Raw genomic sequence first — 72089 nt, 5'->3', positions numbered from 1 at the left:
GTGCTTTATCGTGACATGGGTGATACTTGCTCACGACATATAAAATCCTCAGGCTAGAAAATATAGCCAAATAACATAGCTAACTAAAGGGGAATGGGGAGGGAACTAGAACCACCTACTTCACCCTATCCTCCGATGAGAGTCGAGATGTAGCTCCTGGTCCTCGTGTCGGGAACGCCCCCACACTACACGTCGTCGTGTCCTACCAGAGCCTCTCGTCGTCCCACCGTTTAGCGCGTCGTCTCCGTGCCTCCTCACTGCAGGTCCGTCCTCCTTCTTGACTTCTTGAAGGTTGGAGTCGGTCTCCTGGCCGTCGTCTTCTCCCAGCAACGGCTGTCGCCTACGTCTCAGCTACAGTCGTTCGGTTTCCCCAAATAGTCCTCTCTTCCTCAGCTACCCAGTGGCTCTGTCAGCCACTACGCTGTCACGAACTGGTGAATTGCCACAGACGTCACGTACGTCACTGCACGGCTTCACTGCTACTGGCACAGTACCTGACTGGAGCACTTGTTGCTCAAATAACCGTCAATTCCCTCTTCTGGTTCAACACATGAACTAGGGAAGACTTCTCAGAGTACTGGCGGACTTCAGGTGACGCGTAAATCCACGGGAGCGAGGTACAACTGTCCTACTGACAAGACCATCCGTCGCACGTCCGACCTCTATGACGTGTCGTGTCTGACTGCTGGCGCCAGCCCGGCGCGCTGGCTGGACCCCCTTCCTTCGTGACGTCACTTTTGCCACGGGAAGTTTTCATTGGCTCCCGGTGCCACATTGCTGTCGGTGACCAATCCGGTGCCACTGACGTCACACGGTTTTGGCGGGAGATCAGGGAAGCCAGCGCCATCTTGGCTCCCTAAAGGGCCTAAACCACAGGCCAAAATATTACTATTTCACAAATTTCTCGGCTCTCCGAGAACACTTCACTCTCTCCCATATATCAAATTGTAGCCTGCAACGTAGAGAACGCTTGGGAAAGGCAGACATGACTCTTACTGCAGGCGTGGGAGAATTATAAGGGGGGAACTCCGTCACATACCCCTCCCCTTAAAATAAGAGTCATGTCTCGTTAGTGTATGCGGGATAGGGCGTCCGCTACTACGTTGTCCTTCCCCTTGATGTGTTTGATTTCCAGCCGGTATTCTTGCAGTAACAACGCCCACCTCGTTAGACGTTGGTTGGAATTCTTCATCTTGTATAAAAATGTGAGAGGGTTGTGATCGGTGAATACTAGGACAGGTCTCGCCCCTCCTCCCACGTACACATCAAAGTGCTTCAGGGCCATAACTAGCGCCAATGCCTCCTTCTCAACGGTGCTGTAGGCCCGCTGGTATTTTACGAACTTCTTCGAGTAGAAGGCAACGGGCCTATGTACCTCACTCCGTTCTTGAGCCAACATGGCCCCTATTCCAACGTCGCTGGCGTCCACGTACAGGATAAAACCGGCTGAAAAATCTGGAGATATCAATACTGGGGCCTCCGTCAACAATTTCTTGGTCTTTTCAAAAGACTCTTGGCAGGCCTCTCCCCATCTCCATCTTACATTCTTGGAGAGTAGCTCGGTTAGGGGATGCGCTACCGTGGAGAAATTCCGGCAGAACCCACGATAGTACCCTATCATTCCGAAGTACCTGAGCAACTCCTTGCGCGTCTTGGGCACGGGGTATTCCTTTATGGCTGCTACTTTGCTATCCACAGGAGTGACTTCACCTTGGCCGATGACAAAACCGAGGTACTCTAAGTGAGCTTTCCCGAACTCACTCTTGGCCAAATTTATAGTCAGGTTAGCCCCCTCTAACCTTTTGAATAATTCCCCAAGTCTCTCCTGATGCGTCTCCCAATCGTCGGCGTACACGACGATGTCATCGATGTAAACCGTGCATCCTGCCGCACCCCTTAACAGCTCGTTCATCATTCGCTGGAAGCAGCTGCCGCTGTTTTTCATACCGAAGGGCAACACCTTGTACTGGTACAGCCCATCAGGAGTCGCGAAAGCCGATATCTTCCTGGCCTCAGGAGTCAGGGAGATCTGGTAGTACCCCTTGAGAAGATCGACCTTGGATACATACCGTGCGCTGCCCACCTGGTCAATGCAGTCACTCACTCTTGGCATGGGGTGAGAATCCGCCACTGTGATGGAGTTCACCCTCCTGTAATCGGTACAAAAGCGGTATGTTCCGTCGCTTTTCCTCACCAACAGGCATGGGGAAATCCACTCACTTCTACTGGGCTCCGCAAGGTCGTTCTCAAGGAGGTACTCCACCTCCTTTCTCATCAGCTCTCGCTTCTCTGGGCTCACCCTGTACGCGCTCTGTTTTACGGGCCTGGCGTCCCTCACCTCCACCTCGTGCGTCACACTCCTGTGTCGTCGGGGCACGTCGGTGAAGAGGGAGGCATTCTTTCTCAGTTGGTCCGTCAGGTCCGCTCTCTGTTGCCCTTCCAGATGTGACAGCTTGTCCTTGATGTTTGCCAGACTCTCAGTGTTGGTGTGACGGGTGCCATCCGCCCTGGACCACTTTCCTTCCTCCTCCGGGAGTTCTTGGTCCACCTGTACGCACAGGACTGTCTTCTGCTGGGGTTCCCGGGTCATCGTTCCTTCCTGCCTGGCGGTTCCTCCTTCCACAGTGAAGAAGGGCTTCAGGCGGTCCACGTGACACACCTGTTTCTTTCGGGATCTGTCCGACTTCCCAATTTCGTACGACACCGGACCCAACTGTCGCAGCACTTGGTATGGTCCCTCGAACCGTGACTCGGTCACCCTACCTTTACCTGGACACAAGACCATTACTTGGGACCCGACCTGGAAATCCCTCTGTGTAGCTCTCTTGTCGTACCATTCCGACATCTTACGCTGCGCCTCCTTCAGGTGCTGCCCAGCCAGTTCCTTAGCCAGAGTGAGACGTTCTTTAAACTTCTGGACATATTCGTTCACCGTTCCCACGGTTGCTGCCGGTGTCCATTGTTCCCTCAGCATGGACAGGGGACTTCTCACCTCGTGTCCATACACTAGCTGGAATGGTGAGAATCCTAGTGACTCTACCACCGCGTTGCGTATGGCAAATAACGCGGGGTATATAGCCTCATCCCACTCAGCCCCCTGTTCTGCGCAGAACACTCTCAGCACAGTCTTCAATGTGGAGTGGAATCTTTCGATCGCCCCTGCGACTGCGGTCGGTAGGGCGACGATCGAATCTGAGTCACTCCCCATCCTGCCACCGTCTGTCGGAACCATTTCGACTGAAATATGCTTGCGCAGTCTGTCTGTATCTCTTTGGGCATCCCCACCCACGAGAAGAATCGCTGCAGTTGGCTGGCTACTCCTTGTGACGTTAAACGTCGCATTGGGACGGCTTCCGGAAACCTGGTGGATGTGCACATTATTGTCATTAGGTAGGTGTTCCCTTTCTTCGTCCTTGGCAAAGGACCCACTCCATCAACTAGCAGACGCTCGAAAGCTGGCCCAAACGCTGGAACAGGGATCAATGGGGCCTTCGGTATCGCGGACTGGCTCTTCCCTGCCCTCTGGCATGGTAAGCACGTCTTACAATAGCGTCTCACCTCGGCGTCCATACCTGGCCAGTAAAAGTAATCCCTGATCCTTCGCAGCGTCTTAGTCACTCCCAGGTGGCCTGCAGAGTCCACGGAGTGCGCTAGGTCCAACACGGCCGCTCTACACTGGGCCGGCAACACTACCTGGTGCCTCGTGCTTAGGGACTCTTCCCCGGCCTCCACCCTCACAGGTCTCCACTGCCTCATCAGCATGCCGTCTTGAAGGTAAAAATGAGTAGCCTTCTCAGGGCCAACACGTCCTCCTTGGGCCTCACTAATCAAATCGGGGAACTCCTCCTGCTGCAACTGTTCAAGACGAGCGCGGTCTACCCCTAGAGAACTGGTGAGGGTCACCTGCAACTCACCACTTGGGCTGTCTCCGCCATCCGCTCGTTCTCCGGGTTCTATGAAGAGGTGATCTATTCCCAGGCTGTCAGTTGTCTCCTCAGCCCCATCAGATCCACAACCTCCTTGTTCTTCGCGTCGTCTTGGTATCACAGCACAAACTGGGAACGCCACCGGTGCGATTCCCTTCTCGCCCCCACAGGCGTTCCACTCTCCGCCTGTCTCCTTGTATTGTTCTAGGCATTCTTCGCCTTTCACAAGATTCGGAAGGACATATCCTCCACACGCGTCATTCCCCAAGATGACCTGCGCCTCCATCTTGGGCATTGATGTACAGACTCCCACCACTAGGGTCTGGCAGCCATAGTCGGAATTTAAAGTTACCTGGTGTAGGGGCATCCTCACTGGGCCTCCCACAGTGGTCACACTTGCCACTCCCACACTGGTACTTTCGTAACCCTCGGGGAACAGGGTTTCACTCACCAGGGTAAAATCAGCCCCGGTGTCTCTTAAAATCTTCACGGGGATGGGGTCTGCGTCCCCCATCCTTACGGTTCCTTGACACACGAATGGGTGAACTTTCTTCTCCCCACTCAGCACGGGATCATCCCGCACTCTCTCGGCCCTCTGGTCCTCGAACATCACTAAAGCAATGTGTCTCCGCTGCTTAGGGCGTCTGCATTCCCGCGCGACGTGTCCGGGTATTCCGCAGTTGTAGCAGCGGCCCTTCGGCGGAGACCATCCGCCACCGCTCGCCTTAGCACTGCCTCCAGAGGCCGTCGCACCCTGCGTCTTTCCCGCACCGCTTGTTGACTCCTTGGTCGCAGCAACAGCTCCCGAGCTCTCCGCATGGTTCTTCTTGATCGGTTCTACAGCACCTTTTGATCCTCGGGTGTTCCAACTTGAGAGGTGGGATTTGGGAGAACTCGTTCCTGTCCTCCATCCATCCGTCCTCCTATAATTCCTATCGTTTCCGACGTATGCGGGTGGTCGGTGCTGTCCCTCTCGGCGCGGGCGTAGGGCTTCTTCTAACATGTCGGCTCGGTCGGCTGCGGCCCTCAGGTCCTTTATGTCCGCCTCCTTTACCCTCATCCTGATCTCAGGAGGGAGCACGGACATAAACTTTTCCATGACCATTAGTTCCTTGATTTCTTCGGCCGACCCCGCTTCTTCAGAGTCCATCCACTTAAGGAACTTTCTTTCCATGTCCCTCGCCGTCTCCGCATACGATTTTCCTGGCGACCGGGTACATTCTCTAAACCTCTTTCTGTAACACTCCGGTGTGAGCTTAAAGGAACGGAGCACAGCTCGTTTTACCGCATCGTAGTTAGTGTATTCTTGGAAGTCGAGCATAGTGAAGGCTTCACGAGCTTCACCCGTGAGCCTCCCTTGGACCAATTCCGCCCACTCCGCCCTCGGCCACCTCTTCATAGCAGCAACTCTCTCAAAGTGATCAAAGAAACTTTCGGCTTCACTAGGCACAAAGACCGGCAGGTCTCGTTCCCTCACTCGTCGGTCTTCCTGTGGCGGGGCAGGGGCACCTAGTCCCAGTTCAGCTCGCTTCAGCTCCACCTCCTTGTTGGCTTCTATTTCCTGTTGTCTCAGCCCTCGCTCTTCGCTGCGCTGCTGTGCTTCTCGTTCCTCACGCTTCATCTGTGCTTCTCGCTCCTCACGCTTCATCTGTGCTTCTGCTTCTCGCTCCTCTTTGCGCTGCTGTGCCTCTCACTCTTCTTTGCGCTGCTGTGCCTCTGCTTCTTGCTCTTCTTTGCGCTGCTGTGCCTCTGCTTCTCGCTCTTCTTTGCGCGGCTGTGCCTCTGCTTCTCGCTCTTCTTTGCGCTGCTGTGCCTCTCGCTCTTCTTTGCGCTGCTGTGCCTCTAGCTGCAGCTTCATTATTTCCAGCTTAATGCTGTGCCTGCTGCCGCTGGATCCCCTGCTGCTTCCACCAATACTCAAGTGTTCACCCTCACTGGCAGGTGTTTGGGGCCGTTCCTCCCCCAAAGCTTCGTCTCGAGCCTTTAGCTGAGCCATTATCTCTAGTCTTCTTTCACCAACTCGGGCAGATTTCAGCTTTATTCCAAAATGATCCGCTATAGCCTGTAACTGTGCCTTGGTGCACTCTTCCAGCACCTGTTCGTCTCTAGAGTCAATAAACCTGGTTACTTTATCACCCTCCATCTTGTGCTATGGGTGATAACCTGCGCCTGATCTCTAACACCACTGCCAAGTACCACCACTGCAACCTTTACTTCGATCGGTATCCTGGCAAGGTCGCCAATGTTGGGGTTTCAACTCTCTATTCTCTTACTCTGGGGTGAGCAATAGTTATGCTCAAGGTAACTCACCGTATCCCTGCGGGTCTTCCCTCGATCCTCACGGCGCCACTGCACGCCAGGAGAGTCTCCCAGTCAATCTTAACGGCCTCTAATTAAGAAAGAGTGAGAACACGACTCGTGCACTTGACTGTCGTGTGCCCTCCCCAACAATAGGGCTCTACGGTTATCCACAAGATCGCCAACTGGTGTTTTTAGGTGGCCAGTAACACCATCAGTGGACTGGTGTATTCAGCGGTAGCCTTTGCAAGGTCACACTCAAAGATCAGGAATCAGGCAGGTACTTATTGTTATCACTCTATGTTTACCAGTATAATATAGCCACAAGATCAAAGGAGGGGATAATAAAAACACAAAGAGAGTTTTGTATTTTACTTAAAATGTATGAAAGATGTCACAAGGCCACACAATAATCGATAAATCAACTGATCCTGACTCGGCCGGTAATTCCCACGGATATTATGCGATCACTAGAGGGCAACACTCTCCCCCTCCTCATCAAGTGTCAAGAACAGCTGATCGCAATGGCCTCTCCGCGCGAACTTGGCTTGTTTCCTAGATTCACGCGCGCTGTTTCTTTAAACTTTCCAATATTACTAGAAACTCGCACACTCGATATTTGCTAAATAAACCGTATTACTCAGTTACACTGTACTCAGGCTCAAACAGTCTTTTCTACAATCAATGCTATAATGATTCACTGTAATGGCTTTACATGGTTCTTCACTCAACCATATATTATGAAATATTAACACTGGAGTTTTCAGTACTTTCTCTCGTGGGCGATAACGCAATAATTCACTATACTCACAAATGATTATTCACTGAATGAACATAGACATATATATGGTATATAAATCAATCATCAATACATGGAAAATAAATGGTTTCTGGGCACACAGCCTAACTTCCAAATACTGGCATAATATTATATATAATTTACCACTATATGTTCATATCAAAATAAATAGAAAGATATACACAACACAGTAAATTTATCACTGGTTCCTGGTGCCTGTACACACCAATAATCAACATGAATATTACAAGTACTCTTGATAGTACTGTCTAGCACACTGGTGCTTTATCGTGACATGGGTGATACTTGCTCACGACATATAAAATCCTCAGGCTAGAAAATATAGCCAAATAACATAGCTAACTAAAGGGGAATGGGGAGGGAACTAGAACCACCTACTTCACCCTATCCTCCGATGAGAGTCGAGATGTAGCTCCTGGTCCTCGTGTCGGGAACGCCCCCACACTACACGTCGTCGTGTCCTACCAGAGCCTCTCGTCGTCCCACCGTTTAGCGCGTCGTCTCCGTGCCTCCTCACTGCAGGTCCGTCCTCCTTCTTGACTTCTTGAAGGTTGGAGTCGGTCTCCTGGCCGTCGTCTTCTCCCAGCAACGGCTGTCGCCTACGTCTCAGCTACAGTCGTTCGGTTTCCCCAAATAGTCCTCTCTTCCTCAGCTACCCAGTGGCTCTGTCAGCCACTACGCTGTCACGAACTGGTGAATTGCCACAGACGTCACGTACGTCACTGCACGGCTTCACTGCTACTGGCACAGTACCTGACTGGAGCACTTGTTGCTCAAATAACCGTCAATTCCCTCTTCTGGTTCAACACATGAACTAGGGAAGACTTCTCAGAGTACTGGCGGACTTCAGGTGACGCGTAAATCCACGGGAGCGAGGTACAACTGTCCTACTGACAAGACCATCCGTCGCACGTCCGACCTCTATGACGTGTCGTGTCTGACTGCTGGCGCCAGCCCGGCGCGCTGGCTGGACCCCCTTCCTTCGTGACGTCACTTTTGCCACGGGAAGTTTTCATTGGCTCCCGGTGCCACATTGCTGTCGGTGACCAATCCGGTGCCACTGACGTCACACGGTTTTGGCGGGAGATCAGGGAAGCCAGCGCCATCTTGGCTCCCTAAAGGGCCTAAACCACAGGCCAAAATATTACTATTTCACAAATTTCTCGGCTCTCCGAGAACACTTCACTCTCTCCCATATATCAAATTGTAGCCTGCAACGTAGAGAACGCTTGGGAAAGGCAGACATGACTCTTACTGCAGGCGTGGGAGAATTATAAGGGGGGAACTCCGTCACATACCCCTCCCCTTAAAATAAGAGTCATGTCTCGTTAGTGTATGCGGGATAGGGCGTCCGCTACTACGTTGTCCTTCCCCTTGATGTGTTTGATTTCCAGCCGGTATTCTTGCAGTAACAACGCCCACCTCGTTAGACGTTGGTTGGAATTCTTCATCTTGTATAAAAATGTGAGAGGGTTGTGATCGGTGAATACTAGGACAGGTCTCGCCCCTCCTCCCACGTACACATCAAAGTGCTTCAGGGCCATAACTAGCGCCAATGCCTCCTTCTCAACGGTGCTGTAGGCCCGCTGGTATTTTACGAACTTCTTCGAGTAGAAGGCAACGGGCCTATGTACCTCACTCCGTTCTTGAGCCAACATGGCCCCTATTCCAACGTCGCTGGCGTCCACGTACAGGATAAAACCGGCTGAAAAATCTGGAGATATCAATACTGGGGCCTCCGTCAACAATTTCTTGGTCTTTTCAAAAGACTCTTGGCAGGCCTCTCCCCATCTCCATCTTACATTCTTGGAGAGTAGCTCGGTTAGGGGATGCGCTACCGTGGAGAAATTCCGGCAGAACCCACGATAGTACCCTATCATTCCGAAGTACCTGAGCAACTCCTTGCGCGTCTTGGGCACGGGGTATTCCTTTATGGCTGCTACTTTGCTATCCACAGGAGTGACTTCACCTTGGCCGATGACAAAACCGAGGTACTCTAAGTGAGCTTTCCCGAACTCACTCTTGGCCAAATTTATAGTCAGGTTAGCCCCCTCTAACCTTTTGAATAATTCCCCAAGTCTCTCCTGATGCGTCTCCCAATCGTCGGCGTACACGACGATGTCATCGATGTAAACCGTGCATCCTGCCGCACCCCTTAACAGCTCGTTCATCATTCGCTGGAAGCAGCTGCCGCTGTTTTTCATACCGAAGGGCAACACCTTGTACTGGTACAGCCCATCAGGAGTCGCGAAAGCCGATATCTTCCTGGCCTCAGGAGTCAGGGAGATCTGGTAGTACCCCTTGAGAAGATCGACCTTGGATACATACCGTGCGCTGCCCACCTGGTCAATGCAGTCACTCACTCTTGGCATGGGGTGAGAATCCGCCACTGTGATGGAGTTCACCCTCCTGTAATCGGTACAAAAGCGGTATGTTCCGTCGCTTTTCCTCACCAACAGGCATGGGGAAATCCACTCACTTCTACTGGGCTCCGCAAGGTCGTTCTCAAGGAGGTACTCCACCTCCTTTCTCATCAGCTCTCGCTTCTCTGGGCTCACCCTGTACGCGCTCTGTTTTACGGGCCTGGCGTCCCTCACCTCCACCTCGTGCGTCACACTCCTGTGTCGTCGGGGCACGTCGGTGAAGAGGGAGGCATTCTTTCTCAGTTGGTCCGTCAGGTCCGCTCTCTGTTGCCCTTCCAGATGTGACAGCTTGTCCTTGATGTTTGCCAGACTCTCAGTGTTGGTGAGACGGGTGCCATCCGCCCTGGACCACTTTCCTTCCTCCTCCGGGAGTTCTTGGTCCACCTGTACGCACAGGACTGTCTTCTGCTGGGGTTCCCGGGTCATCGTTCCTTCCTGCCTGGCGGTTCCTCCTTCCACAGTGAAGAAGGGCTTCAGGCGGTCCACGTGACACACCTGTTTCTTTCGGGATCTGTCCGACTTCCCAATTTCGTACGACACCGGACCCAACTGTCGCAGCACTTGGTATGGTCCCTCGAACCGTGACTCGGTCACCCTACCTTTACCTGGACACAAGACCATTACTTGGGACCCGACCTGGAAATCCCTCTGTGTAGCTCTCTTGTCGTACCATTCCGACATCTTACGCTGCGCCTCCTTCAGGTGCTGCCCAGCCAGTTCCTTAGCCAGAGTGAGACGTTCTTTAAACTTCTGGACATATTCGTTCACCGTTCCCACGGTTGCTGCCGGTGTCCATTGTTCCCTCAGCATGGACAGGGGACTTCTCACCTCGTGTCCATACACTAGCTGGAATGGTGAGAATCCTAGTGACTCTACCACCGCGTTGCGTATGGCAAATAACGCGGGGTATATAGCCTCATCCCACTCAGCCCCCTGTTCTGCGCAGAACACTCTCAGCACAGTCTTCAATGTGGAGTGGAATCTTTCGATCGCCCCTGCGACTGCGGTCGGTAGGGCGACGATCGAATCTGAGTCACTCCCCATCCTGCCACCGTCTGTCGGAACCATTTCGACTGAAATATGCTTGCGCAGTCTGTCTGTATCTCTTTGGGCATCCCCACCCACGAGAAGAATCGCTGCAGTTGGCTGGCTACTCCTTGTGACGTTAAACGTCGCATTGGGACGGCTTCCGGAAACCTGGTGGATGTGCACATTATTGTCATTAGGTAGGTGTTCCCTTTCTTCGTCCTTGGCAAAGGACCCACTCCATCAACTAGCAGACGCTCGAAAGCTGGCCCAAACGCTGGAACAGGGATCAATGGGGCCTTCGGTATCGCGGACTGGCTCTTCCCTGCCCTCTGGCATGGTAAGCACGTCTTACAATAGCGTCTCACCTCGGCGTCCATACCTGGCCAGTAAAAGTAATCCCTGATCCTTCGCAGCGTCTTAGTCACTCCCAGGTGGCCTGCAGAGTCCACGGAGTGCGCTAGGTCCAACACGGCCGCTCTACACTGGGCCGGCAACACTACCTGGTGCCTCGTGCTTAGGGACTCTTCCCCGGCCTCCACCCTCACAGGTCTCCACTGCCTCATCAGCATGCCGTCTTGAAGGTAAAAATGAGTAGCCTTCTCAGGGCCAACACGTCCTCCTTGGGCCTCACTAATCAAATCGGGGAACTCCTCCTGCTGCAACTGTTCAAGACGAGCGCGGTCTACCCCTAGAGAACTGGTGAGGGTCACCTGCAACTCACCACTTGGGCTGTCTCCGCCATCCGCTCGTTCTCCGGGTTCTATGAAGAGGTGATCTATTCCCAGGCTGTCAGTTGTCTCCTCAGCCCCATCAGATCCACAACCTCCTTGTTCTTCGCGTCGTCTTGGTATCACAGCACAAACTGGGAACGCCACCGGTGCGATTCCCTTCTCGCCCCCACAGGCGTTCCACTCTCCGCCTGTCTCCTTGTATTGTTCTAGGCATTCTTCGCCTTTCACAAGATTCGGAAGGACATATCCTCCACACGCGTCATTCCCCAAGATGACCTGCGCCTCCATCTTGGGCATTGATGTACAGACTCCCACCACTAGGGTCTGGCAGCCATAGTCGGAATTTAAAGTTACCTGGTGTAGGGGCATCCTCACTGGGCCTCCCACAGTGGTCACACTTGCCACTCCCACACTGGTACTTTCGTAACCCTCGGGGAACAGGGTTTCACTCACCAGGGTAAAATCAGCCCCGGTGTCTCTTAAAATCTTCACGGGGATGGGGTCTGCGTCCCCCATCCTTACGGTTCCTTGACACACGAATGGGTGAACTTTCTTCTCCCCACTCAGCACGGAATCATCCCGCACTCTCTCGGCCCTCTGGTCCTCGAACATCACTAAAGCAATGTGTCCCCGCTGCTTAGGGCGTCTGCATTCCCGCGCGACGTGTCCGGGTATTCCGCAGTTGTAGCAGCGGCCCTGCGGCGGAGACCATCCGCCACCGCTCGCCTTAGCACTGCCTCCAGAGGCCGTCGCACCCTGCGTCTTTCCCGCACCGCTTGTTGACTCCTTGGTCGCAGCAACAGCTCCCGAGCTCTCCGCATGGTTCTTCTTGATCGGTTCTACAGCACCTTTTGATCCTCGGGTGTTCCAACTTGAGAGGTGGGATTTGGGAGAACTCGTTCCTGTCCTCCATCCATCCGTCCTCCTATAATTCCTATCGTTTCCGACGTATGCGGGTGGTCGGTGCTGTCCCTCTCGGCGCGGGCGTAGGGCTTCTTCTAACATGTCGGCTCGGTCGGCTGCGGCCCTCAGGTCCTTTATGTCCGCCTCCTTTACCCTCATCCTGATCTCAGGAGGGAGCACGGACATAAACTTTTCCATGACCATTAGTTCCTTGATTTCTTCGGCCGACCCCGCTTCTTCAGAGTCCATCCACTTAAGGAACTTTCTTTCCATGTCCCTCGCCGTCTCCGCATACGATTTTCCTGGCGACCGGGTACATTCTCTAAACCTCTTTCTGTAACACTCTGGTGTGAGCTTAAAGGAACGGAGCACAGCTCGTTTTACCGCATCGTAGTTAGTGCATTCTTGGAAGTCGAGCATAGTGAAGGCTTCACGAGCTTCACCCGTGAGCCTCCCTTGGACCAATTCCGCCCACTCCGCCCTCGGCCACCTCTTCATAGCAGCAACTCTCTCAAAGTGATCAAAGAAACTTTCGGCTTCACTAGGCACAAAGACCGGCAGGTCTCGTTCCCTCACTCGTCGGTCTTCCTGTGGCGGGGCAGGGGCACCTAGTCCCAGTTCAGCTCGCTTCAGCTCCACCTCCTTGTTGGCTTCTATTTCCTGTTGTCTCAGCCCTCGCTCTTCGCTGCGCTCCTGTGCTTCTCGTTCCTCACGCTTCATCTGTGCTTCTCGCTCCTCACGCTTCATCTGTGCTTCTGCTTCTCGCTCCTCTTTGCGCTGCTGTGCCTCTCACTCTTCTTTGCGCTGCTGTGCCTCTGCTTCTCGCTCTTCTTTGCGCTGCTGTGCCTCTGCTTCTCGCTCTTCTTTGCGCGGCTGTGCCTCTGCTTCTCGCTCTTCTTTGCGCTGCTGTGCCTCTCGCTCTTCTTTGCGCTGCTGTGCCTCTAGCTGCAGCTTCATTATTTGCAGCTTAATGCTGTGCCTGCTGCCGCTGGATCCCCTGCTGCTTCCACCAATACTCAAGTGTTCACCCTCACTGGCAGGTGTTTGGGGCCGTTCCTCCCCCAAAGCTTCGTCTCGAGCCTTTAGCTGAGCCATTATCTCTAGTCTTCTTTCACCAACTCGGGCAGATTTCAGCTTTATTCCAAAATGATCCGCTATAGCCTGTAACTGTGCCTTGGTGCACTCTTCCAGCACCTGTTCGTCTCTAGAGTCAATAAACCTGGTTACTTTATCACCCTCCATCTTGTGCAATGAGTGATAACCTGCGCCTGATCTCTAACACCACTGCCAAGTACCACCACTGCAACCTTTACTTCGATCGGTATCCTGGCAAGGTCGCCAATGTTGGAGTTTCAACTCTCTATTCTCTTACTCTGGGGTGAGCAATAGTTATGCTCAAGGTAACTCACCGTATCCCTGCGGGTCTTCCCTCGATCCTCACGGCGCCACTGCACGCCAGGAGAGCCTCCCAGTCAATCTTAACGGCCTCTAATTAAGAAAGAGTGAGAACACGACTCGTGCACTTGACTGTCGTGTGCCCTCCCCAACAATAGGGCTCTACGGTTATCCACAAGATCGCCAACTGGTGTTTTTAGGTGGCCAGTAACACCATCAGTGGACTGGTGTATTCAGCGGTAGCCTTGGCAAGGTCACACTCAAAGATCAGGAATCAGGCAGGTACTTATTGTTATCACTTTATGTTTACCAGTATAATATAGCCACAAGATCAAAGGAGGGGATAATAAAAACACAAAGAGAGTTTTGTATTTTACTTAAAATGTATGAAAGATGTCACAAGGCCACACAATAATCGATAAATCAACTGATCCTGACTCGGCCGGTAATTCCCACGGATATTATGCGATCACTAGAGGGCAACACTCTCCCCCTCCTCATCAAGTGTCAAGAACAGCTGATCGCAATGGCCTCTCCGCGCGAACTTGGCTTGTTTCCTAGATTCACGCGCGCTGTTTCTTTAAACTTTCCAATATTACTAGAAACTCGCACACTCGATATTTGCTAAATAAACCGTATTACTCAGTTACACTGTACTCAGGCTCAAACAGTCTTTTCTACAATCAATGCTATAATGATTCACTGTAATGGCTTTACATGGTTCTTCACTCAACCATATATTATGAAATATTAACACTGGAGTTTTCAGTACTTTCTCTCGTGGGCGATAACGCAATAATTCACTATACTCACAAATGATTATTCACTGAATGAACATAGACATATATATGGTATATAAATCAATCATCAATACATGGAAAATAAATGGTTTCTGGGCACACAGCCTAACTTCCAAATACTGGCATAATATTATATATAATTTACCACTATATGTTCATATCAAAATAAATAGAAAGATATACACAACACAGTAAATTTATCACTGGTTCCTGGTGCCTGTACACACCAATAATCAACATGAATATTACAAGTACTCTTGATAGTACTGTCTAGCACACTGGTGCTTTATCGTGACATGGGTGATACTTGCTCACGACATATAAAATCCTCAGGCTAGAAAATATAGCCAAATAACATAGCTAACTAAAGGGGAATGGGGAGGGAACTAGAACCACCTACTTCACCCTATCCTCCGATGAGAGTCGAGATGTAGCTCCTGGTCCTCGTGTCGGGAACGCCCCCACACTACACGTCGTCGTGTCCTACCAGAGCCTCTCGTCGTCCCACCGTTTAGCGCGTCGTCTCCGTGCCTCCTCACTGCAGGTCCGTCCTCCTTCTTGACTTCTTGAAGGTTGGAGTCGGTCTCCTGGCCGTCGTCTTCTCCCAGCAACGGCTGTCGCCTACGTCTCAGCTACAGTCGTTCGGTTTCCCCAAATAGTCCTCTCTTCCTCAGCTACCCAGTGGCTCTGTCAGCCACTACGCTGTCACGAACTGGTGAATTGCCACAGACGTCACGTACGTCACTGCACGGCTTCACTGCTACTGGCACAGTACCTGACAGGAGCACTTGTTGCTCAAATAACCGTCAATTCCCTCTTCTGGTTCAACACATGAACTAGGGAAGACTTCTCAGAGTACTGGCGGACTTCAGGTGACGCGTAAATCCACGGGAGCGAGGTACAACTGTCCTACTGACAAGACCATCCGTCGCACGTCCGACCTCTATGACGTGTCGTGTCTGACTGCTGGCGCCAGCCCGGCGCGCTGGCTGGACCCCCTTCCTTCGTGACGTCACTTTTGCCACGGGAAGTTTTCATTGGCTCCCGGTGCCACATTGCTGTCGGTGACCAATCCGGTGCCACTGACGTCACACGGTTTTGGCGGGAGATCAGGGAAGCCAGTGCCATCTTGGCTCCCTATAGGGCCTAAACCACAGGCCAAAATATTACTATTTCACAAATTTCTCGGCTCTCCGAGAACACTTCACTCTCTCCCATATATCAAATTGTAGCCTGCAACGTAGAGAACGCTTGGGAAAGGCAGACATGACTCTTACTGCAGGCGTGGGAGAATTATAAGGGGGGGGAACTCCGTCGCAATATATATATATATATATATATATATATATATATATATATATATATATATATATATATATATATACATATACATATACATATATATCTATAAATGTGTACAATGAAAATCAGCATGTGAATGCAATAACATATATCAGCATAAATGTTCCTTGATACACCGCAATGATCAATCGATCACCCTATCAGTCCTAGAAAGTATGCATCTGTAGATAATCCAGCCTACGATTGTAACTCTAAACTTCAGTATAAAACACTCCTTGACATAAGAATGCAAACAATCACTCACCTCTCACTGCGTCTTGCACGCTAATGACAACCAAACACTATCAACTCCCTACAAGTAATTCACCAGAACTTCCCTTCCACCTCTGGAAGTTCACTACCCTGATCTCTTCAGGTTCTTCCGGGTTTACTACCAGGATCCTCTGCAGCTCCTCCAGGCTGCTACCATGTAGTTTTCCTTGAGCAACTACGGTGCTTCACCCTTCTGCTAGGGTCCTTCACAGCTCTCCTGGCTGCTACACCATGAAGTTTCCTCGAGCAACTATGGTGCTTCACCACCTCTACAGAAGCACGTGACACTCCTCTTCACTGCTTCTCCTCACAGCTCGAGGTCCTCTCCTCAACTACCTTGGAGTCTCATCAATTACTCCCTCTGTGCTGGCTTCGAAGTTCTCAGCCACTTCTTCCCCAAAGACAATCCTGCAACCCATCGACACTCCAATAAAAATGTTTCCCCTTTAACACATAAACAAAAATAATCACACAATATGTTTGCCTTAAACCTCTATCTGTCCTCTACATACAGTGAGAGTGGACTCCCCCGTTGGGCGGGTCCATGCTCCACCTCGCCTGGCGAGTGTGAGTCACACTGGGAGGGTCCTCCGCTGTCAGGAGATGGGGCTCCCTCAGTTGCCTGCCAGCGCTCAGAAGAGACGGATGTCGCTCAGTGTTCCTCCCTCTCCACTCTCTTATTTCAGGCCTTCTGCCTTATTAAAACATGTCTAACTTATCAATAAGCATTGCTACTGTCGCTGGGCACACGACCAACTACAAGCAATCACTATGAACTGGCTTGAATCGTCCTTACCACAGATTGTCTCGTCGAGGGCGCTCCTCCCTCTGACGAAGCTTGGTCAGGGCACTTCCACGGCCCACAATAATGCCTCTGGGCGTTTTAATACTCTCCTCGTCGACCGGGACTTGAGACCACAACGTTCCCAGCTCGATTCCACAGCTGGTACGTCTGCACACTTCTCTTCTCTTCGAGATATATCACTAGGGGTTCCCTTCTGACGGGAGTTCAACGGAGCGCGGCTTTCCCCGTGCGATGTCTGGCCTCAAGTGAGGTCAAAGCCCTCCAGAAGCGAGCCTCACTCCTGCAGCAAAATGTCCACATCTCCTAGCCAGTCATTTATCTGTTTTCTTCTTCACTGCCCATAATCTTAAATTGTTCATCATATCCAACCAGCTATTTTACATATGTGTTATCACCTCTATATTTCTTAGACCTTCTGGTTAGGTCAGGCTTTATAGAATAATTCTCAAAGGGGAGACTCGTTTTTCGGCTACCTGGGATCATAACACTCCCTCCCCCTTGTTTATGAGAATTATTCTAGTGGCTAGGCTCAAGATAACGCATCAGCCACTACATTGTCTCGCCCTCTTATGTGCGTTATCACCAGGTCATACTCTTGAAGCGATAAAAACCATCTGGTTAATCTCTGGTTTGCATGCTTCATTTTCTTCAGGAAAACTAGGGGATGATGGTCTGTATACACCGTCACTGGGTGTCCTCCCCCACTCACATACACTTCAAAATGTTTCAATGCCATCACCAGGGCCAAAGTCTCTTTCTCGACTGTACTGTACGACCTCTGGTGCTTAACGAACTTCTTCGAGAAGAAGGACACGGGGCGGTAAATTCCATCATTCTGCTGGGTCAGTACAGCTCCAGCCCCTATATCACTGGCATCTACAAATAACGTAAACGGCGCTTCAAAATCTGGCGACACTAGTACAGGCGCCTCGGTCAACAGTCTTTTGGTCTTTTCAAACGCTTCTTGTGCTGTTCCATTCCACTCCCACTTCTTGCTCTTTGTTAGCAAACTCGTCATAGGAGCGGCTATGGTGGAGAAATTTTCACAAAACTTCCGGTAATATCCAATCATACCGAGGTATCTCAACAATTCTTTCTTACTCCTGGGCACTGGGAAGTTGTCAATGGCCTCCACCTTTGTTCTTACTGGAGCAACCTCGCCTTGCCCTACTATATATCCAAGGTACTCCAGGCGGGCTCTCCCGAACTCGCTTTTTGCTAAGTTGATCGTCATGTTGGCCTTCTCCAACTGATCGAACAAATCTAAAAGTCGATCCACGTGATCCTTCCAGGAATCAGCGAACACCACAATATCATCGATGTACACTGCACATCCAGTCGCGCCTTGTAATACCTGATTCATTACTCGTTGAAAACAACTACCACTATTCTTCATTCCGAACGGCACCACTTTATATTGGTACAAGCCGTCGGGTGTCACGAACGCTGAGATCCTCTTGGCCTCCTCGGACAGGGGAATCTGGTAGTATCCCTTCAACAGGTCTATCTTCGAGACATACCGTGCACTCCCAATCCGATCTATGCAATCGTCAATGCGCGGTATTGGAAACGAGTCAGCGACCGTGACTGCATTCACTTTCCTATAATCGGTGCAGAACCGGTACGTGCCGTCACTCTTCTTCACGAGGAGGCACGGCGAACTCCAGTCACTGTCACTAACCTCTGCCAAGTCGTTATCTAGCAGATACTTCACTTCTGCTCTCATTGCCGCTGCTTTCTCCGGGTTAACTCTGTAAGGGTGCTGCTTGATGGGGTCAGCACTCCCTACATTCACTTTGTGCACCGTTCCGCGGTGTCTTCTAGGCACGTTCTTGAATAACGACTTATTCCTCCGTAGGATCTCCACTAGCTCCTGGTGTTGGTCATCCTCCAAATGACCCAGACGCTCACCTATCTTGGCCAGGCCTTCCATATTTGATATCTTCGCGCCAATGGCCCTCTCTAACTTACAGTTCTCCTCTTCTATCTCTTTGCCGTCTCCTACACAAAGCACAGTCGCCTGCAATGGGGTTTCCATCTGTTCTTCATCGCCTAGAGGCTCATCTCTGTCATTGTACCTCTTTATCATGTTCACGTGGCAAACCTGTGACTTCCTCGGACGATCTGGCATGTGGATTACATAATTCACCTCCCCTAACGCCTTCTGGATGGTATATGGTCCACAAAATCTTGACTTGTATATACTTCTTTTTACCGGTAGTAGGACTAACACCTGATCTCCTTCTTGAAATTTCCTGCCCTTCGCCTTCCTGTCGTGGTACCTTACCATTTCTGCCTGGGATGTTCTCAAATTTTCCTTGGCCAAATCTCTGGCCCTAGAGAGTCGCTCTCTAAAAGTTTATACATATTGTCCCACGTCCACCTTAGGCCTATCCACGGTGAGCTGCTCCTTCAGCGCGCCCACTGGGCTCCTCACGGAGTGTCCGTACACCAGTTGAAATGGGGTGAATCCGAGTGATTCTACTACCGCATCCCTGATGGCGAACAACATGGATGGTAATGCCTCGTCCCAACTACTCCCTTCCTCAGTGCAGTATATCCTCAACAAGCTCTTTAGCGTTCCATGGAAACACTCCAAAGCTCCCTGTGACTGAGGGTGATACGGTGACGAGCGCACTTGCTCTACCCTCCATCCTCTCACAGTTTCCCTAAACAACTTCGACTGGAAGACACTCCCCTGGTCCGTCTGGATAACCTTGGGCATTCCTACCCACGCAATGTAGTTCTGTAGTCTATCCAGAACGGCTCTTGACGTCACTCTTCTCAGGGGGATTGCTTCGGGGAAACGGGTGGCCGTGCACATTATGGTCAGTAAGTACTCGTGGCCTTTTCTGGTCCTTGGCAACGGACCTACACAGTCTATCAAGACTCTCTCAAAAGGCTCGCCAAATGCCTATGGGCTTTAAGGGTGCCTTTGGTATAGCCGGAGCCGGCTTACCTGCACGTTGGCACGCCAAACATGTCCCACAATATTTCTTTACCTCCCTGCTTCTTGGATCTTGAACTTTGTTTCGGGATGCATCATCTCCAAGAACTTCTCCATGACCATCAGTTGCTTCAGGTCAGCGTAAGATCCAACTCCAGCAGCCTCAATCCATTTCTGGAATCGTCTTTCCAGATTTCTTGCTGTCTCAGCAAAGGTACATGCTCCAACCTTCACCATCTCTCTGAAGCGCTTCCTATACGCTTCTGGGGTTAACTGAAACGAGCGCAGTTTGCTGCTCTTTACTGTGGCATAATCCAGGCACTCTTCCAGTGACAATTAGGTGTATGCCTCCCTGGCTGCATCGGTCAATCTTAACTGGACCAGCTGGGCCCATTCCTCCTGTGGCCACTCCTTGATGCTGGCTACTTTTTCAAAATGCTCGAAGAAGCTCTCTGCCTCTTCGGGAACAAACAAGGGAATGTCCTTCTCCCTAACCCTAACATCTGGTAAGTGTGATACCTGGGTGGTGCTCTCTGGCAACCCATGTTCAATCCTTTGTTCAGCCAAGGTTCTATTCGCTTCTATCTGCATTTGTTTTGTTCTCTCTTTTTCTTTTTCAACCTGGGCTTTTTCTTTTTCTTTCTCCTGTTCCAACTCCAGTTCTCTTACTCTGGTTTTCTCTTTTTCTACTTCCAGTCTGGTTTTCTCATTTTCTACCTCCAGTCTGGTTTTCTCTTTTTCTATTTCCTTTTTCATCTGGAGTTCTAACTTCATCTTTTCCAGCTGGAACTGCCTCTCCTTGTCCTCTCGTTGTTGCTGCATCTGGAGCTCTAACTGGAATCTCTCCAAGCTCCTATTTCGGCTACTCCTGCTACTCTTACTGCTCCTACTCGATCCCTGGGATCTCACTTCATCTTGCCCATCATCCTCCTTTCCACTTTCAGCTCCTTTCTGGGCTCCTTGTTCTGCCGCTTCACTTTTGGCTCTTAACTGCCTCAGGATCTCATCCTTCATCCCAGCTACTTTAGATGCTTTCAACCTGATACCACATTTTTCTGCTATTTGTTTTAATATATCCCTCGTGCAACCTTCCAAGTCCTCAGGCTTGCCTGACTCCAGAAATGCTTGCACCTTATCCATCTTTGTCCTGTGAGTCTTCCCAAGAGAGAGAATATACACCTGCGGTCACACAGTTTATTTCAGCAAGGGTGTACAAATCCACTCTTGGACAGGGTGTGGGTGTGTCAGTTCACTCTCCCGGACAGGCCCCCAATATATTATAGTTTGTGAGTTGTTGGTGTTGTCGTCGTTGATCCTTCTCTACAGACAACCCAACCCACAACTCGGTAGAGTGCTTATACCTCACTAGGAGATCACACTAGGCGTTTCTGGCTCTTGGAGAGGGGCTCAAAGTCACACGTTTAGGAGATGCGGCTCCAACACTTAGCCTCGTTGTCACGTGCACACACCCACTCGAGCCGCTGTGACTCCCCACTCTCTCCTTAAGTGATATGATCTCCTCAATCCCCTTTAACTTACTAATCTTCCATCCTACCCTGTCCACAGTGGTGGTTCTTGGCTCTTTCTCTCTCTCTTCCTTTACTATTTTCTGGGAAGCCTCACAAGGACAAGGGCAAATACCAGCAAATTGGAATACATTTACTGGACAAAGCGCATACACAATACATACACACATATAATAATAATGAATCCCATACTCTATACTATTACAGCCAGGTTGCTCTCCAACACCATCAGAACTCTATTATCAGTTTACCAAGTGGTATCCTATCTTCTGATTCACCACCTGATACTATCAACCTCCTCAAGTAGATCAAGTCTACATACACTGTTGTACTATCAGCAAGAGAATATATATATATATATTTATATATATATATATATATATATATATATATATATATATATAAATATATATATATATCTATAAAGGTGTACAAAGAAAATCAGCATGTGAATGCAATAACATATATCAGTATAAATGTTCCTTGATACACAAGCAATGATCAGTCGATCACTCTATCAGTCCTAGAACGCATACATCTGTAGGTAATCCAGCCTACGACTGTAACTAAACTTCAGTATAAAACACTCCTTGACATAAGAATGCAAACAATCACTCACCTCTCACTGCGTCTTGCACGCTAATGACAACCAAACATTATCAACTCCCTACAAGTAATCCACCAGAAGTTCCCTTCCACCTCTGGAAGTTCACTACCCTGATCTCTTCAGGTTCTCCCGGGTTTAACTACCAGGATCCTCTGCAGCTCCTCCAGTCTGCTACCATGAAGTTTTCTTGAGCAACTACGGTGCTTCACCCTTCTGCTAGGTTCCTCCACAGCTCTCTTGGCTGCTACACCATGAAGTTCCCTCGAGCAACTATGGTGCTTCACCACCTCTACAGAAGCACGTGACACTCCTCTTCACTGCTTCTCCTCACAGCTCGAGGCCCTCTCCTCCACTACCTTGGAATCTCATCAATTACTTCATCTTCGAAGTTCTCAGCAACTTCTTCCCCAAAGACAAATCTGCAACCCATTGACACTCCAATAAAAATGTTTCCGCTTTAACACAGAAACAAAAATAATCACACAATATGTTTGCCTCCAACCTCTATCTGTCCTCTACATACTGTGAGAGTGGACTTCCCCGTTGGGCGGATCCATGCTCCACCTTGCCCGGTGGGCCTCACTCACTCCAGGAGGGGCCTCCGCCGTCGGGAGCTCTCAGTCACCTGCCCGCGCTCAGAGGGGATAGACGTCGCTCTGTGTTCCTCCCTCTCCACTCTCTAATTTTAGGCTTTCTGCCTTATCAAAACATTAACTTATAAATAAACTTCGCTACTGTCGCTGGGCACATGACCAACTACAAGCAATCACTATGAACTGGCGTATATCGTGCTTACCACAGATTATCTGGTCGAGGGCGCTCCTCCCTCTGACGGAGCCTGGTCAGGGCGCTTCCACAGCCCACGAAAGTATCTCTGTGCGGTTTAATACTCTCCTCGTTGACCAGGACTTGAGACCACACATCCCCAGCTCAATTCCACAGCTGGTACGTCTGCACACTTCTCTTCTCTTCGAGATATATCACTAGGGGTTCCCTTCTGACGGGAGCTCAACGGAGCGCGGCTTTCCCCGTGCGATGTCTGGCCTCAAGTGAGGTCAAAGCCCTCCAGAAACGAGTCTCACGCCTTCAGCAAAATGTCCACATCTCCTAGCCAGTCATTTATCTGTTTTCTTCTTCACTGCCCATAATCTTAAATTGTTCATCATATCCAACCAGCTATTTTACATATGTGTTATCACCTCTATATTTCTTAGACCATCTGGTTAGGTCAGGCTTGATAGAATAATTCTCAAAGGGGAGACTCGTTTTTCGGCTACCTGGGATCATAACAATGGCATAAATTACATCTGATTAATGGGGAAATGGGGGCAAAAAACTAGACTATTCTCTATGAATGTTTGGGTTGTGAAGTGCGTGTAGGTATGTATGCTTGTATTTGTGACTGTTGGCTTAGAAACAAGTTAGCAGATTTGCGTAGCAAGACTAGGATTTTTTTGAGGTGTAGAAATGATTAGCCTATGAATATAGTGGCTAGCATCCAGCTGAGTTGCTAGATGGTTGAATTGAGGTGTGACATTTGGATAGCTATTTGATGGCTGTGAGCACAGTTGACTAGCCTATGAACACAGCTACTAATCCGCTGTGCTGCCAGATGTCTGGCAACTACTTGTGGATTATATTACGATATCAAGCTATAGGGTTTCATAATTGCTGTTGTGTATAAAACTAGAATGAGAGCTATTTATTTAAACTATTATTGTAAACTAATACTTTAAGTGGGATCCCTTGGTTGTTTTTAAACATAGGATGGACATGAATATGAATGAAATTGGGTGAAAATATATAGAAGCTGCCTCGTATGGGACAATAGGACTTCTGCAGTTACCTTTATTCTTATGATCAGCTCACCTGCTATGCTGCCAGGTGTAAGATTCTGCATAAATTGCTGTACGACATTTGGGCAGCTTTTTAGCTTTTGAACCCATTAGTGCATAATGATTACAGTTGTGGATGACTAAAATGTATATTCTCAAACCTCTGATTAGGTTAGGTGGGGATGGCTAGTCTAGCCATTTTGAATAACAACATCAAATACAGTACATATGCAGGTAGGACGCTAAAGGCAGCATAGGTCATCTGGTGACATCACACATAGTTGACCAGTCAGGCGCTGTGATACCTAGACACTTATATGCTAATGGCCAACAATACCTTATCCCAGTACTGAGTTTGCTTTTCGTGATGTCACTAAACAACAACAACAACTGGTCTGTAGAATGTATTTGTTATATAATAAGTTAGGATGGTTTGATAGGGTTTATGAAATGGCTGGTGTCAATGCCAATCACATTTACAAAAAAAAGTTGAGTGCTTGGCTGTTGCCTCCTGTGGTAAAGTAAGGGAAAACACGCAAAACAAATCGTATGAACAATGAAACTTTAATTAACTTGAAAATATATATGAAGAAAGATAATCTCTTGGCTATGTACAGTGTAAACAAACAAGATTATAAAGTATAAAAATAACAAAATAAAACAATGGTGACGTTACTTTACAATGAATAAAGACAAGAAATGAATTAACAGGTGCTAAGAATAATGCGCTGGCTGAGAAAATCCTCTAATAAACAGAGCATATATCAGATGGTTGTATCAGCTTTGAGAGCACAGGATATTCTAAATCCAATGGCTTGTGCTTGCTCAGTCACCGGCTATGTAGATGGCGCTGAAGTGCAGAGGTGCAGACGTCGATTCACCAATCAGAAGCGTGCTGGCTGGAAGTGGTGGTTTAGTGATCGACGAAGATGGAGGGGGGAGGTGGAGAGCGAGTGTCTGATACCTATGCGCTTGGCAGAAACGTATTTTACTCAATACGTTCTACACTTGCTTGTAGTATCTAGATGTACTGAAGTAACATGATGATAGGAAAGAGCAGGCCAAATCTCTCTTGAAGGAGATTATCGTAACAGCTCTCCCCCAAAGCCTGCTCTTATGGGTAAGTTACTTCAGTAGCTAGTGTAGAGGTAGGAGTAGTTGTCTCTACCTCGTAGACTCTGGAGAGGGCGTCGGCTATGATGTTGTCCGAAACTTTGATGTAGAAGATCTCAAGATTAAAATTCTGTAAGTACAGAGCCCAGCGTAGAAGACGTTGATTGCTGAATTGGGCCTGTTGTAGGAACCTTAGGGAGATTGTGGTCCGAGTAGATGGTAATAGACCGATTCCCCTGTAGGTAAAGTTCGAAATGTTGCATATTCAGGACGATGGAGAGGAGTTCCTTTTCTATAGTGCTGTAGTTCTTTTGATGGGGCTTCAACTTGTAGCTGTAGTAGCTGACAGGAAGAACCTCCTCACCTCATTGTTGCATCAGGACGCCCCCGATGCCGGTACCACTGGTATCAACATTGATGATGAAGGGCTTCGTAATATCTGGAGAGGGGAGAATGGGATCAGAAAATAGCAGAGGAGCATTATTACCGTCCTGTTAATATTTAGAAAGATCATTAAGGATTTCCGAGTTGGAAGGCCCTGACTCAGAGTCAGTGCTTTCCGGAGGAGAAGCAGGGAAGGTCTCACTGTGGAGGTATGGATCTTTAAAGGTGGAGATTGATATTAGCACAGTGGGGGAAATACCTTTATACTCCTTTAAAAGATTGACATGCCACAACTGGGTCCTCCGCCGCCTATCTGGAGTATCAAGAACGTAGTTGTGGTTGTTTTTGCACTCCTTGATGCGTTTGTGTCCTGAAAAGTTATTTTGTAACGGAGAACCTGGGATCGGAAAATATGCCAACTCGAAGTCTCCTGTTTTAAATTTCCTGATTTTGCTGCGTTGGTCATAATGAGTCTTCATCCTCTCTTGAGCTTTCAATAAATTGTCATTAGCAAATTTACGTACTCTCTCTAGAATGTGCTTTAAGTTTTGAAGAAACTGGGGCACATTCTGAGGGTCACTGAAGGTCGCACTACATAGAGACTTTAAAAGCTTTAAAAAGAGTACGGCACTTACGTCCGTAGAGCATCTGATAAGGAGATACTCCTAGAGACTCATTTGGGAGACTTCTGAAAATGCACATAATGATGTCAAGATGTTTATCCCAGTCTTTCTTGGTTTCATTGCAAAATTTCTTTAAGAGTGCTTTTATTGTTTGGTGACTACGTTCAAGAGAACCCTGTGAAGCAGGATGATAGGGGCTGGACAATACCTGAGTGATGTTGAATTCTTCCAGTGTCTTCTAGAAGAGATCACTGGTGAAGTTGGTGCCATAGTCACTTTGAATCTCCCGAGGAAATCCGTATTGGGTAAAGATCTTCAATAGTTGTTTCACCACTGTAGCAGCCGCAATGTTCTTTACAGGAACTGCTATGGGGGAATCTGGTGGTTGGACACAGGATGGTTTGTATGTAAGCGTTGCCAGAACTGGTCCGGGGTATAGGACCAACACAGTCTATGATGAGTCTGTGGAAAGGTTCCGCAGGCACCGGGATAGGAATTAAAGGAGCCTTGGGAATCGGGATGTTAGGTTTCACTGCTAGCTGACATGTTGTACGTAACTTTTGACATCTTTTACCATACCTGGCCAGTAGAAGTCTCGTCTGATTCCGTGATAGGTTTTGTTAAAACCATAGTGAGAAAGCGCTCCGTGGGCCAGGTGTAGAATATCGGGCCGTAGGCTGGTGGGAACTACTAGTTGTTCGACATTAGCCCAATCGTCTTCCTCCGTCAGCTTACTGGGTCTGTATCTTCGGTAGAGCAACTGATTCTCTAGAAAGAACCCAGGGATACTGTGAGATTGATTCTCGTGCTGGAAGAATAATGGTGTTAATGAAGGATCCTCCCTCTTTAACTTACGGAACTCCAACATAGTAAGATTTGGTGGTAGATTCTGATGGTCTTGAGGGACAGCGGTTGCAGTAGAGTCAGCTGGTTGCGGGCGTGCAGCTTGCACACGGGTGGTCACCAAAACCGGAGGAGAAACTTCATCACTTTCTTGGACCTCTGCTGGAACATACTTTAAGATGGGGTTATCCACTACAGAGTCACATACCTGGGGTTTGTCCATGATGTTCAGGTTGGAAGGTTGCAGATCTTCGGCCAAGTCATTGCCCAGGAGAAATTGTACCCCTGACATGGGAAAAGGCTTTTCCCTGATAACGACTTGGACTTCACCGGTCACGAAAGGACAATCCAGGTGGACTCTGGCGAGTGGATACGGAGTGGTAGCAGTGAGGTCAGTGATAAGGACGGTTTCCCCGGTGTAGGTGATGTTAGGCACAGCCGATTTCAATATTATTGACTGAAGAGCCGCTGTGTCCCTCAAGTTCTTCAATTTGAAACGTCCCTCCGAATCTGTACCGTTGGCAGAGACAGTTCCAGGATACAGGTGTTTGCTGAAGAGAGAAAGATCATTAACAGGAACACCAACATTCATCACAGGCTTACCGGACTTAGGAGGAGTAGGTTTGGGTTTAGGAGTTTCACTATAGCCTTTGTATTGGGCTTTTTAACATTTATCAATCAACATAGAGCTTGCAATACTTACAATACAATTGAGAGCTCGCCTGATCTGTACTCACTTTGTCATAACTATACCAAGACTTCTTACTGGAAGGTGGGTCTGGTGTTAGCCGGTGGATGAGGCTGTAGGTGTCAGCCGACTTCGCACATCTGATGTAGTCGGTTTCTTCTTTGTCTGCTAAATATAAACGGATGGAAGGGGGAGCACGTCTAAAGAATTAATCAACTAGAATGAGGTTGACGAGTTCTGAAAATGTAGAGACATGTGCTGCTTCCAGCCATTTCATGAAATATCTTTTCTTAGTATTGGCAAATTCTAAAAAGGTGGTGGTACTTGCCTTCAGATAATCACGGAATTTTCGTCTGTAGCTTTCTGTGGAGAGAAGGTAGGCGTCTAAAACTGCTTGCTTCAGGGTCTGGTAGTCATTCTCAGACGCTAAGGTACTGAGAGTAATCGCAGCTCTACCTGTGAGATGCACTCTGAGAAGGGTAGACCATTGATCTTCAGGCCAGCTAAGTTTTTTAGCTAGGGTCTCAAAAGTAGTAAAAAAACACATCTATCTCTGTCTCAACGAATGGTGGCATTAACTTACTGGCATGGGAGACATTGAAGCTTACTGGGAGACTAGTTGTAGCTTGATGGCGCTGAGTGAGATGTGTAGTTTCCAAGGTGAGTTCTTGTCGACGATATGCTAGAACACTCTCAGCTTGCTTCTTATCGTGCTCACGTTGCATCTCCAAGTAACGTTTTCTTGCTTGTAGCTGTTCCCTCTCCCGCTCACGTTATAGGACAGCCTCGCATTCCTTTAGGGCCGCCTCACGTTCCTGTTCTTCTTTCTTTAGGGCAGTCTCGCATTTTTGTTCTTCCTTCTTTAGGGCAGCCTTGCGTTCTTGTTCTTCCTTCTTTAGGGCAGCCTCGCGTTCTTTTATCTGGAGAGCTTCTTTTTGTTGTTCACGCTCTATTTTCGCTAATTCGAGCTTTAATTTTATAGCTGCCAGAGCTTGCCTATCTGCAATAAAATAGTTTTCGTGAGCATCAGAGTCTATAATTCCTTCCTCTAAGAGGTGGTCCAAGATAATATTGTGTAAGTCACTTTTGTTGGCTCCATGGGGAACATCTAGTTGATACTCGTGTGCTAGAGTTTGTAATTCGGTCCTCTTGCCACGCATTAAGTTCCCTACTTCACTGGCTGGATCACTACGAAATGCTGGGAGACGAAACATGTTGAGATAGCAAATAAATGTACAACGAATATACCTGTGATATTATAAGTGTCACTAACAGGATAACGTGGCAACTGGTAACTATCCTGTTGAAATTTAATCATTAACAATTAACGTTAATATTAGATGGTAAATGATTAGTCAACCAAAATCGCAGGAAATCTTGTACCCGGTACTCAATGTAAGAGAATAAGGGCAAGAAAATCCTACTAAATAAATGAAACCAATAGTTTCTAAAAAAACTGGAAATTTTAATTGTTTCAAAAGTGTAAGGGTAGTCCAAGAATGTAGGGATACCTTGCCTGATCTCTATTGGACAGAAGCAAGGTGTTTCTTGCTTAATTATATGATACTTACAGAATTAGCGAACTTTGTGCTCTGAAAAAAGATAGCTAATTCCCTTCCTGAGTAAATATCATCCTCTCTGACCGACGTGTAGGGGTGCGAGTGTCAACTGGTGACGAGAACTGCTGTTGAGGTCCCAACTCAATAGCGTAGTCCGTCCTAGAGGAACTATGGCCCTCTGTATCCTCCTTTGGTCGGCTTGCAGAAGATAGGGTGCTTTGGCCCGAAGACAAATCAAAGTACCAGGGTACCAAAATGATGATCTGCCGTAATTTGAGAAATATCCTAGGGACACAAAAAGGAGGAATACACGAGTAATAACACTGAGGGATGGACGACCAATTAAGAGAATGACTGAGGCCTCCAGCATTGGAGGCATAGCATTTTACCAAATCACGTGTTCCTCACGTGTGCCCCAAAGAATGAGGTGATTTGGTAAAATGCTATGCCCAAGATTACTATCCGAGTGCCGGCGTTGGGGTGGTTCAAATAGCCTCGGCTATCACCTCATTTTGTCCGGTCGTGATGGTCAAGTGGATTAAGGCGTCTTGTACATACCAGTTGCGTTGCTCCTGGGAGTATGGGTTCGAGTCACTTCTGGGGTGTGAGTTTTCAGTTACATATTGTCCTGGGGACCATTCAGGCTTGTTCGCATATACATATATATATATATATATATATATATTGTGACGGTGTTCCCCCCCTTATATTTTTCCCACGCCTGCAGTTAGAGTCATGTCCACTTTACCCAAGCGTTCTCTACGTCGCAGGCATCAATTTGGTATATGTGGGAGAGCGGAGTGTTCTCGGAGTGCCGAGAAATTTGTGAAACAATAATATTTTGGCCTGTGGTTTAGGCCCTTTAGGAAGCCAAGATGGCGCTGGCTCTCCTGTTTCCCCGCCAAAACTGTGTGACGTCAGTGACACCGGATTGGCCACCGACAGCAATGTGGCACAGGGAGCCAATGAAAACCTCCCATGGCAAATGTGACGTCACGAAGGAAGGGGGGTCTGGGCAGCGCGCCGCGTTGGCGCCATCAGTCAGACACGACACGTCAAGGAGGTTGGACGTGCGAAGATTGGTCCTGTCAGTTTGACAGTTGTTTCCCGCTCCCGTGGATTTTACGCGTCACCTGAAGTCTGCCAGTACTCTGTGAGGTCTTCCTTCGTTCATGTGTTGGACCAGAGAGGGAATCGACGGATATTGAGCAACAAGTGCTCCAGGACAGGTACTGTGTGAGAAGAAGTGAAGTCTGTGCAGTGACGTATGTGACATCTGAGGCAGTTCACCCATTCGTGACGGCGTAGTGGCTGAACAGAGCCACTGGGTAGCAGAGGAAGAAGAGGACTATTTGGGAACCTGAACGACTGCAGCCGAGAAGTAGGCGGGCAGCCGAAGCTGGGAGAAGTCGACGGCCGGGAGACCGACTCCAACCCTACAAGAAGTCGAGGAGGAGCACGGACCTGCAGGGATAAGGCACGGAGACGACGCGCTTACGGTGGGACATTGATTGAGTTCCTGGAGGACACGACAGCGTGTGTGTGGGGGCGTTCCCGACACGAGGCAGGAGCCAGGACCAGGAGCTACAACTCAACTCTCATCGGAGGATAGGTGGAAGTAGGTGGTTCTAGTTTCCCTCCCAATTCCCCTTTAGTCAGCTATAATATTCAGCTATATTATTCAGCCTGAGGATTTTGTATGTCGTGAGCAAGGCTCACCTATGTCACAGTAAGGCACCAGTGTGCAGAGTAGTACTATCAAGAGTACTCACGATATTTATGTTTATTATTGGTGTGTACAGGCACCAGGATTTATTGATGAATTTACTGTGTTGAGAATGTCTTTCATGAGACTTTAATTGAATCATATAATGAGAGAATATATATAATATTATGCCAGTATTTGGAAGTTAGGCTATGTGCCCAGTAACTATGTTATTACCATTTATTGATGTCTGATTTATCTATATTATATATGTCTATGTTCGTGCATTGAATAATCATTCATGGTGCAGTGATTAATTGTGTTATCGCCCACGAAAGGAAATACTGAGAACACCAGTGTTAAATACTTCATAAGTTATCACTAAATGAAGGGCAGTGTGAAATACCATTACAGTGAATTATTGTCGCATTTATTATAGAAACGATTGTTTGAGCCCGAGAACAGTGTAGCGAAGTAATACGTGCTATTGTCGCAAATATCGAGTGTTCGAGCTTCTAGTGATCTTTGAGAACTTAAAGAAACAGCGCGCGTGACGCCAGAGAAACAAGCAATAAACATTCACGCGGGGGAAGTCGCCCAGCTGATTATGACATTGACGAGAGGGGGAGTGTTGCCACCTTAGCGAGTGCATATTATACGTGGGAACGAACGACTCCCGCCTGGATCAGCTGATTGTTTATTGATATGACCTTGTGATGTTTGAATGAATTTTAAGTAAAATACAAAATACATCTGTGTTTATATCATCCCCTCCATATATCTTGTGGCTATATAACACCTGAAAGCAAAGAGTGATAGAAGTACATACCTGCCTGATATCCTGATCTATTGAGAGTGTCCTTGCCACGGTTACCACAACTCAACAGATCCACTGATGTGTTACTGGACACCGAAAACACCAGTTGGCGACCTTGTGGTTAATAGTAGAGCCCTATTGTTGGGGCGGGCACATAACAGTTAAGAGAACGAGTTGTGTTCCCACTTCTTCTCAACCAGAGGCCGGTTGGGATTGACTGGGATACTCTCCTGGCGTACAGTGGCGCCGCGAGTATAGAGTGAAGACCCGCAGGGCTACGGTGAGTGACCTTGAATATAACTGTTGCTCATCCGAGAGTGTATACCCCAACAATATATATATATATATATATATATATATATATATATATATATATATATATATATATATATATATATATATATATATATATATATATATGTCGTACCTAGTAGCCAGAACTCACTTTTTGGCCTACTATTCAAGGCCCGATTTGCCTAATAAGCCAAGTTTTCCTGAATTAATATATTTTTTCTAATTTTTTTTTTATGAAATGATAAAGCTACCCATTTCATTATGTATGAGGTCAATTTTTTTTTATTGGAGTTAAAATTAACGTAGATATATGACCGAACCTAACCAACCCTACCTAACCTATCTTTATAGGTTAGGTTAGGTAGCTGAAAAAGTTAGGTTAGGTTAGGTAGGTTAGGTAGTCGAAAAACAATTAATTCGTGAAAACTTGGCTTATTAGGCAAATCGGGCCTTGCATAGTAGGTTGAGAAGTGCGTTCTGGCTACTAGGTACGACATATATATATATATATATATATATATATATATATATATATATATATATATTGTGACGGGAAAGTGTTGGAGTGTAGATGTTCGGCAGTCCTTAAATGGCAGGTGTCAAAGCCTAGTCACACTTACAAAAAAAAAAGATAGACTGCTTGCTTGTTTTCTGTCTGTCTGTGGTAAAGTAAGGGAAGACATGCAAAACACAAAGCATGACCAATGAAACTTTAATTAATAGAGAAAATAAAATATAAAAAAATACAATCCCTTGGCAATGTACAGTGCAAAAGAACAAGTCAAAAACAATATATCATAAATGAATAATAGGGATGAAGTTTACTCTACAATAATAGAATGTTTAAAGGTTAAAAATAATTAGGTGCTGAGAATATTAGCGCTAGCTGTGAGACATCCAGCTGATACACAGCATATATCAGTTAGTTGTTCACTGCTTGAGAGCACAAGGATATTCTGACTTCAATGGCTGGACCAAGCCCAGACATCGACTCAGGTAGAGGGCGCTGAAGTGCACTGTGCAGCTGTGCAGTCGGCGAGTCACCAATCAGTAGCAGGCAGGCTGGGAAGGGTAGTTGGCTGACGAGCCGGCTTGGAGGGAGTGGAGTACGGGGGTCTTGAGTACATTTTGCTTCCTTGTCAAAACGTTTTGTGCTACTGGTAGACGTATCTTGAAGGGTAGCATCTTAATCTTGTGTAAAATACGTAACTTCATGTACAGAAGAGCAGGCTCAATCTCTCTTGAAAGAGATTATCATCACAACTCTCCCCCGAAGCCTGCACTTACGGGTGAAGTTACGTCTTCAGGTGGTAGAGTAGTAGGTGGAGTTGTCTCTACTTCATAAACTGTGGAGAGGGCGTCTGCTATGATGTTGTCAGAACCTTTGATGTAGAAGATCTCCAGGTTGAAATTCTGCAGATATAAAGCCCATCGTAGAAGCTGTTGATTGTTGAATTGGGCTTGCTGCAGGAAGCGTAGGGGATTGTGGTCCAAGTAGATAGTGGTAGACCGAGCACCTTGCAGGTATGATTCAAAGTGCTGCAAGTTCAGGACGATGGATAGTAGCTCCTTTTCAATCGTGCTGTAATTCTTCTGGTGTGTTTTTAACTTGTAGCTGTGGTAGCTAACAAGTAAAACATCCTCGCCTCGTTGTTGCATCAGGACGCCCCCGATGCCGGTACCACTGGCGTCGACTTGGAGGATGAAAGGCTTCGTGATATCTGGCGAGGCGAGAATAGGATTAGAACAGAGCAGGAATTTAAGTTGTTCAAAAGCAATGGTCTGCTAAATGGTCCAATTATACCGTTTCTTGGGGCTGGTTAAAGTGATCAAAGGTGTCGCCACCGTACTAAAATTCTTCACAAACCTACGGTAGTAGGAGGCAAGACCGAGGAAGCGCAGGAGCTGCTTCCTGGTGGTAGGCTGTGGGTAATGCTGAATAGCTTGGGTATGTATGTTTAACGGAGCTATGCTGCCACTCCCTATCTCATGACCAAGATAACGCACTTTACCTTTGGCAAAGGTGGACTTGCCCAAGTTGATGGTGAGGCCGGCTGTCAGGAGCTTGGCTAACAATCGTTGCAGCTGGAGCAGATGTTCGCTCCAGGTGTTGGTTGTCACAACGATGTCATCCAAGTAGGCGTAGGTGTTATTTAAGCCCTGGATGACGCGGTTGACAGCTCGCTGGAAGGTGGCCGGGGCATTACATAGTCCAAATGGAAGGCGTACGTATCTGTAAAGGCCAATGGGAGTGGTAAAGGCAGATATTTCCTTAGCTCGCTCAGTCAAACATACTTGGTAGTATCCCTTGAGTAAGTCTAACTTTGATAGATACCGAGCATTACCAATGGCGTCAAGGATGTCATCTATTCTAGGTAATGGATAAGCATCCTTGATAGTCACAAGATTCAATTTCTGGTAATCAGTACACAACCTCACTTTACCTTGCGGTTTCGGCACCAAGATGCAGGGTGAGGCCCATTCCTTTTTACTCGGGCTGATTCTGTAGAAAGGTTGACGAATCGGCCGGGTGTCAGGGAGTAGCTGGATGTCGTGCTGAACCACATTACATTCCTGTGGATCATCGCTGAACAACTTCTGATGTTCCTTGAGGATTCTGATGAGAGAAGCACTATTTCTGTCCTGCAAATAGGTATGAAGATCATTTAGGATTTCCGAGTTAGAAGGCACTGACTCAGTGTTAGTGCTTTCGGGAGGAGAAGCAGGGTAGGTCTCACTGTGGAAATATGGACCTTTAAAGGTGGATAATGATACCAACACAGTAGGGGGAGTACCTTGATACTGCTTCAGGAGGTTGACGTGGCACAACTGGGCCTTCCGCCGCCTATCTGGAATTTCAAGAACGTAGTTGTGATTGTTCCTGCACTCCTTGAAGCGGTAAGGTCCTGAAAACTTGTTTTGCAATGGAGAACTTGGGATAGGAAAATATGCCAACACGAAGTCTCCTGGTTTAAATTTCCTTAGTTTGCTGCGTTGGTCAAAATGAGTCTTCATCCTCTCCTGAGCTTTCATTAGATTGTCATTAGCAAATTTACGTACTCTTTCTAGAATGTGTTTTAAGTTTTGAAGAAACTGGGGCACATTCTGAGGGTCACTGAAGGTGGCATAACGTAGAGAGTCTTTGAAAGCTTTGAGAGGAGTACGGCACTTACGTTCGTAGAGCATCTCATAAGGAGATACTCCTAGTGACTCATTTGGGAGACTTTTGAAAATGGACATAATGAGGTCAAGTTGTTTATCCCAGTCCTTCAAGGTTTCATTGCAAAATTTCTTTAGGATTGCTTTAATAGTCTGATGACTACGTTCAAGCGAACGCTGTGAAGCAGGATGATAGGGGCTGGACAGTACCTGTGTGATGTTGAACTCCTCCAGTGTCTTCTTGAAGAGACCACTGGTGAAGTTGGTGCCACAGTCACTTTGCACCTCTCTTGGAAATCCATACTGGGTGAAGATCTTCATTAGTTGTTTCAACACAGTAGCAGCCATAATGTTCTTTACTGGAACTGCTATGGGGAATCTGGTGGTAGGACACAAGATAGTTTGTATATATGCGTTGCCAGAACTGGTCCGGGGTAAAGGACCAACACAGTCTATGATGAGTCTGTGGAAAGGTTCCGCAGGCACCGGGATAGGAGTCAATGGGGCCTGGGGAATAGAGATGTTAGGTTTATCTGACATGTATGACACTGTTAAACGTACTTTTTGACGTCCTTAACCATACCTGGCCAGTAGTAGTCTTGTCAGATTCCGTGGTAGGTTTTGAGAAAGCATAGTGAACCATAGTGAGAAAGAGCTCCATGGGCCAAGTGTAGAATATCGGGCGTTAGGCTGGTGGGAACCACTAGTTGTTCGACATTTGCCCAATCGTTGTCCTCCTTCAGCTTACTGGGTCTGTACCTGTGGTAGAGCAACTGATTCTCTAGGAAGAACCCAGGGATACTGTCAGGATGAGTATTTTTTTTTTTTTTTTTTTTTTTTTTGGAGATATATACAAGAGTTGTTACATTCTTGTACAGCCACTAGTACGCGAAGCGTTTCGGGCAGGTCCCTGGAATACGATCCCCTGCCGCGATGAATCGTTAAAGCATAGTGAACCATAGTGAGAAAGAGCTCCGTGGGCCAAGTGTAGAATATCGGGCGTTAGGCTGGTGGGAACCACTGGTGGGAGGGAGGTTGGACGATTGCAAATCTTCTGCCAAGTCGTTGCCCAGGAGAAGTTACACTCCAGACATGGGAAAAGGCTTTTCCCTGATGGCGACTTGGACTTCACCGGTCACGAAAGGACAATCCAGGTGGACTCTGGCGAGTGGATACGGAGTGGTAGCAGTGAGGTTAGTGATAAGGACGGTTTCCCCGGTGTAGGTGATGTTAGGCACAGCTGATTTCAATATTATGGACTGAAGAGCCGCTGTGTCCCTCAAGATCTTCAATTTGAAACGTCCCTCCGAATCTGTACCGTTGGTAGAGACAGTTCCAGGATACCGGTGTTTGCTGAAGAGAGAAAGATCATTAACAGGAACACCAACATTCATAACAGGCTTACCGGACTTAGGAGGAGTCGGTTTGGGTTTAGTTGTTTCATTGCCTTTGTATTGAGCTTTCCCGCATCTATCTATGGTATGTCCATAAAGTTTGCAATACTTACAATACAATTGAGAGCTTGCTTGATCTATACCTACTTTATCATAACTATACCAAGACTTCTTACTGGGAGGTGGTGATGGCGTAAGCCGGTGGATGAGGCTGTAGGTGTCAGCTGATTTCGCACATTTGATGTAGTCGGTTTCTTCTTTATCTGCTAAATATAAACGGACGGAAGGGGGAACACGTCTCAAGAATTCCTCAACTAGCATGAGGTTGACGAGCTCTGAAAATGTAGAGACATGTGTTGCTTCCAGCCATTTCATGAAATATCTTTTCTTGGTATTGGCAAATTCTAGAAAGGTGGTGTTACTTGATAGAGTAACTGCAGCTCTACCTGTGAGATGCACTCTGAGAAGGGTAGACCATTGATCTGCAAGCCAGCTAAGTTTATTAGCTAGGGTCTGAAAAGTGGTGAAAAAGACATCAATCTCTGTCTCAACGAATGGTGGCATTAACTTACTTGCATGGGAGACATTGAAACTTACTGGAAGACTAGCGGTAGCTTGTTGGCGTTGAGTGAGGCGTGTAGTTTCCAACGTGAGTTCTCGTTGACGACATTCTATAGCCATATCCGCTTGCTGTTTGTCATGCTCGCGTTGTATCTCCAGGTGACGATGTTTTGCTTCAAGCTGTACTCGCTCACGCTCTCTGAATAGGGCCATCTCACGTTCTGTTCTTCTTTCCTCATTGCAGTTTCTCTTTCCCTTAGTTGTAGAGCTTCTTTTTGTTGTTCGAGGGCTTCTTTTTGTTGCTCCCGCTCAAGTTTTGCAAGTTCGAGCTTTAGTTTTATAGTTGCCAGATCATGATTATCTGCAATAGAATAAGTTTCGTGAGTTTCAGAGTCAATCGTCCCTTCATCTAAGAGGTGATCCATTATTAAGTTATGCAATTCATCTTTGTTGGCTCCATGGGGAACATCTAGTTGATGCTCGTGTGCAAGAGTTTGTAATTCGGTCCTCATGGCACGACTTAAGGTTCCTATTTCACCTGCTGGATCGTTATGAAACGCTGGGAGACGAAACATGGTGAAAAATAGCAAATAAATGTACAACGAATACTTGTGATATGGTAAGTGTCAGTAACAGGATAACGTGGCAACTGGTAACTATCCTGTGGAATTTAATATTTAACAATTAATGTTAATTGTAGAATGGTAAATGATTAGTTAATCAAAATCGCAGGAAATCTTGTACCCGGTACTCAATGTAAGAGAATAAGGGCAAGAAAATCCTACTAAATAAATGAAACTGAGTTTCTAAAACAAATGAAACATTTAATTGTTCCAAAAGTGAATAAGGTAGTCCAAGAATGTAGGCATACCTTGTAGGGTTCTGTTCTGGGTGTGAGAGGGGAAGGGCCACGCTATGCGTGCTCTGCGGAAAACAATATATATCTAGGGATATTTCAGTGATACAGGAACTAAACACAGTCAGGTAACTTTTAAAGTGTGTCTCAACATATTAACCAGTATATCATAGTGATTACCATCCGACCGTTTGTGTTCAAGGAAAAATAAGTGAAATTCGTGTGTAGTCGATGCCTGCCCTCGTGGTGCCAGGAGGCCTTAGGCGATAGTTGCCAAGTCGTCAAAAAATCACATCTTTCGCTTGTGAAACATCAGGTAATCAGTGCCCATAGTGCTAAGCTCTCTATGCAAAACCTGTGTCTATTATAACAAAAATTAAGATAACATATTTTAATATCAAGTGAACAAATTATACACAAAATAAGTCCGTCGTGTGTATGTAAACAAGGGCCATTTCGAGGAAGGCCCACCCCAGTACCCACTGTGTGTCTATTCTTTCAAATAGTGTAACGTACTCAGGTAACTAGTGCCCAGACACAGAAACTAGACGCCTCCGCTGTAAGGTAACTAGTGGGAAAATGCAAGTAATGTAATCTAACAAGTGAACAAAACACATTTAGAGTGTGACACGTGGTAGCAACACTGGCCGTCCATACAGCCTCCTCCAGGCCTGTCTCAAGTTGGTAAACATCCACGGTCAACACCCACGGCCAGCTCCCACGGCCAGCACCCACGGTCAACCCCCCCACCGGCAACACCCCACCTTGTAAGACATGGTAAGACCATCACCACTGAACAGAAGTGCTCAAAAAAATGGCTTTGATGAAAACGTGCATAGAATGCAACATGAAGGTAGATTACCAACAGAGCTTTCAATGCCAACTCTGTTCAGCAGCCATACACAAAAAATGTGCCAACATGACTAACAAATCAAGGAGAAATGGTCCCAGTGACCACTCTGTGTACTAGCTCTGCAAAAAGGATGATGTAACTTTTTTGAAGATGATGGAAATCCTGGATAAAACTCCCGCCGAAAACAGAGAATTACTAATTAATGCCTGCATAGCAATTTCTAATGTCTTCAAACAAACTTTACATGATACCAAGGTACAACCAGATGTGGCACAGAGCTCGGAGTCGGGGATGCCTGAGCAGGGTGCGGAGTCGGGGATGCCTGAGCAGGGCGCGGAGTCGGGGTCGCTTGAGCAGGGCGCGGAGTCGAGGACGCCTGAACGGGGCGCGGAGTCGGAGACCCCTGAGCGGAGCGCGGAGTCGGGGACCCCTGAGCAGAGCGCGATGTCACAGGCCCCGGGGCAGAGCACAGTGTCACAGGCCCCGGAGCAGAGCACAGTGTCGGGGACGCCGCAGCAGAGTGCGGTCCCTGGCAAAGGGAAACAAACAAAACAAGGCCCCAAAATCTGTTGGTATTACAAATGGGCTTCCTGTAAACATGGGGAATCGGGAAGAACAAATGGAACATGTACATACGATCACCCTAGAAAGTGCAGAAACCTCCTCAATACAGGTAAATGGACCAAAAGCTGTGAATTCTTTCACCAAGAAATTTGCAAGAACTCTTTGGACAGGAAAGAGTGCTTCAATGCTGAATGTCCAGCTTTTCATATAAGAGGTACCAGGCGAATAAAACCGACAGACTACCACTATGAAAACAGCCACTACTCCATCGACCGGGATAATTTTTTAGCAAGAGGAAGAGGAGAAGAATGGCTAAAAATAACCAGACTCTACCACCAACTCGGTCAAATGCTAGAGAGGACGCAAACACAGTGGCCACCTTACCAGAGCCTCAGATATTAACACCAAGTAAAGCATCCAGCACTTCCACTAACACGATAGCATCATTTATATTTGCCAACATCCAGGTAATACAAACACGCAAATCCAACAAAGTTCACTTTATAGATGGTCTCCTTCATGAGGCAAATGCAGTGTTTGCAGCCCTAACGGAAACTCACACAAAGGACTACCATGATGGTGAAATATGGATCTCAGAGTACAATCTTTTCAGATGTGATAGGAAACACCGGCTTCAGGGTGGGGTCAGCCTCTACATCAAAGACACACTCATCTGTACTGAGCTGCTAAGCACCTCAAATGATATGGTGGAAGTGCTGATAGTCAAAATAGAGATCCTAAATGTAGTTTTTGTCCTTGTATATAAGTCACCGGAGGCAAACCCTCAGCAGTTTAAAGACCAACTAATGAAAATTGAACACTGCTTGGAAAACCTCACAAATCCAGCTCCGAACATCATCCTGCTTGGGGACTTCAACCTACGGCACCTGAAATGGAAGCACCTGGCTAATACAGTAATATCAGAAAGAATACCAGGTTTACTAAATGAACAGGCACATGCAAATGACCTGCTACGGATGTGCGATAGGTTTGCCTTAAACCAGCAAATAGTAGAACCAACTAGGAAGGAGAAAACGCTGGACCTCATTTTCACTAATAATGATGAATTGATCGGGAACATAATGATTACATATACCTGTTACTCAGATCACAACTTAAGGGGGCTTCTGCATGTTAAGGTCAAAGTTGTTAAATGTCAACCAATATTATTTGACTAGTTGTATATGAAAAGTGCTGAAATTGTCCCAAGTTTCAGTACTGCAGCGTAAATAGAAAGGGAGATTTTTTTGTTTTTTTTCAACGTTTTTTTACACATTATCAAGTCCACACTTCAGAACACACGTTTCAGATATAATTATTCTGTGACACTTTTCTGACACATTAGCATATAATAAAGGACCTTGAGATATAGAATTTCCAAAACATCTTTAGTTTTCCTAATACAAATGTTCAAAGTTCCCAAAATTATTTTTGCAAATATGGCATGTTTATTGCTATTATAAAATCAATAAATGAACTTAGAGAAAAATGAAAACTCTCCAATGTAGAGACATGCCCTCCACATATACTGTGTAAGTTTCATGTAAATTGAATAAAAAATTAATCAGTTTTGTAAACGTTTGTGTCAATTGAAAAAAAAACAGAAATGAATAAAGTCTAAGGTTCTAAAATCTGTGGCTGAGGTTGACATCAACCAATTTTCTCCAAAATTGGCATCCTTACAGATAGGCTTACGTACAGTCAGGTGTGTAAGTTTGATGCAAATCGCCCGAAAAAAAAAAAAAAAAAAAAAAAAATTGTCTTAAACTTTTTTTTTCAATTAAACTAATTATAATATTTGTTTAATATATGCTATTGTGATAGCAAAGAGTCATAGCTATGATTTCAGTTGACACTTTTGATTGATAATCGATTTTGATCATTTTGGCATAATTTTCACAACTACTTCAAAATAATTTTTCTCCCTTCCTGTTTATGCTACGATGCTGAAACTTGGACCAGATGAAACACTTTTTATATAGAACTTGTCAAAAAAGTTTGATTGAAATCGAATGAGTTTTCATTTTTGCATTTTTATAACCAGACGCCCCCTTAATTGAAGTTCTGACAACCATGGGGAATGGACCTTCAAAACCAGTCCAGATTCCCGGTGGAAGAGATTTCAGCAAATTCAACTTCAATAATAAACAGATAAACTGGGAGCAAATAAACCAGGATTTCACAGAAATAAACTGGGAAGAACAGCTAGAAAATGCAAACCTGAACCATTGCCTGGAAAAAATAAGCTCAGTAGCACCAAGCTACAAGAATCATTCAAAACCCAGGAGAAGCAAAGAGAGCAAAAGGCCATCAGTGAAATAGAGAGAAATCCGAAATATTTTTTCTCCTATGCGAAATCAAGATAAAAAACCACATCTAGTATCGGGCCCCTGCGAAAGGGAGATGGAACTTTCACCGATGACAACAAGGAAATGAGCGAGTTACTGAGGAAGCAATACGACTCTGTTTTCAGCGAGCCATTAAACGCACTAAAGATTGATAACCCAAATGAATTTTTCATGGATATGATACCAACATCAAATCATATATCAGACGTCGCCCTATCCCTGATTAACCAGGCTGTGACTCATACGTCAGGCTGCGTATGAGTCCACGTCTAACGTCCTGGTTGATCAGTCCACCAACCAGGACGCCTGGTCGACGACCGGGCCGCGGGGACACTAAGCCCCGGAAGCACCTCAAGGTAACCTCAAGGTAAGGTATCCCCACTAGATTTTGAAGAAGCCATAAACAGTATGTCTATGCACTCGGCACCAGGCCCGGATTCTTGGAACTCCATATTCATCAAGAACTGTAAAAAAAACACTATCGCAGGCCCTTCTCATTCTGTGGAGACAAAGCCTAGATACTGGCGTTATCCCTGAGATACTAAAACAGCAGAGATAGCACCACTCCATAAAGGAGGAAATAAGGCAGAGGCAAAAAATTACAGACCGATAGCATTAACATCGCACATCATAAAAAATTTTGAGAGAGTGCTAAGAAGTAAGATCACAAAATACATGGAATCACAGCATCTCCATAACCCCGGACAACATGGTTTCAGAACAGGGCGCTCTTGCCTGTCGCAGTTGCTGGACCACTATGATATGGCATTAGATGCTATGGAAGTCAAACAAAACGCTGATATAATTTACACAGATTTCGCAAAAGCTTTTGATAAATGTGACCATGGTGTTATTGCACATAAAATGCGTTCAAAAGGAATTACCGGGAAAATAGGCAGATGGATCTACAATTTCCTGACTAACAGAACCCAATGTGTAATAGTCAACAAAATAAAATCCAGCCCATCAACCGTGAAAGGTCAGTCCCCCAGGGTACTGTGCTTGCTCCAGTACTTTCTCATCCTCATATTGGACATAGACAAGAACACAACCTATAGCACTGTATCATCCTTTGCAGATGTTACTAGGATTTTCATGAGAGTTGGCAACATAGAGGACACGGCAAACCTCCAATCAGATGTAGATCAGGTCTTTCTATGGGCTACAGAAAATAATTTGGTGTTTAACGAGGATAAGTTCCAGCTCATGCGCTACGGAAAAATTGAAAATATAAAAACGGAAACCACGTACAAAACTCAGGCAAATCATAACATAGAACGAAAAGTCAATGTAAAGGATCTGGGTGCAATCATGTCGGAAGACCTTACCTTTAGAGAACACAATAAAGTAGCTGTCACAACTGCAAGAAAAATGACAGGTTGGTGTGGGAGTTTTTATGAGAATTTGTGGAATAAATTGAAATTGGTATAAGGAATTTTAGCGCGGAAAATTTCTAAGAACTTTCTTTATTCTTTAACCTTTATTCCTGTCGTGATATTCAACTAGGTCGCCTGAGGAAGGACTTGCTTAGCTAACACACCAGTGTAGTAAACAGCTCATTCCTCACTTTGGGACCATGTATGAACAATTGACTAGGCGCGAGCAAACGCCGAGACCCCAATGAAAATTGAAATCCCCTCTCCTAGGCCGCTGACCTTCTCCAATCGCCGAAGCGAATCTAACGAGTAGGTCACGGGCTCTCACAACAATAATTTATTGTTGTGTGGTGCCGTATATTTGATCCAAAGCTCAGAAAATTAGTCTCAACTTTATTAGTCGAGTGTGAAGAACATTTGCATAACAATAAAAATGTGTGGGCGTGTAACGAAAAGACAGTGTTAACCATAACAACTTAGTTTATTCAATAAAGTACTAACTACTACAACAAAACAAAAAGAAATGTCAATGACGTTACTCGAAATCCTTCCTGTGACACTATCAATGACAGCTAGACACCAGCCCCTCGGACTGCATAATGAACTAACTCGAACATAAGCGTGACCACAGAGGAATCAACAAGAAACAAAAACTAACAGATCTATAATCACAATTACAACAAATGACACAGTAGGTTCTGAAATACGTCTCCAGTAACCTCCTAACTGTTCTACGCCTCAGTGCAGTCTACACCTGCTACAGCGGTTGCAATGCAATCAAATCAGTAGTCTTCCAATGACAATAATAACTAATGGGTTCACTGGCAACTCCAGCACCCTTCCTCAAATTAATCCTTACGTTAACACTCCGTCCCACGGACGATCAACAATCAATAACAATTGATTTACGTTAATAACACAATAGCATTTACATTAATAACAAGGTAACATTTACGTTAAATTAACAACTCTTACAGCTGTCACTAGTAACGCGGAAATTACACAACACTCTACCCGTCGAGCATTCAGTGAGAAAATCCCATTAATCCCTGTACTTCCAGACAGCTGATTAATCTCTTTACTAGTTACGTTAATTTACGTTAATCGGTTACTAATCACTCAGCGATGGTAAACTCTGATTTACAATGTCCAAAGTGCTAAGAGAACGGTAATCACTCGTTTAATTACCTTTAGAGTAATTAATTACTATCCTCAAGATCAATAATTAATCAATTAAAAATACGCAACCTTTCACACTGGCTCAGCAATTTACATTAAGGTATGAATTCCGTCTAAGCCTTCCATACTCAGACCAATTCAGGTGGCTAATAACAGTAATTAGCACCACGTTTGCGTTATTCTAAAAAGACGCTACTCCTCCCACGAGTCAATCAAGTGCCGGTACTTCCGGGCAGATAACGACGTTACGTTAATGGAACAATGTAGCCTTCGTGTGAGTCGATCAAACAAGGATCGAGGTTAATTACTTTGACTTCCTGAAACACGTCAATTACCCGGCCCACTGACCGTTAATTACGACAGACAATACTCTAATTCTTATCTGGCTGATGGCTAGGCTCCTCGAGACTACCGTAGCTGCTTACAGGAATGTAAATTAACCCAAACGTATTCTACGTTACTCAAATTGTCAAAAAACAAACTCTCTTAAAGCAATGGGCGTTCCCTTGGTTACGTTATATTAATTGCCTCGCAATCACCTCACTGAATACTGGACTTCGATGTCGCTACCAGATAACCAGGAGAATATAAGTGTACCCAAGTACTCGTCTACAGCCGAGTTCCCCCACGACAATGACAAATCACACTAACAAATCACAGTGATTTACGTTACAATCCGGTTGCAATGACAATACTGCAGAATCTAGTAAAATAACATACAGGACATGAACCCTCTAGGACACTGCCCCACAATGGCTTTACTGGACTGCAATCACCTACGGTGATTGCTCAACATTAGCAACAATCACCATCAAATAACAACCCCTTTGCAATAACACACACGGCAAGTACTCTAATTTCCAAATATTAGACTACTGCCCACACTTACACACTTACTGTTGCAAATGACCCCAATGCTCTCAATAACCCCTAGAACATAGGTCAATATATTGCAATCACCTCACAGTAAATAACACAATAACACTGGGCACCGTGACACTACGATTATATATATATATATATATATATATATATATATATATATATATATATATATATATATATATATATATATATATATATATATATATATATATTAGTATATTTTGGTAGCAGTCTTTCCTGTAGACATATATTATTAAATATGACCGAAAAAGTAAGATTAATAATTCTAACACGAATTTTCTCAATCTTTCGTACATTACGCTTCACTGTTGGAGGTAAATCAAAAATTAATTCTCCAAAATTCATTTTTATTTCTAGTCTGACGCGACACGGGCGCGTTTCGTAAAACTTATTACATTTTCAAAGACTTTAGTTCACAAATACACAACTGAATAGAACTTACGTGTCTCCGATTTTATATCTACATTTGAGTGAGGTGGGAGGGGTGATGTGGCATTAACACAAGACAGAACAAGAGGGGATATTAATAGGGTATTAAAAGTATCAACACAAGACAGAACACAAACAATGGGTATTGAATAGAAGTGTTTGTAGAAAGCCTATTGGTCCATATTTCTTGATGCTTCTATATTGGAGCGGAGTCTTGAGGTGGGTAGAATATAGTTGTGCAATAATTGGCTGTTGATTGCTGGTGTTGACTTCTTGATGTGTAGTGCCTCGCAAACGTCAAGCCGCCTGCTATCGCTGTATCTATCGATGATTTCTGTGTTGTTTACTAGGATTTCTCTGGCGATGGTTTGGTTGTGGGAAGAGATTATATGTTCCTTAATGGAGCCCTGTTGCTTATGCATCGTTAAACGCCTAGAAAGAGATGTTGTTGTCTTGCCTATATACTGGGTTTTTTGGAGCTTACAGTCCCCAAGTGGGCATTTGAAGGCATAGACGACGTTAGTCTCTTTTAAAGCGTTCTGTTTTGTGTCTGGAGAGTTTCTCATGAGTAGGCTGGCCGTTTTTCTGGTTTTATAGTAAATCGTCAGTTGTATCCTCTGATTTTTGTCTGTAGGGATAACGTTTCTATTAACAATATCTTTCAGGACCCTTTCCTCCATTTTATGAGCTGTGGAAAAGAAGTTCCTGTAAAATAGTCTAATAGGGGGTATAGGTGTTGTGTTAGTTGTCTCTTCAGAGGTTGCATGGCTTTTCACTTTCCTTCTTATGATGTCTTCGACGAAACCATTGGAGAAGCCGTTATTGACTAGGACCTGCCTTACCCTACAGAGTTCTTCGTCGACTTGCTTCCATTCTGAGCTGTGGCTGAGAGCACGGTCGACATATGCGTTAACAACACTCCTCTTGTACCTGTCAGGGCAGTCGCTGTTGGCATTTAGGCACATTCCTATGTTTGTTTCCTTAGTGTAGACTGCAGTGTGGAAACCTCCGCCCTTTTCCATGACTGTTACATCTAGAAAGGGCAGCTTCCCATCCTTTTCCATCTCGTAAGTGAAACGCAGCACGGAACTCTGCTCAAATGCCTCCTTCAGCTCCTGCAGATGTCTGACATCAGGTACCTGTGTAAAAATGTCGTCATCATTAGCCAGATACCCACACCCACGTTCAGACTGGCGAAGCGACTCAACGGCCTGCTGACTCCTTATGTTCCTTGCGCCTTCAGCCTGAAGTCTCCAAAGGAATTTGTTGACTTACTGCGGGGCACACGGGCCACAGGGATAAGAGCCTCGTTGGACGTAGAATCGCTGTTTACCAACGTACCTGTGGACGAGACAATCGGAATGATAGCCGACAGAGTGTATCGTGATCCAGCCTGTACTCCTCTTGACATACCAGAAAATATTCTGAGGAAACTACTCCAAGCTTGTACTAAAGAGGCACCCTTCTTGAGCCCGGATGGGCACATGTATAAGCAAGTAGATGGGGTCGCCATGGGTTCTCCCCTAGGTGTCCTGTTTGCAAACTTCTATATGGGTACCATCGAGCAAAAAGTCTTAGTCGACATGAACTTGAAACCGGCCATATACTGCAGGTATGTTGACGACATTTTTACACAGGTACCTGATGTCAGACATCTGCAGGAGCTGAAGGAGGCATTTGAGCAGAGTTCCGTGCTGCGTTTCACTTACGAGATGGAAAAGGATGGGAAGCTGCCCTTTCTAGATGTAACAGTCATGGAAAAGGGCGGAGGTTTCCACACTGCAGTCTACACTAAGGAAACAAACATAGGAATGTGCCTAAATGCCAACAGCGACTGCCCTGACAGGTACAAGAGGAGTGTTGTTAACGCATATGTCGACCGTGCTCTCAGCCACAGCTCAGAATGGAAGCAAGTCGACGAAGAACTCTGTAGGGTAAGGCAGGTCCTAGTCAATAACGGCCTCTCCAATGGTTTCGTCGAAGACATCATAAGAAGGAAAGTGAAAAGCCATGCAACCTCTGAAGAGACAACTAACACAACACCTATACCCCCTATTAGACTATTTTACAGGAACTTCTTTTCCACAGCTCATAAAATGGAGGAAAGGGTCCTGAAAGATATTGTTAATAGAAACGTTATCCCTACAGACAAAAATCAGAGGATACAACTGACGATTTACTATAAAACCAGAAAAACGGCCAGCCTACTCATGAGAAACTCTCCAGACACAAAACAGAACGCTTTAAAAGAGACTAACGTCGTCTATGCCTTCAAATGCCCACTTGGGGACTGTAAGCTCCAAAAAACCCAGTATATAGGCAAGACAACAACATCTCTTTCTAGGCGTTTAACGATGCATAAGCAACAGGGCTCCATTAAGGAACATATAATCTCTTCCCACAACCAAACCATCGCCAGAGAAATCCTAGTAAACAACACAGAAATCATCGATAGATACAGCGATAGCAGGCGGCTTGACGTTTGCGAGGCACTACACATCAAGAAGTCAACACCAGCAATCAACAGCCAATTATTGCACAACTATATTCTACCCACCTCAAGACTCCGCTCCAATATAGAAGCATCAAGAAATATGGACCAATAGGCTTTCTACAAACACTTCTATTCAATACCCATTGTTTGTGTTCTGTCTTGTGTTGATACTTTTAATACCCTATTAATATCCCCTCTTGTTCTGTCTTGTGTTAATGCCACATCACCCCTCCCACCTCACTCAAATGTAGATATAAAATCGGAGATACGTAAGTTCTATTCAGTTGTGTATTTGTGAACTAAAGTCTTTGAAAATGTAATAAGTTTTACGAAACGCGCCCGTGTCGCGTCAGACTAGAAATAAAAATGAATTTTGGAGAATTAATTTTTGATTTACCTCCAACAGTGAAGCGTAATGTACGAAAGATTGAGAAAATTCGTGTTAGAATTATTACTCTTACTTTTTCAGTCATATTTAATAATATATATATATATATATATATATATATATATATATATATATATATATATATATATATATATATATATATATATATATATAAGTATATTTTGGTAGCAGTCTTTCCTGTAGACATATATTATTAAATATGACCGAAAAAGTAAGATTAATAATTCTAACACGAATTTTCTCAATCTTTCGTACATTTCTTTTCACTGTTGGAGGTAAATCAAAAATCAATTCTCCAAAATTCATTTTTATTTCTAGTCTGACGCGACACGAGCACGTTTCGTAAAACTTATTACATTTTCAAAGACTTTAGTTTACAAATACACAACTGAATAGAACTTACGCATCTCCGATTTTATATCTACATTTGAGTGAGGTGGAAGGGGTCATGTGGCATTAATCAACACAAGACAGAACAAGAGGTGGCATTAATAGGGTATTAATTTCATCAACACAAGACAGAACAAGAGGTGACATTAATAGGGTATTAATTTTATCAACACAAGACAGAACACGAAACAATGGGTATTGAATAGAAGTGTTTGTAGAAAGACTATTGGTCCATATTTCTTGATGCTTCTATATTGGAGCGGAGTCTTAATGTGGGTAGAATATAGTTGTGCAATAATTGGCTGTTGATTGCTGGTGTTGACTTCTTGATGTGTAGTGCCTCGCAAACGTCAAGCAGCCTGCTATCGCTGTATCTATCGATGATTTCTGTGTTGTTTACTAGGATTTCTCTGGCGATGGTTTGGTTGTGGGAAGAGATTATAAGTTCCTTAACTCTTACACTGCACAGGGGTCCTTGGGACATTTACACCCCTGTGCGCAAGAAAAAAAAAATTCAAAATTTTTTTTTCGTCTTCTAAACATGTTAATTTGTGTCCCCTGAGCACGGAAAAAATAAAAAAAAATCGTAGGTGACATATTTTGGGCGCAATTGACCGAGGAAGTCTGGCAAAAAGTGAGCGTTGACAGAGCGGTCGTCAGACCCGGTCAGCGTCACCTGCGTTGACAGATGGGAGTTGCCACAAAGATATTATTACCTAATTGTTTCAATGTCTCCGATTGATTTTTTCTTAGTTTTTTTGCAGTAATATTATTCAATAGTGTGTATTGTAATATATTTATATAATAAAAGTGGTTAATAATCGTTATACTCAAAAGTATGATGTGCATATTAGTGATTCAATTATTGTTAATAAAACTATAAACAAATAGTTTTGCTGCTATTACACTCTATACACAGGTTATATATAAGTATTGGCATATTTTGGTCACCATAACGAACCACTAAGTTGGTATTGAGAGTCGAAAAGCAACGAGGAGTTACCGCCACACACCAGCCAGCCACTCGCTGCCACTCCCTCAACACACGCACTAAACTTTCTCCCCCAACAATACCAGTTGTGGTGTTATTACACTATATACAGACGTTATATATAAGTATGTGTATATTTTGTTCACCACAACTAAGCTGATATAGTTAGTTCAGGCACTAAGAGTCGTCGCTATACACAGATGGCGGCTGGCGGCTCCCTCACTCATTCAAGGTCAGACGCACTAAACTTTCTCCCCCAACAATACCTTTTGCAGTGTTATTACCCTAAATACACATATTATATATAAATATCTACATGTTTTATGCACCGTAACTGTACACCTAAGCTTGTAGTGCGCCCAAAGAGCATAGTGGCTACCCTCTAAACAGCTAGACAAATCGTGCAGACGACGTCACCTCCGTCACCCATATGGCTCCTCCCAACATAATTCTTTTGCTGTTATTACACTAATACACACGTTATATATAAGTATCTACATTTGTGTTCACCATAGAGAACCACTGACCTGGTATGGTGAATGCAAACAATAACAGTTGGCCACACAGTAAACGATGCTGTCTCCCTCCGTCTCTCAGCATCACTCCTCCCATAGCGCTAATTATTACAACAATCCTGCTATTATCACAACCCTGGTTATTTATATCACAGTCATTGTCATCTGTAATATTGTCATCGCTAAATAATAACAATTATATATTTATTTTGACATTTTTCGGCGATGCTGTGGTCACAAGCTGAACATCACAACACCTATACCCCCTATTAGACTATTTTACAGGAACTTCTTTTCCACAGCTCATAAAACGGAGGAAAGGGTCCTGAAAGATATTGTTAATAGAAACGTTATCCCTACAGACAAAAATCAGAGGATACAACTGACGATTTACTATAAAACCAGAAAAACGGCCAGCCTACTCATGAGAAACTCTCCAGACACAAAACAGAACGCTTTAAAAGAGACTAACGTCGTCTATGCCTTCAAATGCCCACTTGGGGACTGTAAGCTCCAAAAAACCCAGTATATAGGCAAGACAACAACATCTCTTTCTAGGCGTTTAACGATGCATAAGCAACAGGGCTCCATTAAGGAACATATAATCTCTTCCCACAACCAAACCATCGCCAGAGAAATCCTAGTAAACAACACAGAAATCATCGATAGATACAGCGATAGCAGGCGGCTTGACGTTTGCGAGGCACTACACATCAAGAAGTCAACACCAGCAATCAACAGCCAATTATTGCACAACTATATTCTACCCACCTCAAGACTCCGCTCCAATATAGAAGCATCAAGAAATATGGACCAATAGGCTTTCTACAAACACTTCTATTCAATACCCATTGTTTCGTGTTCTGTCTTGTGTTGATGAAATTAATACCCTATTAATGCCACCTCTTGTTCTGTCTTGTGTTGATGAAATTAATACCCTATTAATGCCACCTCACCCCATCCACCTCACTCAAATGTAGATATAAAATCGGAGATGCGTAAGTTCTATTCAGTTGTGTATTTGTAAACTAAAGTCTTTGAAAATGTAATAAGTTTTACGAAACGCGCTCGTGTCGCGTCAGACTAGAAATAAAAATGAATTTTGGAGAATTGATTTTTGATTTACCTCCAACAGTGAAAAGAAATGTACGAAAGATTGAGAAAATTCGTGTTAGAATTATTAATCTTACTTTTTCGGTCATATTTAATAATATATGACTACAGGAAAGACTGCTACCAAAATATACTAATATATATATATATATATATATATATATATATATATATATATATATATATATATATATATATATATATATATATATATATATATATATATACATTATATATATATATATATATATATACATTATATATATATATATATATATATATATATATATATACATTATATATATATATATATATATATATACATTATATATATATATATATATATATATATATATACATTATATATATATATATATATATATATAATGTATATATATATATATATATATATATATATATATATATATTATATATATATATATATATATATATATATATATATATATATATATATATATATATATATACATATATATATATATATATATATATATAAGCCTATACTTGCATAAACCACAAGTGAAGATAAAGTGAAGGTTTATGCAAGTATAGGCTTATAAGCTGGACACGAGTTCTCTCACATTGACAGTGGCTTGACGAAAAATGCAGACTGACCCCTCACTCATCTGGTGCCTTCGGGAGGTAGAGATGTTTGAGATATATATATCTCGAACTATCTACTTCTTTTGTAAGGTCTGATGGCGTAGTGGGTTAAAGCATACTAGTTATGCCAGCTACTGGAAGGTAGTTGTGCTTTCTGGGTTCGAGTCCCACTGGTGGGTGTTGTCCAAAGATTGTATATATATATATATATATATATATATATATATATATATATATATATATATATATATATATATATATATATATATATATATATATATATATATGTCGTACCTAGTAGCCAGAACGCACTTCTCTGCCTACTATGCAAGGCCTGATTTGCCTAATAAGCCAAGTTTTCATGAATTAATTGTTTTTCGACTATCTAACTTACCTAACCTAACCTAACCTAACTTTTTCGGCTACCTAACCTAACCTATAAAGATAGGTTAGGTTAGGTAGGGTTGGTTAGGTTCGGTCATATATCTACGTTAATTTTAACTCCAATAAAAAAAAATTGACCTCATACATAATGAAATGGGTAGCTTTATCATTTCATAAAAAAAATTTAGAGAAAATATATTAATTCTGGAAAACTTGGCTTATTAGGCAATTCGGGCCTTGCATAGTAGGCAGAGAAGTGCGTTCTGGCTACTAGGTACGACATATATATATATATATATATATATATATATATATATATATATATATATATATATAATATATATATATATATATATATATATATATATATATATATATATATATATATATATATATATATATATATATGTATATTGGTGTATACTGGCAGCAGGTTTTCTTTCAAACATGTTTCATTGAATATGACCGCATATTCTGTATTTATTATTTTCTGGTTTAGGGCTTCTATCCCTCTAACTATTTTCTTAGCATCAGGGCTTAATTGGAATAGGAGTTCTCCAAAACTCATTTTCGTACTTTTAAGGTGAAGAAAAGAAGTGATTTACTATAGAGTGTATTACACTTATTTGTAAAATTTGCACGACGTTTCGAACCTCCATGGTTCATTCTCAAGTGAACAGATCTTACAATACTAGTTGATTTTATACTCGCATTAGGTCAGGTGATAATACAATGAAGGTGAAAAACATGGGGGGATACATAAGGGATAAACATAGGGGCTGCAGAAGGCGTATTGGCCCATACGAGGCATCTCCTATCTAAACACAAAGATTAATCCAGTGTAATTGGCCTGTTATGTTGGCCATTGTCTTCTGTGTTGGCATCGATATGTTCTTGTCTTGTCCTTACTCTCATGGTGGGTAGAGTAAATAGTTCCGTGATTTGGGTGTTCATGGTAGGTCGCTCTATTCTTATGTGAATTGCCTCAAGAATTTGTAATCTTCTTGAATCTTGGGTTTTGTCTATTATGCAAGTATTCTTGTTCAACATTTCTCTTGTTAGAGAATTGTCATGGGCTTGTCTCATGTGATTCCTAGGGGCACCAGATTGAAGATGGCATGTCAAACGCCTCGTCAGCTTGGTCGACGTCATACCTATGTACTTACATTGAAGGTTACATCCTTCGTGGGGGCAAGTGTACATGTATACAACGCTTGACTGCTGTAGAGGGTTCTCCGTCGGCTTCGGGCTGTTTTTGATAAGGAGTTCGGAAGTCTTCTTGGTTTTGTAGAATATTATCAGGTTTATGTTTTGGTTAGGAGTAGTGCTTTTTACTCCTTTACGGATTATTTCTTTCATTATTCTTTCCTCTTTTATATGTTCACTGTGCATGGTTGATTTGTAATATAATTTTATTGGGGGTGTTGTGGTTTCTGTTCTAGGTTCTGAATTATACCAACGGTCCAAGTGTCTTCTTATAGCAGCGTTTATTTCCGCGTTGCTATATCCGTTGTTCACCAATACCTGAGTTACTCTTTCAAACTCTCTACTCACGTTGCTCCATTCAGAGCAGTGGGTAAGCGCTCGACGAATATAAGCATTGAGAACACTGGCTTTGTATCTTTGGGGGCACTCACTTCTACCGTTCAGGCATAATCCTATGTTGGTGGGCTTGGTATATATACCAAGCCCACCAACATAGGATTATGCCTGAACGGTAGAAGTGAGTGCCCCCAAAGATACAAAGCCAGTGTTCTCAATGCTTATATTCGTCGAGCGCTTACCCACTGCTCTGAATGGAGCAACGTGAGTAGAGAGTTTGAAAGAGTAACTCAGGTATTGGTGAACAACGGATATAGCGACGCGGAAATAAACGCTGCTATAAGAAGACACTTGGACCGTTGGTATAATTCAGAACCTAGAACAGAAACCACAACACCCCCAATAAAATTATATTACAAATCAACCATGCACAGTGAACATATAAAAGAGGAAAGAATAATGAAAGAAATAATCCGTAAAGGAGTAAAAAGCACTACTCCTAACCAAAACATAAACGTGATAATATTCTACAAAACCAAGAAGACTTCCGAACTCTTTATCAAAAACAGCCCGAAGCCGACGGAGAACCCTCTACAGCAGTCAAGCGTTGTATACATGTACACTTGCCCCCACGAAGGATGTAACCTTCAATGTAAGTACATAGGTATGACGTCGACCAAGCTGACGAGGCGTTTGACATGCCATCTTCAATCTGGTGCCCCTAGGAATCACATGAGACAAGCCCATGACATTACTCTAACAAGAGAAATGTTGAACAAGAATACTTGCATAATAGACAAACCCCAAGATTCAAGAAGATTACAAATTCTTGAGGCAATTCACATAAGAATAGAGCGACCTACCATGAACACCCAAATCACGGAACTATTTACTCTACCCACCATGAGAGTAAGGACAAGACAAGAACATATCGATGCCAACACAGAAGACAATGGCCAACATAACAGGCCAATTACACTGGATTAATCTTTGTGTTTAGATAGGAGATGCCTCGTATGGGCCAATACGCCTTCTGCAGCCCCTATGTTTATCCCTTATGTATCCCCCCATGTTTTTCACCTTCATTGTATTATCACCTGACCTAATGCGGGTATAAAATCAACTAGTATTGTAAGATCTGTTCACTTGAGAATGAACCATGGAGGTTCGAAACGTCGTGCAAATTATACAAATAAGTGTAATACACTCTATAGTAAATCACTTCTTTTCTTCACCTTAAAAGTACGAAAATGAGTTTTAGAGAACTCCTATTCCAATTAAGCCCTGATGCTAAGAAAATAGTTAGAGGGATAGAAGCCCTAAACCAGAAAATAATAAATACAGAATATGCGGTCATATTCAATGAAACATGTTTGAAAGAAAACCTGCTGCCAGTATACACCAATATATATATATATATATATATATATATATATATATATATATATATATATATATATATATATATATATATATATATATATATGTCGTACCTAGTAGCCAGAACGCACTTCTCAGCCTACTATGCTAGGCCCGATTTGCCTAATAAGCCAAGTTTTCATGAATTAATTGTTTTTCGACTACCTAACCTACCTAACCTAACCTAACTTTTTCGGCTACCTAACCTAACCTAACCTATAAAGATAGGTTAGGTTAGGTCAGGTAGGGTTGGTTAGGTTCGGTCATATATTTACGTGAATTTTAATTCCAATAAAAAAAAATTGACCTCATACATAATGAAATGGGTAGCTTTATCATTTCATAAGAAAAAAATTAGAGAAAATATATTAATTCAAGAAAACTTGGCTTATTAGGCAAATCGGGCCTTGCATAGTAGGCTCAGAAGTGCGTTCTGGCTACTAGGTACGACATATATATATATGTCATACCTAGTAGCCAGAACGCACTTTTCAGCCTACTATGCAAGGGTCGATTTGCCTAATTAGCCAAGTTTTCCTGAATTATTATATTTTCTCAAATTCTTTTCTTATGAACTAATAAAGCTACCCATTTCATTATGTAAGAGGTCAATTTTTTTTTATTGGAGTTAAAATTAACGTAGATATATGACCGAACCTAACCAACCCTACCTAACCTAACCTAACCTATCTTTTGGGGTTAGGTTAGGTAGCCGAAAAAGTTAGGTTTATTATATATATATAATGTGTATATATATATATATAAATATATATATATATATATATATATATATATATATATATATATATATATATATATATATATATATATATATATATATATATATAGCAGGTGGGTTCACAGGACTAAAACCCAACCACCTCAAGCAAATGCTCAACCCTGCACTGGGTGACATTGCAAAGAACCTCTTGGTGGAACTAACCAGATTCACCAACACATATCTAGCTGGCAACATACCAGCGTCCACAAGACCTATCTTTTTTGGAGCATCTCTCTGTGCTCTAAAGAAAAAGGATGGAGGGATCAGGCCAATAGCTGTGGGCAATTCTCTCCGGCGTCTCGTCGCAAAGGCAGCTGCAAGAACAGTTATTGATGCAGCGGCCAACATGCTGAAGGCAAAACAGCTCGGGTTTGGCATTCCACAAGGGTGTGAGGCGGCAGCCCATGCAGCTCGAGCCTTCATCGCCAACATCACAGACGAAAAGGCCCTTATCAAGCTAGATTTAAAAAATTTGCCTTCAATTTGGTGCGGAGGGATGCTGTACTCCGTGCGGTTCATAGTCATTTCCCTTCCCTCTACCCTTTTGTACATTCATGCTACAGTATGGATCTTAAGCTACTTTTTGGCGAACATGAAACTGACTCGCGAGAAGGCGTCCAACAGGGTGACCCCCTTGCTCCTCTCCTTTTCTGCTTAGTCATCAAACAAGTCACAGAGGTCCTGTCCAGCGAGCTTAACATCTGGTTCTTGGATGATGGTACCCTAGCTGGTTCCCAAGACTCCCTCCTGGAGGACATCAGAAAAATCCAGGAGCAAGGTGCAGTTTTAGGCCTCACCCTGAACCCTTCTAAATGTGAAATAATATGTTCCAACTAGGGCATCGTAGAGAGAATAGAGGGTCTTCTGCCAAATATCCATAAAACTAAACCTGAAGACAGCACACTCCTAGGCGCTCCCCTGGGGTTGAAAGCCATCGATGAGGTCCTTGATAAGAAAATCGCCGACCTTAAGAGGATGGATGTGAGGATTGAGGATATTGATGCTCATGATGCACTCTACCTCATCACCAGATGTCTGTCCCTCCCCAGGTTAACCTACTTTCTGAGGTGTTCACCATCTTACAGTAGCCAAAAACTAAGTGAGTATGACCGGTTACTGAAATCAATGCTAGAAAAAGCCCTTAACCTCTCTCTCGATGACCTATAGTGGAAACATGCCTCTCTTCCCGTAAGACTTGGTGGCCTCGGAGTTCGAACAGCAACGCAAATCGCTGTTCCAGCCTTCCTGTCCTCCTTATCAGCATCCGACGACCTTGTGAAGGAAATTCTACCTGCCCACTTACATCAGCTGGCAGGTGTACATGATCCCAATTTTACACGCTGTGCCACAGAGTGGGCCTCTCGTGCAGGCCAATCACCTCAACCACCATCCACAAAAGCCCACAAGCAATCCAGCTGGGATGGCCCCATTGTAGACCAAGTTGCTGCAGAGTGCCTGGGTGCTGCAGCAACACAACACGACATTGCTCGCCTCACAGCAGTAGCAGCACCACATGCAGGAGATTTCCTGTTAGCAACCCCAATGTCGGCAACTGGCACGCGTCTCACACCACACGCCCTCCGAATTGCTGTGGCCCTCCGCCTTGCTGCCCCAATCCACACCAGATATAGGTGTATTTGCGGCGAGGTGGTGGCTGACAGGTACGGCCACCATGGCCTACTCTGCCAAAGCACAGGGGGATGGGACTCGAGGCACAGTGAAGTTAACGACATTATCAAGAGGAGCCTCACCACAGCTGGATGCCCAGCTGAAAGAGAGCCCTGTTACCTAACGCCCCGTAACTCTGATGCTCTTATTGGCCGCCCGGATGGTATCACAGTGAACCCCTGGAAGAATGGCAAGCAGTTGGTATGGGACTACACGTGCGTATCAACCCTGGCTAACACCTACATTAACCTCAGTGTTGCACAACCAGGTGGCGCTGTAACCCACAGGGAAGCAGCCAAATCCCGTAAGTATAGAGAACTGGATCACCACTACAATTTTGTCCCCATTGCTTCTGAGACACTCGGCGCCTGGGGTAAAAGTGCTACCAGTTTTTTGAAGGAACTGGGTTCTAGGCTCATTGAAACAACAAGAGACCCAAGAGCTGCAAGCTTTCTTTTCCAGCGCCTCAGTGTGGCGATACAGAGGGGAAATGCGCACTGCATCCAGGGTTCCTGCCTGCCATCTGAGGAGCTGGAGGAACTCGACAACCTATAACAACCATCTTTGTAACCCATATGTAACTCCATTTTTGTAACAAAGTTCAAATAAAGTAAATATATATGTGTACATACAAAAGAATGGGGGTGGTAGGAGAAGATAATATTAGTGTTCAGTGAGAAACCACAAGGTCTTCTCCTAATACTTTTTATTTTCTTCTCCGAGGCTATGGGTCCCCACATTGGCACCAGAGGTGGTACCCTCACAAACTTTATATATATATATATATATATATATATATATATATGTCGTACCTAGTAGCCAGAACTCACTTTTTGGCCTACTATTCAAGGCCCGATTTGCCTAATAAGCCAAGTTTTCCTGAATTAATATATTTTTTCTATTTTTTTTCTTATGAAATGATAAAGCTACCCATTTCATTATGTATGAGGTCAATTTTTTTTATTGTAGTTAAAATTAACGTAGATATATGACCGAACCTAACCAACCCTACCTAACCTAACCTAACCTATCTTCATAGGTTAAGGTTGGGTTAGGTTGCCGAAAAAGGTAGGTTAGGTTAGGTTAGGTAGGTTAGGTAGTCGAAAAAACATTAATTCATAAAAACTTGGCTTATTAGGCAAATCGGGCCTTGCATAGTAGGCTGAGAAGTGCGTTCTGGCTATTAGGTACGACATATATATATATATATATATATATATATATATATATATATATATATATATATATATATATGTCGTACCTAGTAGCCAGAACGCACTTCTCAGCCTACTATGAAAGGCCCGATTTGCCTAATAAGCCAAATTTTCATGAATTATTATATTTTCTCAATTTTTTTTCTTATGAAATGATAAATCTACCCATTTCATTATGTATGAGGTCAATTTTTTTTAATTGGAGTAAAAATTAACGTAGATATATGACCGAACCTAACCAACCCTACCTAACCTAACCTAACCTATCTTTATAGGTTAGGTTAGGTTAGGTAGCCGAAAAAGTTAGGTTAGGTTAGGTTAGGTAGGTTAGGTAGTCGAAAAAACATTAATTCATGAAAACTTGGCTTATTACACAAATCGGGCCTTGCATAATAGGCTGAGAAGTGCGTTCTGGCTACTAGGTACGACATATATATATATATATATATATATATGTCGTACCTAGTAGCCAGAACGCACTTCTCAGCCTACTATGCAAGGCCCAATTTGCCTAATAAGCCAAGTTTTCATGAATTAATTGTTTTTCGACAACCTAACCTACCTAACCTAACCTAACCTAACTTTTTCGGCCACCTAACCTAACCTAACCTACAAAAATAGGTTAGGTTAGGTTAGGTAGGGTTGGTTAGGTTCGGTCATATATCTACGTTAATTTTAACTCCAATAAAAAAAATTGACCTCATACATAATGAAATGGGTAGCTTTATCATTTCATAAGAAAAAAATTAGAGAAAATATATTAATTCATGAAAACTTGGCATATTAGGCAAATCGGGCCTTGCATAGTAGGCTGAGAAGTGCATTCTGGCTACTAGGTACGACATATATATATATATATATATATATATATATATATATATATATATATATATATATATATATATATATATATATATTTATGTCGTACCTAGTAGCCAGAACGCTCTTCTCAGCCTACTATGCAAGGCCCGATTTGCCTAATAAGCCAAGTTTTCCTGAATTAATATATTTTCTCTAATTTTTTTCTTATGAAATGATAAAGCTACCCATTTCATTATCTATGAGGTCAATTTTTTTTTATTGGAGTTAAAATTAACGTAGATATATGGCCGAACGTAACCAACCCTACCTAACCTAACCTAACCTATCTTTATAGGTTAGGTTCGGTTAGGTAGCAGAAAAAGTTAGGTTAGGTTAGGTTAGGTAGGTTAGGTAGTCGAAAAAACATTAATTCATGAAAACTTGGCGTATTAGGCAAATCGGGCCTTGCATAGTAGGCTGAGAAGTGCGTTCTGGCTACTAGGTACGACATTTATATATATATATATATATATATATATATATATATATATATATATATATATATATATATATATATATATATATATATATATATTTATATATATATATATTTATATATATATATATTTATATATATTTATATATATATATATTTATATATATATATATATATATATATATATATATTTATATATATATATATATATATATATTTATATATATATACATATATTTATATATATATATATATTTATATATATATACATATATTTATATATATATATATATATATATATATATATATTTATATATATATACATATATTTATATATATATATATATTTATATATATACATATATTTATATATATATATATGTCGTACCTAGTAGCCAGAACTCACTTCTCAGCCTACTATGCAAGGCCCGATTTGCCTAATAAGCCAAGTTTTCATGAATTAATGTTTTTTCGTCGACCTAACCTACCTAACCTAACCTAACCTAGCTTTTTTTGGCTACCTAACCTAACCTTACCTATATATATAGGTTAGGTTAGGTTAGGTAGGGTTGGTTAGGTTCGGTCATATATCTACGTTAATTTTAACTCCAATAAAAAAAAATTGACCTCATACATAGTGAAAAGGGTTGCTTTATCATTTCATAAGAAAAAAATTATAGTAAATATATTAATTCAGGAAAACTTGGCTTATTAGGCAAATCGGGCCTTGAATAGTAGGCTGAGAAGTGAGTTCTGGCTACTAGGTACGACATATATATATATATATATATATATATATATATATATATATGTCGTACCTAGTAGCCAGAACTCACTTTTCAGCCTACAATGCAAGGCCCGATTTGCCTAATAAGCCAAGTTTTCATGAAATAATATATTTTCTCTAATTTTTTTCTTATGAAATGATAAAGCAACCCATTTCATTATGTAAGAGGTGAATTTTTTTTTATTGGAGTTAAAATTAACGTAGATATATGACCGAACCTAACCAACCCTACCTAACCTAACCTAACCTATCTTTATAGGTTAGGTTAGGTTAGGTAGCCGAAAAAGTTATGTTAGGTTAGGTTAGGTAGGTTAGGTAGTCGAAAAGCAATTAATTCATGAAAACTTGGCTTATTAGGCAAATCGGGCCTTGCATAGTAGGCTCAGAAGTGAGTTCTGGCTACTAGGTACGACATATATATATATATATATATATATATTGTCACGTGGGGGTGGGCGGTCCGGGGCTCTGCTAACACTTAACTGCTAGGGGCTCAAAGGCCCAAATACTCAGCCCCTCCGACTCCCGGGATTCACCGGAGTCTCCTTGGTCACACATGATAAGACCAACAATGCCCACCTCCGCAGGTCTTTGCTTCCACCACAAAGGGGTGCCACTGATTCACCCTGGAAGCCCTTCAGTCAAACACGGGGAAACTGCTGTTAACAGTTCCGGCCTAGACCCGTGGGGGAGTGAAGGAAGACTCAGGCTTACCTATAACCATAACCTCCCTGAGTCTTGCCTGCCAGACAAAAAAATAGGTTGCAGGAACTCCTTTCCCGCCTGTCTTCTCTATCTTCCTCTCAGCAAGGTCGCCAGCTGGGTTATTATATCTGCACCCCAGCAATGCAGTTCAGTGGGTGTATTATATATTGTTTGTAGCCAGAAATGTATGCTCATAGAGAAATATCATAAATGGAGGCACACTCAAACACAGTAATAAAATGTGTGGATTTACTGATGCAAATTACATGAACACACGCACACAATCACAAGTAATACATGAATATGGAATATGGATAATGAGTCTGGAGATCGTCAGCCTCTTCTTCCACGACCATCCAACACTCCTTCAACTGGGCAGGAAGACAGGAGTCTCACACTCTCACAGGAGGGCCTCTTCACCACGTCGGCACCTCTTCTTCACTGTCCTGCCATCCATACACACTCTCCTCTCTGACAGTCCTGGACACAGGCTGCCTTGCAGCCTATTCTACTATTAAAGTAATAAAGTCTTGTTGCCACATACACAAGCAAATATTGTGGCCTAACTAGCCTACTCATACAAGGGGTAATGGGAGGGAAAATGATATACCTTACATTCCTGGCTCACGACGCCTGTCCCTCGATGGTGTGAGGTTCCCACGCTTCCTTGGGTCGATCCTTGACGATCCAGGACGTTCCACAGGTCCTCAGGTGTCGTGAAGCCTTCGCGTCGTCGCCGTTCCAATCCCTGAGATTCAGCTGCCCCAATCCTGGTTCATCGATGGGCGCTGAGCTAATCACTATTTTTCCCCACACTCGCCTCTCCCACAAGGCGTTGCTCCTTGTCCTAGGCACGGTGTCGTCCTCCCAAGATTCTCACTGGATGTGATCCCAGTCACAGCTAGGCCTGCCCGCCCACATTCCAGACCTCAACGTCCAGCCAGCGGCGCCGCCCAGCGTCGTCGCCGACTATTTTCCAAGTTTGGCACTTCTCTGCTCACTGAACTTGGTTCCTCTTTTGCTTCCCAGAAGTGCAGGGTCTCCAATAACTATGATGGGCTGCGAAGGCCAGCTCAATCCACTGAACAAGGCTTGCAGAGCCTCCAATCCTTGGGAGCAGACCGAGGCGCGTCCTGTCGCTTCCCCGGTCAGAACAACTCTGACGTTGGCGCCACCCGGGGCACTCGGTGACGTCATGGCGGGCCCTGATTTGTCGCCCGCGACCTACGTCGGCCAATCCGCGATCGGCTTGTGTCCCTTCCAAAACGTCATATCTGCCGTAGGGAATACTGTTTCATTTTATAACAGGGCGCCAATTTTCCTTTATTTACAACTTATAATATAACTTCCTTCCCTTAACTGGCAGCCGGTCTGGTCGCCACATATATCATTAGACTCCCTGAACCTCAGAGAACCAGTAGGGAGAGCTGATATGACTCTTTAAGCCGGCAAACGGAAGAAATAGGAGAGGGCACCGTAACATACCCCTCCCCTTAAAATAAGAGTCATATCGGAAGAGCAGCACTCAAGAGGGCAACCTATACTCTTGCTCCCTCCGTTCCTGAAGTGTCACTCCTCCAGTTGGTGACGTGGCTCGTACCACCTTGCCAGTCACTTGCCTCATTGTATCTCCACCTCGCATAGTACCGGGTGTGATGGGTGTTCCCTGAACCCCTACAAGAAATCCTCTCTCCGTGGCTACGAGTGTACTCCCACGGCTCGTTACCACTGTAAGATCCAGTGCACTCAGCGCCTCCACCGCGTCGTGCACTCCGAGATAGTCTTGCATTTCCACTGCGTCCTACAGGTACTCCATGTTTCCTCTCCTGATCTCTTCTTCGCCAATCTTCTCTCTTCTCGGTTCCTCTTCTCCCGTAGGTGCGTTGTCTCCTCACAGTGGCACTTGTAACCTGTACTCCATCCAGCAACTTCCTCTCTTCCACACTAGGCTTTTGCGATGGCCCAATGCCCCTCTGGTTAGGCTGCCGCCTACCCTGGGTGTACCTATTCCCTGCTTTCTTCGTATTTCCTTTCCTATACCATTCGCTCCTTCGTTCCCGACGAACATCTTCACTCCTCCAGGAGATTCTCTTCCCTGCAGACGTCTTCTTCGGTTCGTGGTTGGGCTCATCCACCTCCCTGTGGCTCACCTCACCACGGTGGTTCACCTTGCACCTACCACTATTCATCTGGCCGGCATAGGGTGCACTGCGTCGTGGCTCCTCCACTCTGCCCCTCACTGCCGTTCGCTCATCCACTGAGCTTACTTTATTCACGTTTCTGTATGGAGGGAGTGCGGTCTGCAGCCTCTTCACCGCCCCAGGCGTTCGTACAGCTGCTCCTCGCCACTCCTCTACACGCATCATCAGGCTTAGTCGGAGGTCCTCGTCGGGGTTATCCACGACCTCCGACGACCTCTCTGCACTCTCGCCCTCGTTGTCGTCGTCTCTGGCGACGTTTCCCCTGGCGAAGTCGGCTTCCTCACTACCATCTGGAACGACCGATACCTCACCTGGCAGGGTTGTACCGCTGCTTGCAACATAGGCACTCCTGGCCCAATCGGGTTGTATCCTGCCTCCTCCGAGGTCATTACCCAGCACCATCTGTACATACTCTAGGGGTAACTTAGGGGCTACAGCTACTATAGCTTTCTCGACTCCGCAGTCGGCAATCAGCTGTACTTCGTGAAGTGGCAACCTGTATTCCTCCCCCACACTGCGTATCCTCACCACTCCCACAGGTGAATCATTAAATTCCTTGGGGAGAATACTCCTGGTTACCATACTTATGTCAGCACCCGTATCTCGAAGAACGGCCACCTCCACTGGGTCTGACTTTCCAAACTTCACGTTGGCCTCGAAAACGAAGGGATGTTCACCCAACTTCATTTCCCAACCATTCACGTTGGGTCCACTATAATATGGGGTGTGAACAAACACTCTCTCCTCTTCCAACATTAATCCTACATTCCTTTGGTGCTCCTCACACTCGCGGGCATAATGTCCTCTCACGCCACAGTTGTAGCATCGGCTGCCTCCCCTGGGCGGCCACTCGCCAGTCACTCTGGCGGTACCACTTGCAGACGTCCTCTGGGTCCTCCTTGGACTCCCTGTCGTCGTATCCGGGACAGCAGCACTCGCTCCCGAGTTAGGTCCACTGCTCACAGCTTGGGGCTTCCTCCCCGCGTCTCTTGAGCTCTTGAACCGCGTCACTTCATCGGGCACACTACTCATGGGAGAGTCCCCACTCGTCCTCGCTCCACCTGAACTCCTAAGGTTCCCTCCCGACCTGGGGTAAGGCGAGTGTCTGGGCGGCCCCTCCCTCCTGATATGTAGTGCCTCCTCCAGCATGTCGGCTCGGTCCGCTGCAGCCTTCAGGTCCTTAATACCTGCTTCTCTCAACCTTACTCGCAACTCAGGATGGAGCACTGACATAAACTTCTCCATCACTATCAGTCGTTTGATATCATCCACCGACTCCGCTTCCTCCGCCTTCAACCATCGTAGGAATTTCCGTTCCAAATCCCTGGCGGTCTCGGCGTAAGTCTTTCCCGACGCTCTTGTACACTCTCTGAACCGCTTCCGGTACATCTCCGGAGTCAGCCGGAATGAGTGGAGAACCGCATTCTTAATCGCGTCATAACTAGTACACTCCTCTAGGTCCAGCATGTTATAGGCTTCCCGGGCCTCACCAGTCAATCTGCCCTGGACCAGAGCAGCCCAATCATCTTCCGGCCACTCCTTCAGAGTTGCTATCCTTTCAAAGTGTTCGAAGAACGCCTCAGCTTCTTGTGGTTCGAACGTAGGTAAGTCACGTTCCCTTACCTTGAGGTCATCCCGCCGTGCAGGTAGTGAGGGCAGACCACGTTCAACGCGACGCAATTCGACTTCTTTCTTTGCCTTTATCACCTCCAGTCGCAGTTGTCTCTCTCCTTCTTCTCGCTGCAGCCGAGCTTCTCGCTCCTCTCGCTGCAGCTCAGCTGCACGTTCCTCTCGCTGCAGCTCAGCTGCACGTTCCTCTCGCTGCAGCTCAGCTGCACGTTCCTCTCGCTGCAGTTGCAGCCGTGCTTCTCGCTCACGCTCATCTCGCTCACGCTCATCTCGCTGCAGCTCAGCTGCACGTTCCTCTCGCCGCATTTGCGCTTCTCTTTCCTCTCGTCGCAGCTGGGCTTCCAGTTGCATCTTCATTATTGCCAGTTGCAGGCTCCTCTTACTACAGCCGGACCTCCCACTGCTCCCATGTTCACTGTGAATTCTCTCCACACTGGTAGGCGCTTGGGGAGGCCCTAGTCGGGACGGTTCACCTTGCGACGGCTCTCCTCGGGACGGCTCCTCTTGAGATGGCTCCTCTCCCGTCGCTTCCTCTCGAGCTGTGAGCTGTGCCATGATCTCTATCCTTCGCTCCGCTACCTTAGTCTTCCTCAACCTGATCCCAAAGTGGTTTGCCACTTGTTGGAGCTGGGCCTTGGTACACTCCTCCAAAATTCTCTCGTCCCTTGTGTCAATAAATTTCTTTACTTTGTCCTCCTCCATCTCTATATCATTGAGCATACACGACAGCACAGACTAGTTAGTAGGCACTAATTTCACCGTTTCAGTCCCTTAGCCGGTCGAGTAACAGTACCACCGAATTCACTGGCCACACTGTATTAGTACCCTGGCAACACTTGTCTTGAAATTTGGTCCACACTGTAGCTTGATCCACGCTTCCTGGCGAAGTTCCCAGTTGTTGGCTACTGGGGTTCAAATCCTGGCGAGGTCGCCAGTTCTCTTGTCACGTGGGGGTGGGCGGTCCGAGGCTCTGCTAACACTTAACTGCTAGGGGCTCAAAGGCCCAAATACTCAGCCCCTCCGACTCCCGGGATTCACCGGAGTCTCCTTGGTCACACAAGATAAGACCAACAATGCCCACCTCCGCAGGTCTTTGCTTCCACCACAAAGGGGTGCCACTGATTCACCCTGGAAGCCCTTCAGTCAAACACGGGGAAACTGCTGTTAACAGTTCCGGCCTAGACCCGTGGGGGAGTGAAGGAAGACTCAGGCTTACCTATAACCATAACCTCCCTGAGTCTTGCCTGCCAGACAAAAAAAAAGGTTGCAGGAACTCCTTTCCCGCCTGTCTTCTCTATCTTCCTCTCAGCAAGGTCGCCAGCTGGGTTATTATATCTGCACCCCAGCAATGCAGTTCAGTGGGTGTATTATATATTGTTTGTAGCCAGAAATGTATGCTCATAGAGAAATATCATAAATGGAGGCACACTCAAACACAGTAATAAAATGTGTGGATTTACTGATGCAAATTACATGAACACACGCACACAATCACAAGTAATACATGAATATGGAATATGGATAATGAGTCTGGAGATCGTCAGCCTCTTCTTCCACGACCATCCAACACTCCTTCAACTGGGCAGGAAGACAGGAGTCGCACACTCTCACAGGAGGGCCTCTTCACCACGTCGGCACCTCTTCTTCACTGTCCTGCCATCCATACACACTGTCCTCTCTGACAGTCCTGGACACAGGCTGCCTTGCAGCCTATTCTACTATTAAAGTAATAAAGTCTTGTTGCCACATACACAAGCAAATATTGTGGCCTAACTAGCCTACTCATACAAGGGGTAATGGGAGGGAAAATGATATACCTTACATTCCTGGCTCACGACGCCTGTCCCTCGATGGTGTGAGGTTCCCATGCTTCCTTGGGTCGATCCTTGACGATCCAGGACGTTCCACAGGTTCTCAGGTGTCGTGAAGCCTTCGCGTCGTCGCCGTTCCAATCCCTGAGATTCAGCTGCCCCAATCCTGGTTCATCGATGGGCGCTGAGCTAATCACTATTTTTCCCCACACTCGCCTCTCCCACAAAGCGTTGCTCCTTGTCCTAGGCACGGTGTCGTCCTCCCAAGATTTTCAGTGGATGTGATCCCAGTCACAGCTAGGCCTGCCCGCCCACATTCCAGACCTCAACGTCCAGCCAGCGGCGCCGCCCAGCGTCGTCGCCGACTATTTTCCAAGTTTGGCACTTCTCTGCTCACTGAACTTGGTTCCTCTTTTGCTTCCCAGAAGCGCAGGGTCTCCAATAACTATGATGGGCTGCGAAGGCCAGCTCAATCCACTGAACAAGGCTTGCAGAGCCTCCAATCCTTGGGAGCAGACCGAGGCGCGTCCTGTCGCTTCCCCGGTCAGAACAACTCTGACGTTGGCGCCGCCCGGGGCACTCGGTGACGTCATGGCGGGCCCTGATTTGTCGCCCGCGACCTACGCCGGCCAATCCGCGATCGGCTTGTGTCCCTTCCAAAAGGTCATATCTGCCGTAGGGGATACTGTTTCATTTTATAACAGGGCGCCAATTTTCCTTTATTTACAACTTATAATATAACTTCCTTCCCTTAACTGGCAGCCGGTCTGGTCGCCACATATATCATTAGACTCCCTGAACCTCAGAGAACCAGTAGGGAGAGCTGATATGACTCTTTAAGCCGGCAAACGGAAGAAATAGGAGAGGGCACCGTAACAATATATATATATATATACATGTCGTACCTAGTAGCCAGAACGCAATTCTCAGCCTACTATGCACAGCCTGATTTGCCTAATAAGCCAAGTTTTCATGAATTAATTATTTTTCGACTACCTAACCTACCTAACCTAACCTAACTTTTTCGGCTACCTAACCCAATCTAACCTATAGAGATAGGTTAGGTTAGGTTAGGTAAGGTTGGTTAGGTTCGGTCATATATCTACGTTAATTTTAACTCCAATAAAATAAAATTGACCTCATACATATGGAAATGGGTAGCTTTATCATTTCATAAGAAAAAAATTAGAGAAAATATATTAATTCAGGAAAACTTGGCTTATTAGGCAAATTGGGCCTTGCATAGTAGGCTGAGAAGTGCGTTCTGGCTACTAGGTACGACATACATATATTTATATATATATATATATATATATATATATATATATATATATATATATATATATATATATATATATATATATATATATTTATGTATATATATATTTATATATATATATATATATACATATATATATATATATATATATTATTATTAAATATGACCAAAAAAGTAAGATTAATAATTCTAACACGAATTTTCTCAATCTTTCGTACATTACGCTTCACTGTTGGAGGTAAATCAAAAATCACTTCTCCAAAATTCATTTTTATTTCTAGTCTGACGCGACACGGGCGCGTTTCGTAAAACTTATTACATTTTCATAGACTTCACAAATACACAACTGATTAGAACTTACGTATCTCCGATTTTATATCTACATTTGAGTGAGGTGGGAGGGGTGATGTGGCATTAACACAAGGTGTTAATGATGATGTGGGTGATGTGGCATTAAATCAGAGGATACAACTGACGATTTACTATAAAACCAGAAAAACGGCCAGCCTACTCATGAGAAACTCTCCAACCACAAAACAGAACGCTTTAAAAGAGACTAACGTCGTCTATGCCTTCAAATGCCCTCTTGGGGACTGTAAGCTCCAAAAAACCCAGTATATAGGCAAGACAACAACATCTCTTTCTAGGCGTTTAACGATGCATAAGCAACAGGGCTCCATTAAGGAACATATAATCTCTTCCCACAACCAAACCATCGCCAGAGAAATCCTAGTAAACAACACAGAAATCATCGATAGATACAGCGATAGCAGGCGGCTTGACGTTTGCGAGGCACTACACATCAAGAAGTCAACACCAGCAATCAACAGCCAATTATTGCACAACTATATTCTACCCACCTCAAGACTCCGCTCCAATATAGAAGCATCAAGAAATATGGACCAATAGGCTTTCTACAAACACTTCTATTCAATACCCATTGTTTGTGTTCTGTCTTGTGTTGATACTTTTAATACCCTATTAATATCCCCTCTTGTTCTGTCTTGTGTTAATGCCACATCACCCCTCCCACCTCACTCAAATGTAGATATAAAATCGGAGATACGTAAGTTCTAATCAGTTGTGTATTTGTGAAGTCTTTGAAAATGTAATAAGTTTTACGAAACGCGCCCGTGTCGCGTCAGACTAGAAATAAAAATGAATTTTGGAGAAGTGATTTTTGATTTACCTCCAACAGTGAAGCGTAATGTACGAAAGATTGAGAAAATTCGTGTTAGAATTATTAATCTTACTTTTTCGGTCATATTTAATAATATATGTCTACAGGAAAGACTGCTACCAAAATATACTAATATATATATATATATATATATATATATATATATATATATATATATATATATATATATATATATATATATATATATATCTTTATATATATATTTATATATATATTTATATATATATTTATATATATATATACATATATATATATATATATATTATATATTATATATATATATTATATATATTATATATATATATATATATATATATATATATATATATATATATATATATATATATATATATATATATATATATATATATTGGTGTATACTGGCAGCAGGTTTTCTTTCAAACATGTTTCATTGAATATGACCGCATATTCTGTATTTATTATTTTCTGGTTTAGGGCTTCTATCCCTCTAACTATTTTCTTAGCATCAGGGCTTAATTGAAATAGGAGTTCTCCAAAACTCATTTTCGTACTTTTAAGGTGAAGAAAAGAAGTGATTTACTATAGAGTGTATTACACTTATTTGTATAATTTGCACGACGTTTCGAACCACCATGGTTCATTCTCAAGTGAACAGATCTTACAATACTAGTTGATTTTATACCCGCATTAGGTCAGGTGATAATACAATGAAGATGAAAACATGGGGGGATACATAAGGGATAAACATAGGGGCTGCAGAAGGCTTATTGGCCCATACGAGGCATTTCCTATCTAAACACAAAGATTAATCCAGTGTAATTGGCCTGTTATGTTGGACATTGTCTTCTGTGTTGGCATCGATATGTTCTTGTCTTGTCCTTACTCTCATGGTGGGTAGAGTAAATAGTTCCGTGATTTGGGTGTTCATGGTAGGTCGCTCTATTCTTATGTGAATTGCCTCAAGAATTTGTAATCTTCATGAATCTTGGGTTTTGTCTATTATGCAAGTATTCTTGTTCAACATTTCTCTTGTTAGAGTAATGTCATGGGCTTGTCTCATCTAGGAATCACATGAGACAAGCCCATGACATTTATCTGCAATAGAGTAAGTTTCGTGAGTTTCAGAGTCAATCTTACCTTCCTCTAAGAGATAATCCAGTAACAGGTTATGCAGTTCATTTTATGTTGGCTCCATTGGGAACATCTAGTTGATACTCATGTGCAAGAGTTTGTAATTCAGTCCTCTTGGCCCGACTTAAGTTCCCTATTTCACGTGCTGGATCTGCACGGAAAGCTTGGAGACGAAACATGGTGAAATTTGCAAATAAATGTACAACGAGTATACTGTTGTGATATGGTGAATGTCAGAAACAGGACAACGTGGCAACTAGTACCTATCCTGTGGAATCGTTAACAAATTAATGCTAATTTCAAGATGGTAAATGATTAATAAATCGAGATCGCAGGAAATCTTGTACCCGGTACTCAATGTAAGAGGATAAGGGCAAGAAAATCCTACTAAGTAAACGAAACTGAGTTTCTAAAACAAATGAAACATTTAATTGCCTCAAAAGTGAATTAGGTAGTCCAAGAATGTAGGCATACCTTGCCGAATCTCTATAGGACATAAGCAAGTTTTTCCCACTGAAATGAAATATGATACTTACAGAATTAGCGAACTTTTGTGCTCTGAAAAAAGAAAGCTAATTCCCTACCTAAGTAAATATCATCATCTCTGACCGACGTGTAGGGGTGCGAGTGTCAACTGGTGACGAGAACTGCTGCTGAGGTCCCAATTCAGCAACAAAGTTCGTGCTAGAGGAACTATGGCCCTCTTTATCCTCCTACAGTCGGATTGCAGACGATTAGGTGCTCTTGACCCAGGGACAGACCACAGTACCAGGGTATCAATATAATGATCTGCCGAAAATATGAGAAATATCCTAGGGACAAAAGATGGTAAACACGAGTAATAACACGGAGGGAGAAATGACCAATTAAGAGAATGACTGAGGCCTACAGTCACCACATAATCCAAAGTTGTCTCACACTCACCATATGCTACTCTCGGAATGCACAATACACACAGCACCATGTGAAAATAAAATTGAATATTGAAAATAGTGAAAAGCAACTGTACCAAAGCCAAGTACGCTTACCACAAATTTACGTTCTGGTACTTTTACCTGAGTGAAGCTCCTTGGACAGGCCCCCATGAAATGTGACGGTAAAGTGTTGATGTTCGGCAGTCCTCCAATGGCAGGTGTCAATGCCTTGTCACACTTACATAAAAAAAAGAGACTGCTTGCCTGTTTGTCTGTGGTAAGGTAATGGGAAGACACA

At 44.4% G+C, this 72089-nt stretch overlaps 1 protein-coding gene across 1 annotated transcript; it reads right to left on the bottom strand.

The window, feature by feature from the left end:
* Nucleotides 1-28083: 28083 nt before the first annotated feature.
* On the bottom strand, nucleotides 28084-65779 carry LOC138359760 (trichohyalin-like). The gene is made up of 3 exons (XM_069319423.1): nucleotides 65656-65779; nucleotides 34130-34438; nucleotides 28084-28310 (listed from the first exon to the last, which is right to left on the bottom strand). Exons 1-3 carry the CDS (start codon nucleotides 65777-65779, stop codon nucleotides 28084-28086), a joined length of 660 nt encoding a protein of 219 aa, XP_069175524.1.
* Nucleotides 65780-72089: the final 6310 nt, after the last annotated feature.

The sequence above is a fragment of the Procambarus clarkii genome, chromosome 8 (assembly GCF_040958095.1).
Source record: "Procambarus clarkii isolate CNS0578487 chromosome 8, FALCON_Pclarkii_2.0, whole genome shotgun sequence".
NCBI classification, from domain to species: domain Eukaryota; kingdom Metazoa; phylum Arthropoda; class Malacostraca; order Decapoda; family Cambaridae; genus Procambarus; species Procambarus clarkii.
The sequence above is the reverse complement of the archived record's forward strand: the minus strand, read 5'-3'. Positions and strand labels throughout refer to the sequence as shown.

Bases quoted from the DNA above. Each gene is read 5' to 3' on its own strand.
- LOC138359760 (XM_069319423.1), bottom strand. From the start codon at position 65,779: ATGCGGCGAGAGGAACGTGCAGCTGAGCTGCAGCGAGATGAGCGTGAG. The intron at 34,439-65,655 runs GTGCAGCTGAGC...CCACCTTTAAAG, and splicing joins TGAGCTGCAGCGAGAGGAAC to GTCCATATTTCCACAGTGAG. The intron at 28,311-34,129 runs GTAAAGTGAGGT...ATTTTATTGCAG, and splicing joins CTTGGTGCCGAAACCGCAAG to ATAGGCAAGCTCTGGCAGCT.